The sequence below is a fragment of the Schistocerca nitens genome, chromosome 5 (genome assembly GCF_023898315.1).
Source record: "Schistocerca nitens isolate TAMUIC-IGC-003100 chromosome 5, iqSchNite1.1, whole genome shotgun sequence".
NCBI classification, from domain to species: Eukaryota; Metazoa; Arthropoda; class Insecta; order Orthoptera; family Acrididae; genus Schistocerca; species Schistocerca nitens.
In genome coordinates this window covers 587985041-588057129 of record NC_064618.1, presented here as the reverse complement: position 1 = coordinate 588057129, position 72089 = coordinate 587985041, and positions in this window count along the sequence as shown.

Sequence of the window (72089 nt, the reverse complement as noted above, 5' to 3'; positions counted from 1 at the left end):
CATGGTGCTGTAAACAGAACCTGGATTCATCCGAAAAAATGACGTTTTGCCACTCGTGCACCCTGGGTCGTCGTTGAGTACACCATCGCAGGCGCTCATGTCTGTGATGCAGCGTCAAGGGTAACCGCAGCCATGGTCTCCGAGCTGATAGTCCATGCTGCTGCAAACGTCGTCGAACTGTTCGTGCAGATGGTTGTTGTCTTGCAAACGTCCCTAATTGTTGTCTCAGGGATCTGAGACGTGGCTGTACGATCCGTTACAGCAATGCGGATAAGATGCCTGTCATCTCGACTGCTTGTGATACGAAGCCGTTGGGATCCAGCACGGCGTTCCGTATTACCCTCCTGAACCCACCGATTCCATATTCTGCTAACAGTCATTGGATCTCGACCAACGCGAGCAGCAATGTCGCGATACGATAAACCGCAATCGCGATAGTTTACATTTCAACTTTTATCAAAGTCGGAAACGTGATGGTGCGCATTTTTCCTCCTTACACGAGGCATCACAACTACGTTTCACCAGGCAACGCCGGTCAACTGCTGTTTGTGTATGAGAAATCGGTTGGAAACTTTCCTCATGTCAGCACGTTGTAGGTGTCGCCACCGGCGCCAACCTTGTGTGAATTCTCTGAAAAGCTAATCATTTGCACATCACAGCATCTTCTTCCTGTCGGTTAAATTTCGCGTCTGTAGCACGTCATCTTAGTGGTGTAGCAATATTAATGGCCAGTAGTGTACACTATTTTGTTGCAAATACTGAGTGGTGTGTATGAATAAATGAACTTATTCATGGACTTACTGTAACTACTATGTACAACAGAAACATTCAGATTCAGTACATAGTCTATCACTGACAAATTTTCGTCGTTACTTCGTTCCCCGCATTGAACTCGCAGACAAAAATGTCAGCAGGTAATCCCGTGTCACTGTATTTGTTCAGATTCTCACTGCGCTGTACGTATCTCTGATCGCGTGAATGCGTGGCCTCCACACCTGTCATAACTTTCGCTTTCATTTCCTTCCCCCAGAACCCATTTCCTGGATTTAAGAGGTTCCGTGGTGGGTGGCAAGCAAACTAGCAACTTCCAGTCGCAACAAGCACACGAAGGTACTTTGCATTGCAGTATTTGACAAAACATGTCTGCAGGCACGGACGTGACTGCGGCTGCAAGAGCCTCGTTAGCTTATACTTGAGATCTAAACGGCAGACACTCCACGGACGCCAACAAATCCTGGAAAACTGTTCATTACAGTTGACAAACAGTGCTTCAGTCAGAATTGTCGTAAAAGTGTTTGTGGAGGCAAACTCTGCCACTCGAAGGCCGTGCCCCTACCTCTTTCTCTTCTCGGCGTTGTCAGCTTCTGTTTAAATGATGTCGCTGTCTGCAAGCCTTAATTACAAAATGAAGTTAGAAATTTGCATAACTTTTTTTAATTGTTTACGGACAGATCTACTCACGGAACTACTTTGATATTCTTAACCATTGCACTGTAAATTTCGTTTGAATTCAACAACTGTTTTTCCTGAAGATCCATTGTTCCATGGTCTTTTATTAACGCATTAGTCTTTCGTCTGTTTTGAGTATAATATGTACTGAAAAACGATTACATCTGTAAAAGTTCAAAAGAAATCAAATCACTAAAGCCACTGAAGTGTATTTTTTTAAGGAAATATACGGTATGGATATTCACTGCATACAAATAGCAGTGCAGTTTCGTTACCCTGTTACTATATTAACTCCCTGTCGGCGAGGAGGTAATCAGAGAAGGGGAGCAAGCTGGGAGTGAAGAAGAATGGAGAAATAAGTCAGACATCTCCTTTTGCCTGAAGTCGTTTAGTGATGCCATGGAAAACTTAAATCGTGAAGGCTGCACGGGGATTTGAACCACCGTTCTCTGAAACGCGAATCTGGGGTGTTAAACACTCGATCTCGGTAGATAAATCATCCCCAACAATACTATCACATGTGCTCATTTCATGAATCATTGTGGACTGCTGTAAAATTTACCTCAGCACTTTCGCAAATAGTCAAATGTACCGGAGGTGTGTGCAGCCATCCCCCCCTTGTCCTTCAGTTTCTGATGACTGCTGTGTACCAAGCAGCTGTGGCGAAGAGATTAGCTTGTTAGCAACAGTAACGTTGCAGCTGAAGTCTTGATTTAACACTAACAAAAAATATACTGTACATACGTCAAGGCCACAACTGAAACGTTATTAACTCGTTGACTATGGTTTGTGTGATATTCTCGTACAACTTCATCACCAAGTTCGCAGATGTACGGAAAAAGGATAGAAACGATAATAATGGCTTTCTTATCGTATATAAACGATTATTTAAGAGACAATTTGAGCAGCCCACTTAGATCGTTTGCAGATCATATCGTTTACGGTCTGAAAATGCCATCAGAAGATCAAAACGAACTACAAAGTTCTTTAGGAAAGTTATCTGCGAGGCGCAAAAATGGCATTGACACTGAACAAAAAAAAATGATAGCCTCCATATGAGTACAAAAAAACTGGTTAAATTTTTACCCGATTTTTACACAATAAGTTGCAAAAATTTTAAAGCTGATGATTCAACCCGGTCCCTAAGGTTTACGAGTACTAATAATTTAATTTGAAACGATCACACAGAAAATGTTGTGGAGAAGGCGAAGCAAAGACTGAGTTTTATTGGCGAAAAGGAAGATAAAAGAAGACTGCCTACATTACTCTTGTCCGGCCACTTTTGGAGTATTGCTACGTGGTATAGAATCTTTGACAGGTAGGATTGACGGAGGACGTCGAAAATATTGAAAGAAGGGTAGCTCGTTTTGTATTACCGTGTAATACGGGACAGCGTGTCACGGATATGATACTCGAATATCAGTAGCAATCATCAAAACAAAGGCCTTTGTATTTGCGACGAGATCGTTTCACGAAATTTCTGTCACAACTCTCGTCTACGAATGCAAAAATATTTGTTTACTTCTACCTGCATAGGGAGAAATGACTAAGAGAAATCAAAGTTCGCAAGGAAACATTTAGATGTTTAGTTTTCCCACGGGTTTTTCGTGAGCGGAACGGTAGTCAAATAGTCTGATAGTGGTTCCACGAACGCTCTGCCAAACACGTAAGTGTTTATCCGCAAAGTAGTGATGTAGATGTAGAACCAGGATGTATTGCCACACACATGATGTTCGAAATCCAAAAGTAAAACAGGATTCAAATGCTACTTGTTGTTCGGAGCCGCTTGAGATGTACAGATGATAATAACCTACTGTTGTTGTTTTGAAAATCTTGTCTACTACAGTGAATTTAGTATGATGGTTTAAAAACCGTACTTCCTAATAAAGCATTCACGAATTACTGTTAACAGAGTGTTTGTTTTTCTGCTTGCTGTGTTCATCGTAAAAGTGCATCCACAGCTACATAGACACCAACATTCTTATCTTTACATCACTCACACTCTGCTCACAAAATTAAAGAGAAAATATAGTTTTTTTTCTTTTAAAATATTAATACTTTTATTGGTATTTCGTATCCTTTGTGAGTAAAAAATTATTAAACGATTTCTCGTCTTTCTATTTTTCTACTGTGGTAGACTATAGTGGCACATCAAATTTGAAAATATTATGTATCCGTTCGTTAACTTTGCGAAAACATTAGAATGATTACTTATTGCTTTCTCAAACAGTTGGAGCGAAAAAAGAATAATAAATGCATAACTACAGTGTAGACTGAATTTAATGCAATTCGAAACGAAAAATTAAGCCTGTTTGTCTCTGCAGGGTGCAATTACGTAAATCAACGGTAAAATTACATCCTGCAAAAACGAACCCAAAAATATTTTAGTATTACTATCAAATACTCACTATCGTTTTCTTCACGAAAATGGTGTTGCTGACATCCACTAAGGTCTAAGTAATTCTTGCTGCTGTGCCTCTCTCAAGCCTCCCAACCAACTACGACTTTACTACAAGATGTAAAACACTGTTTATTACAAATATTCCATTACATCATCTCTTGCCAGTCTCCGAACCATAAGTGAAGCGATATTATATTTACAATTTTTTTTTTGCATGTTAAACAATAGTCTAAGATGCACTTTACCTTACAGCTATAGTTATGGCCTTCATACCATTTGACAAAAGCAGGATTTCCGTAACATGTTGTCCTGCATATGACTCTGTACCTAACGGAAGCGGGAAGAGGAGTAAAATATTCTTAATAAGCGTATTAGCACCGTTAATGTTTAAATTGTGCTTCATCTGTCCGTAATACTTCCTCTTTTTTAACTCTTTGTCAAACAGTGTCTAGGATCGACAAATTTGTAACCGTCATGTAAGGTTATGATACTGTTGTGTTTTAGCGAAATAGCCTGTGGAAATGAATATTCATTCTATACTTCCTACATGTTTCTCAGAGTGTATTTATGTAATAGACAAGAGTTGTACCACATAAAGTTGCGACCACGAGCCTATCCCACACCTGCTATGTAACTATTGACTTGAGTAATTTCCGAAAAAAAGTTATCTTAGACAGTGTGAACTGCACGAATCAAAAAATGAACACAATCGTCGAATATAAAACCGTAAGCCTGAAAAGATAATTCTTTTATTTACCTTTTCAGGCTTCCAGTTCTATATTCGACTGTTGTGCTTATATTCAGTTCACGCCGTCTAAAAAGCGTTCCCTTTATCAGTCGCCGCGCGGGATTAGCCGAGCGGTCTCGGACGCTGCAGTCATGGGCTGTGCGGCTGGTCTCGGCGGAGGTTCGAGTCCTCCCTCGGGCATGGGTGTGTGTGTTTGTCCTTAGGATAATTTAGGTTAAATAGTGTGTAAGCTTAGGGACTGATGACCTTAGCAGTTAAATCCCAGGCCGGCCGCGGTGGTCTCGCGGTTCTAGGCGCGCAGTCCGGAACCGTGCGACTGCTACGGTCGCAGGTTCGAATCCTGCCTCGGGCATGGCTGTGTGTGATGTCCTTAGGTTAGTTAGGTTTAAGTAGTTCTAAGTTCTAGGGGACTGATGACCACAGCAGTTGAGTCCCATAGTGCTCAGAGCCATTTGAACCATTTGAAGTTAAATCCCATAAGATTTCATAAACATTTGAACATTTTTTTATCAGTCACTTAAATCAACAGCTACCTAGCAGGGCTTCAACAGGCTCGTGGTTACAACTTCGTATAATACACACGTTACTGTTAATTCACAGAAATTCTGGAGATGCGGCACTAGAGCGAAATGGGCCAATTTTAAAATACGTACAAGCAACAGACGACCTTTATTTTTGAAAACTGGATTACTGTTGCTGAACCAGGTCGGAAATGGAGTGGAGAAACATATTCAGCGTATCTTTTATATCGGCTTCGTCGCTACAATTACATAGAAATACGCCAAAGTACATGCAATCGCCAAACCAGATTTTACTACAAACGCTACGCATGATAGATCCTTACAGTCCTACAGTCTACATGGTCGTTCGTCAAGAGGAATAAAACGCGTGGTTCTTCAGATCAATATATCTTTCGCAAAATGTCAATTATTTAGTTGATACGTTCATTGTAAGAAAAGGACTTTTTCAGTGACCCTTCACTTGAGATTTAATTTACATGCAAACTGTAGTTTGAGGTCTTGACATATCTTTTTTCCATATTTCCAGGTACGGATTGTTGGAAAATTAGAGCACTAGAGTAAGAGCTTGTCAATAAGTGAATAAGCAGTTGTAGCGGGCAGTCGTACTCAGCTGTTCTTTTGTTGTACACATTTTAGTGCTTATTAACGACAGATTTCTCACTACACAATGCATCATTGATTAAACTGAATACAACGCTATTTAGTCTCCTCCAGAGTCTAGTAAATCAGTAAATTTAATACTGTGGAATAAACAACTGATACAATAGGAAGTACACTCTGCCATGGACTTCAAAGATATTTGCAGAACATGGATGTACTCATGGACGGCGAATTGAAATAAATGTGTACAGGACGGTGCCATGAACTTGGTATAGTAACTTTCCAGAATATTTCTGTTACTGATGTTTCATAGATTATCGATTTATATATAATGTGTACACTAGGATCTAGCGTGAAAATTGGTTCACGAAGCTGCAATAAAGAATCCAAAAGATCCACCAAAAATTACCGCTGTGTTATGAAGTGAAATCTTTAAACAGAACTTTCGCGAGAATAGACTACTAAGTTGTCACGCTGTAACGTGTGCGACGCTTTGGCTACAGGTAGGAGAGTAGTCTGTAATGGTGGTGTAATATTCTCAACTTGACGCTTGCTGCTGTTGTTTTTTGCAACTGTCGACTCCAAGACTTTTCGTTCATGCGACGTATTTTATGTAAGAGGTGAACCTTTGCTGTTTAAATACTGCGATGCACCCGGGGCCTATACACACCCACGAGAGCATTTTTTTCTCTCCGCAAAACTCTTCCCTCGCGCACTCCCCTGGGTGTGCCTCGGGCTCGTGTACCGTGCGTAGGTCATGTTTCACTGTCCCAGCCAGCCGTCTCGCGTTTAAAACCTATTGCACGAAAAGAACTGTCTCTTATTTTTCACTTCCCCTACAAGCAGTGGCCAACGTCACGTTACTTCGCAAAATTTCTACAGCTACAGCTCCGTTAATCAAACTGTGGGTGTTTTCTAAGATGGAAAAAAACCTTCCACCTACCCGATGTATTAAGGTATTACTCCAGAGAGGGGAGATTATCAGCCGCATTAACTACAGAAAGTAGCTTTCACCACTGCAGATCAGAAGATGAAAATGTTAGTATTGTATTACTTAATAGCAGGAGTGTCAAAATTAGTCTCGCTTATGAACGACAAAAAATGCCCACGTAGTACTAGAAATGGAAAATTGTCTAAAACTATGAATGAATGGCGACGAATTTTTAAATTCTGAATGGAATAGGTGTCACAACTATACGCTGGACGTCAGCAGGTGAGACGTGTTTATAGCCTAAATAATAAAACATCTAGTAAATTGTACGTTACACCTCAAACAGGCACGTGTCGAGAAAAGATGTGAAGCATGGGAAAGCAAAACGCAGAAGAGTCACACCGTTTCTTTCACTAACGTCGTCAGTCTTCTGACTAGTTGATGATGCCGGCGATGACCTCCTTTCCTGTGCCAACGTCTTCTTCTCGGGTAGCTCTTGCACCCTACGTCTTCATTTGTCTCTTGGATCTATTTCAATCTCTGCCTTCCCCATTAGTTCATCCCGTCAATAGCTCCCTCAAACACAATGGAAGTTTTTCCTTGATATCTTAACACATGTCCTGTCATCCTCTCCCTGCTTCTTGTCAGAGATTTTATTTTCATCTCCCTGCCGATTGCACAGAGTATCTCTGCATTTCTTATCTTCTCAGTCGACTCAGTTTTCGACATCCTTCTATATCACCACATTTCGAAGGCTTGGATCCTCTTCTTTTCCAGTTTTTTTTTTTCACAGTCCAAGTCTCGTTTCCATAAAACGTCGTGCTCCAAACGCACATTCTCAGAAATTTCTTCCGCAAATTAAGGCCGACTTCTTTCGGTCAGGAATTCCCTCTTCGATTGCGTTAGTCTGCATTTTATGTCATTGCTTCGTCCCTCACTTGTTACGTTGTGTGCAGGCTAAAATAATTCGTTAACACTCGTTCAGTTCGCGGTCCGCAATGTTGGTGTTAAATCTATTGCTACTCTCACTTCTGATACTCCTCATTACTTTCGTCTTTCTTCTGTTTACTCGCAGTCCGTAGTATGTGCTTAGTTGACTGTTCATTCAGGTTAACAGGCCGTGTAATTCTTCTTCACTTATACTGATGATAATGTCATCAGCAAAACCTATTATTAGTATCCTTTCACCTTGAATGTTGATCCCGCATGTGAACCTTGCTTTTATTTCCATCGTTGCTACCTTGACGTATGAACAGTAAGAACGGAGGGCTGATTCCACAATATTATCTCTTTTCTAAAAGAAACACTTGATTCTTCGTTTTTCATTATCATTTTTCCCTCTTGTTCCATGTACAAATTGTGTATAACCCGTTTTTTTCCTACAGCTTACACCTTTTTCCTGATAATTTCACATGTGACACCACTTTACATTATCGGATATTTTCATCAGTCTCGACTTCATTAGGAAGCGCAACGTAAGAACCACCCCTCTGGTACCTTTCACCTTTCCAAAATCCACACTGATCATCATCTACCATATTATCAATTTTTATCAATCTTCTGCTTATCATTCTTGCAGCAAACTGGATGCAAGAGCTGTTACGCTCATTGTGCGACAGGCCACGCATTTATTTGTTCTTGCTATCTTCGGGACTAGTGGAAGAGATATTTTTCCAAAGTCTGACAATAGGTCTTCTTACTTACAGATTCTAGAACCGCTTCCCACAATGATTCTAGAACCCCAATGGAATGTTATCTGCTTCTTCTCCTTTATTCGATTGCAAGTCTTCCAAAGTTCTATTAATTCTGACTTTACTACTGGATTTCCTATGTCCTCTGTATCGACTTCCGTTTCTTTTTCAGGAGGCCTTCGATACTTTTACCACGCGTCAAGTTTCTCCTCTTCGATTAACAGTGCTATTACTACTAATCTCTAAATGTTGATACCTACGCTTTTTAATTTCAACGAATGTTGATCTGACGTTTCTGTATGCTAAATCAGTCTTTCCCACAACCATTTTCTTCGAGAGTTCTCGGCATTTTTCCTGCAGCCATTTCGTCTTGTCTAATTTGATCGATGAGTTGAAATATTTCTTCAGTTACCTAAGGTTTCTTCGCAGTTATCTTCCATGCACCTACACACATCAAAAAAAAGTTTTGCATCACCTCGGTTCCGAGAGTTCCGGAACCCGTACAGATAATTGGAATAGAGACTAACATAAACATCATTTCCGCCCTTTTAATTGGTCATGAAAAGCACGCACTGCACGTTGTAACACCATACAGCGAGTCCTTCAGAGGTGGTGGTCCAGATTGCTGTACACACCGGTACCCTTAATACCCAGTAGCACGTCGTCTTGCATTGATGCATGCCTATATTCGTCGTGGCATACTATCCACAAGCTCATCAAGGCACTGTAGGTCCAGATTGTCCCACTCCTCAACGTCGATTCGGCATAAATCCCTCAGAGTGGTTGTAGGGTCACGTCGTCCACAAACAGCCCTTTTCAATCTACCCCAGACATGTTCGATAGGGTGCATGTCAGGAGAACATGCTGGCCACTCTAGTCGACCGATGTCGTTATCCTGGAGGAAGTCATTCACAAGATGTGCACGATGGGGGCGCGAATTGTCGTCCGTGAAGACGAATGCCTCGCCAATATGCTGCCGATATGGTTGCACTATCGGTCAGAGGATGGCATTCACGTATCCTACAGTCGTTACGGCGCCTTCCATGACCACCAGCGTCGTACGTCGGCTCCACATAGTGCCAACCCAAAACAGCGGAGAACCTCCACCTTGCTGCACTTGCTAGACAGTGTGTCTTGGGCGTTCAGCCTGACCGGGTTGCCTACAAACAAATCTCCGACAATTGTCTGGTTGAAGGCATATGCTACACTCATCGGTGAAGAGAACGTGATGCTAATCCTGAGCGGACGCTCCGGCATGTTGTTGGGCCCATCTGTACCGCGCTGCATGGTGTCGTCGTTGCAAAGATGGACCACGCCTGAAAAAGCAACTCGGAAAAGCGCTACACTGTCGGCGTACATAACCGTGTGTAAATAACACTTTACACACGTCACATTAAGATAAAACATTACGGCACAGTTTGAGTTGTAACACGACGTCCTGTGCCTGCACGAAAAACATTATTCAACTTGGTGGCGTTGCTGTTAGGGTTCCTCCAAGCCATAATCTGTAGGTAGCAGTCATCCACAGCAGTAGTAGCCCTTGGGCGGCCTGAGCGAGGCATGTCATCGACAGTTCCTGGGCGGCTTGAGCGAGGCATGTCATCGACAGTTCCTGTCTCTCTGTATCACCTCCATGTCCGAACAACATCGCTTTGGTTCACTCCGAGACGCCTGGACACTTCCCTTGTTGAGAGCCCTTCCTGGCACAGAGTAACAATGCGGACGCGATCGAACCGCGTATTCACCGTCTAGGCATAGTTGAACTACAGACGAGACGGTGGAATGACTGGAACTGATCGGCTGTCGGACCCCTCCATCTAATAGGCACCGCTCAGTGCATGGTTGTTTACATCTTTGGGTGCGTTTAGTAACATCTCTGAACAGTCAAAGGGACTGTGTCTGTGCTACAATATCTACAGTCAACGTCTGTCTTCAGGAGTTCTGGAACCGGGGTGATGAAAAACTTTTTTTGATGTATTATTTTGTCCAACTTTCTCAGTACTATAAATGACTTCTTTCAACGTTAATTTTTCCCGGTGATTCTCTTAAATTTCATCGCTACTGAATTGTGATCTGTCCTTGCTTTTGGGTATGCGTTACAACGCAGTTTCTGGTTTCGGAATATCTGTGCGATCATAATGTATTCCAGCTGGAATATTCCCGCGTCGCCAGGATATTGTAATTTTTGAGCAATGTACCCACTGTTATTCCTAATATTCAATGGAGAACTAAATTAGTAGTTATCTCTCTCATTCCTACTACGGAACCCATATTCTCTAGCAAATCTGCCTCCTATTCATTTCCTGTACTAAACGTTCCATTCACCCATGATTATCAGATTTGCATCTGCCTTTACACACTGAACTACACGCTCAGTATCCTCATTTAACGTATTCCTCTCTCTCTTTACCACACGTATAGTCAAAGCGTTGTAGGTAAACAAAAACAGAATGAAGCCTCAATATGCGTAATTCTAAAGTGAAGTTCAATCACCAAATCAAAAAGTAAATTTTGAAATATTTTGGTCTTAGCTGAAGTCTGTAAGTGGATCAAAGTCATCTGTCTAAGAACTCAGTGACGATAATTTCAATAAAACAGAAGATGAGAGAAGGCCGAAATACTAATTTTCCGTTTCCCAGAAATGCTTCACTGAGGAAGTCACTGTACGAAATCCAAAATATGAAATGACGTAATAAATTACCGTGGTGTGGAAAATCAATATAAATCTATCAGCAAGGGAAAGCTGACTGAACCTGATGTGGCACCTATATGATTAAAATTTTGTATTTATGGGGATCCATAGCCTCCAATGCTTAATAAACGTAAATATGGTCCATAGTAGGCTGTGCGATTAGCTAATTTCGACTACTTGTCATTATCAAGCACTTGAAAAAGCAACTCGGAAAAGCGCTACATTGTCGGCGTACATAGCCGTGTATAAATAACACTTTACACACGAACATTAAGATAAAACATTACTGCACAAATTTCTTATAACCAATTTCTGCAGTAATATTTTATCTTAATGTGAGGTGTGTTAAGTTTTATTTATATACAGCGATGCAGACAATGTAGTGCTTTTCCTTATTGATTTTACAAGTGCTTGACAATGACAAGTTGTAGAAATTAGCAAATTGCACGATTAAATAAAAATCACATCACAGCCTACTACGGACCACGTCTACGTTTATTAACCTCTATGATTCTCCGTACAGTAAGTAAAAGAACTTGCCTCTCTTCTAATATAATCTAGCATAGGTCTCTGGAGAAACGTAGTGTTTCAAGTGCTTGGAAGAACGTGCAGCTCACACCAATTTTCAGAAAGGTCTTCAAGCAGATGCTACAACTACAACTCTACATCGCAGGCGGCGACCTCTTCTTTAATTTTGGAACGCATTTTACGGCCACTCACTATGAATTTTCTAGAGACCGGAAAATCTCCTCCTTAGGAATCAATATGCATTCCTTTAAAAACGAACTCGCGCAACCTAACTCACTCTGCTCGTTTACGTGGGCCAGAAGGCAGTCAATGGTGACTCCCAGGTTGATTCTGTGTACCTTGACATCGGAATGACATTCGGTACAGTTTGCGCTGTCACCTAACGGACAAAATACGACCATACGTAATATAACAACAGCTTTGTGATGCAAGTGAAGAGTTTCTAGCAAACATACATAGCACTGAAAATTGCCTGTAGTATTTGTAAATTTACATTTTCTCGTATTTTCGCATCTGTTAACATGCTAGCAATTTTACTATGAAAATCTGTGCCCACTATCGATATTTGTGGAGTAGTCAGTTCTCCGTCAGCCGTGACGGGTGGTCTTTATGACGATCTATAGTGAACAGTATGGCTTGACCAAAAGGAAATCAACGCAACCAGTGCAGAGCAGCATAGTCGGCGTCTGGAAGAGGAACAAAGGCTCTTTTCTTTTCAGAGGAGTGGTAGGTGTAATGTGGAGAGTGGGACCGGCCTCGTGTGTATATATACGTACAGGGAGACAGACAGTCTGGTGGTTGTAGCTAGGGTTTGTATGTGAAAACTTACAATGAGGATTGGATCCTGCTGTTCCTGGTCACGAGCAGCGAGTAACAACGTAAAATATTAGAACGTGCAGCTCCACACACCATATTGATACAAGTTTTCACATCTGTATTGAGCCATTATGAATTATACTTTTCTACATGACTTGTACAAAAGGGCAGTCAGTGTCTATTAATTTAGATCCGGACTCGTTCTCTCTGTTTATGTATTTAAATTTTCGGCGAGATATAAGTCCGTTCTTCATTCATCTAACGATTCCTAGTATTTTTATCTGTTTCGTATTTTCTGAGCAAAGTCTTTGTTATGCAGTGGTACAGGTCTTACGAGGTTCATGTAACTTTAACTCGGTCCTTCCATGTAATCTGAGCATTGTTTTTGGATTGAGATAATCAATAATTGATACAAAATATTTCTGCATTTATTCATGGGCCTTACCATTCTCAAATGAGAGTATTTGTATAAGGTTATTTTCAACAAGCCATTTGGTCATGAACTTAGTAGTAATACTGCCATGATCAATTTCCTTCAGCAAGAGAATCTATTCAGTGAGAAGTTTTTTGCACATGCGGCATTGTTTCATTCCGTACAAGAGTTATTAATGGCATCTTTCTTAGGCTTACTTCAGGGCCCAGAAGGTAAGCCTATGTAGATATCCTTGTAGCAGCGAACGATACACCACATAACGCTGTCTTCCTCTCGTTATGCCGTATTTTCAGTCTCTTTGTAGAAAAATGTTTAAATTTACAATGGTGAGTCAAGTATGCTCAGTGCACATATTTTTTTTTATAATATGCATCATTTTAAACGTTTCGTAAGTCAGGCGATGGTCTGACTAATAGGAAGCTGGATCGTTCTTTCAAGCCCATAGTTTATTGTTGTGGAAAGTAAGTGGTTCCTGTGTCAGTTTATTCTTGAAGTTAGATCGCATCATAACAATAATTTCATGGGTCAATATACATAGATATAAAAGGGCAATTTAGTTAGAGCAAGCTTGTGTAGTTATTCCCACATGACACACAGACCTGGACCGGAGCAAAAAAAGAGAGACTTGATAGTTTGGCACACACCTCAGGTGGCTTTCGAAATACAGACGCAGAGGTACTATACCGTCCATTCTCTTTAAAGTGATCATCTGTCACAATCCTGATAACCATCTTTTGCAGCGTGAACCTTTGTGAGAAGTGCAGGAAGAGAGCCAATGAGTTTCTAGAAGGTGCTAACAGGGATGTGAAGTCACGCCGACGTCAGTGGCGTTTCTGGTTGAGGATTCATTGCGTGGACACTCCGATCGAGGTGGTCCCCCATATTCTTAATTGGGTTTAAATTCAGGGAGTCTGGTAACCAGGAGAGTACGGTAAACTCGTCCTGGTGCTCTTCGAACCGCACACGTACACTACGAGCTGTGCGACACGTTGCATTGTCCCGCTGGTAGATAACATCGTGCCGAGGAAAACCAAACTGCCCGCCGAGGTGGACATGTTAACCAAGATCATTACGTCTTCAAGAGAGATGAATGACCTCCACCCTGAACCCTTCCGACGATTGTTGCAGGGTGTTTGCTTTCGTTTCACGTCATCCCTGCAAACGGCCATCTGCTGATGGAGCATAAAATATGATTTATTTGAAAAGGCCGCCTGTCGCCAGTCAGTCGACGTCTAGTTGCGATACTGATGAGCAGATTCCAGCCCTCGTCGCTGATGAACAGCGATCATCGTCAATGCACGAACCAGGTGCCTACTGCAGAGGCTCATACTCTGAACGCTCGTTGAATAGTCGATCAGGAGACACTATTCGTAGCTCCTTGGTTCCTCTGGGCGGTCAGTCACTCAACGGTTTTACTATTCGACCGTGCCCATCTCCCTAGCCGTCGTTCACTCCCACTGTCTACAGCCCATAATGAACCACATCTGCCTCGGTACCGGTTATGGATAGCTCCATTGGCGATCCACGGCATACTTTAACCGCAGGTGCACTTTAACCACAGATGAACGCAGTTTTCCAACTTAGCCGTTTCGGATATGCTTTTACTCTTGGGCCGAAAGCCAATGATCAAGTCCTTCTGAAAGTCAGATAAAACACTCCGTTTGCGCATTACGGCAACAATTGCACCTTTTGCCGCGTTCCCCCAAAGCGTTTTATATACCCTCCACCTGTGGTGCTGCCATTTGCCGCCTATGAGTGGTTCCTGTACGTCAAACATAAGCGGTGGTCACGTTAATGTGTCTGGACCGTGTACATTACCAGTTTTCTGTCCTATACCGCGCATTTATCGAGACAGGAAAAAATGTCTGTCCATATGTTTCTGCAGGCAGAAAATGAGAAGACGTAAGAGTGGGCCTTAATAGCTCAAACACGTCACAGAAGATCCTTAAGGACAGGACGCCATTCCGCCCTATCGTATCCACCATTTTTTCCAACATACAAGTTGTCGAATTACTTGGCTCCACTTGTGGCACATTTCAAACATAATATTAAAAAGTCAGCAGATTTTTGTCAGTTTTGATGTGTTAGTGCTGTTTAGGAATGTGTGGACCTGTATCACGGCACGCTATTTAGGCACCCTCTTACGTCTCCTTATTTTCTGTAGAACGGTCAGTGTTACCATCAGACGGACGGCGTTGCAGTCTCTAGCCCGTTAGCTCCATCTGCTGCAAACCTCTTCATGGAGAATTTTGAGGACATTGCCTCACACAATGCGCAAAAAAAAATGGTTCAAATGGCTCTGAGCACTATGGGACTCAACTGCTGAGGTTATTAGTCCCCTAGAACTTATAACTAGTTAAACCTAACTAACCTAAGGACATCACAAACATCCATGCCCGAGGCAGGATTGGAACCTGCGACCGTAGCGGTCTTGCGGTTCCAGACTGCAGCGCCTTTAACCGCACGGCCACTATTCTAATCTTTTCTTTAGATATGTTCACGACACGTTCTTCATTTGACACCATGAACGCGAGAATTTTGACGAGTTCCTAGACACCTTAACATTATTAACAACAACATCCAGTTCACCGTGGAGGTAAGAAAAGACAATGGGTTGATCTTCCTTGACGTCCTCGTCCACCGCAAAGGAAATTGGTGCCTTGGTCACAGCTTCTAAAAAAAGAAAAACAACCCACACCGATCTCTACTTGCACGCCACCAGAGATCATCGCCAGGCACATAAGCGCACTGTGTTACAAACATTGCTGCATCGTGCAAGTATGATATCAGACACTGATAACCGGTCCCGTGAATTGAGCCATCTACGCAAGGTCTCCAGTAACAACGGCTATAACGTTCGTCAAATAAATGGAGTGATTTCAAGCAAGAATCGCAGTAAGACCACCGATGGGGAGCAGGGAAAGAAACCAGCTTTTTGGGGGTTCTATGGCTTCGTGTCGGGCAAGATAAGTCGCCTCCGAAACGACGCAATATCAAGTAGACCTTCAGGCATCTGACAACAATCCGTCAATTACTGAGACCAGTTAAAGACGCAACAAGTGTCAGAGGACCCTGGTCACTCAGAAAGGAGCATAAGAGATTTTATCGCCTATGCTAGCCCGAGAAATCTGTTTCACCCGAGCATGCTTTAAAAAAAGGTCACCGAATACAGTTTGGCGAAGCCTCCGTCGTGGCTCGCTCTAACAGCTTCTGGGACTATGTAGCTGAAGAAGCCATTGAAATAAAAATCACCGGTCTCACCCAAAATAGAGGCGATCGCCTCCAGCTGAGCAAGGCGTGGAACCCAGCGATGGCGCAGTAGAATCGGGTACATCGAACGCCGAGTCAACGAATGCCCATATATGTCGATGCCGCGAGCACCAGTGACGCCACAGCCGGCAGCTAGTGTACATAAGGACGTACCAGCAGCTCGCTGGCAGTCATATCACTTGACATTGGCAAGAAGTGCTCGGCCGAAAGGTCGTTTAGTTTTAATCACTTGACACGGATAAAAACCCGAGTACATTGTATGCAATGTTACCGCTGCGCGACTCGGCACTCTTACGTTACATCCATGTTAAAGCTTCTTGTTGGTTACACAGACTTGTGCCCGTCATCGTAGCACAGTGGTCGGCTGTTCTTGTTTGTTACGCGGAGGAGCTAGTTTCGATTCCTAATACTGCCAGTGATTATCCCTCCGTGCGAGGACTGGAAAAGGGGTACACTCAGTTTCGTGATACCAACTCACGAGCTGTGAAGTAGTAGCAGGTCGAGAAAGCCGAGAGAAAGGGGTGGCGGTCGCTCGGTTGGTCCCGATCATGTTGTTGTCATTAGGACTATGGTTACGAAAGTTAAAAATTCTGTCAAGAAGGCTAGGAGAGTATTCTTACTAGAAAGAGCAGATAAGCAGTTGTTACCATCCCACTTAGTAAATGAATCGACTTCATTTACTTCCGGTACGATGGACGTGGAAGAATTATGGGCAAATTTTAAACACATTGGAGAAGTATGTGACGAAAAAGTGGGTAACGGACGAAAAAGACCCACCGTGGTTTAACAGCGCAATTCGGAGAATGCTCAGGATGCAAAGACAGTTGCACTCGAGGTACAAGAAAGATCGGAAGAATGAGGACAGACAAAAGTTAGTAGAGATTCGTGCTGCTGTAAAAAGAGCGATGAGCGAAGCATACAACCACTACCACCGTCATACCTTAGCAAAAGATCTTCCTGAAAACGCCAGGAAATTCTGGTCTTACTTAAAATCGGTAAGCGGGTCGAAGGCTTCCAGCCAGTCACTCACTGATCAGTCTGGCCTGGCAACGGAAGACAGCAAAACGAAAGCTCAAATTTTAAATTTAGAATTTGAGAAATCTTTCACGCAGGAGGATCGTACAAACATACCGCCGTTTCAGTCTCGTACAGATTCCCGTATGGAGGACATAGTTATAGACATTCCTGGGGTTGTGAAGCAGCTGAATGGGTTGAAAATAAATAAATCGCCAGGTTCTGATGGGATTCCAATTCGGTTTTACAGAGAGTACTGCATTGGCTCCTTACTTAGCTTGCATTTATCGCGAATCTCTTGCCCAACGCAAAGTCCCGAGCGACTGGAAAAAAGCGCTGGTGACGCCTGTATATAAGAAGGGTAGAAGGACGGATCCCCAAAATTACAGACCAATATCCTTAACATCGGTTTGTTGCAGGATTCTCGAACATATTCTCAGTTCGAATATAATGAATTTCCTTGAGACAGAGAAGTTGCTGTCCATGCATCAGCACGGCTTTAGAAATCATCGCTCCTGCGAAACGCAACTCGCCCTTTTTTCACACGACATCTTGCGAATCATGGATGAAGGGTATCAGACGGATGCCATATTCCTTGACTTCCGGAAAGTGTTTAACTCGGTGCCCCACTGCAGACTCCTAACTAATGTACGAGCATATGGGATTGGTTCCCAAATATGTGAGTGGCTCGAAGACTTCTTAAGTAATAGAATCCACTACGTTGTCCTCGATGGTGAGTGTTCATCGGAGGTGAGGATATCACCTGGAGTGCCCCAGGGAAGTGTGGTAGGTCCGCTAATGTTTTCCATCTACATAAACGATCTTTTGGATAGGGTGGATAGCAATGTGCGGCTGTTTGCTGATGATGCTTTGGTGTACGGGAAGGTGTCGTCGTTGAGTGACTGTAGGAGGATACAAGATGACTTGGACAGGATTTGTGATTGTTGTAAAGAATGGCAGCTAACTCTAAATATACACTCCTGGAAATTGAAATAAGAACACCGTGAATTCATTGTCTCAGGAAGGGGAAACTTTATTGACACATTCCTGGGGTCAGATACATCACATGATCACACTGACAGAACCACAGGCACATAGACACAGGCAACAGAGCATGCACAATGTCGGCACTAGTACAGTGTATATCCACCTTTCGCAGCAATGCAGGCTGCTATTCTCCCATGGAGACGATCGTAGAGATGCTGGATGTAGTCCTGTGGAACGGCTTGCCATGCCATTTCCACCTGGCGCCTCAGTTGGACCAGCGTTCGTGCTGGACGTGCAGACCGCGTGAGACGACGCTTCATCCAGTCCCAAACATGCTCAATGGGGGACAGATCCGGAGATCTTGCTGGCAAGGGTAGTTGACTTACACCTTCTAGAGCACGTTGGGTGGCACGGGATACATGCGGACGTGCATTGTCCTGTTGGAACAGCAAGTTCCCTTGCCGGTCTAGGAATGGTAGAACGATGGGTTCGATGACGGTTTGGATGCACCGTGCACTATTCAGTGTCCCCTCGACGATCACCAGTGGTGTACGGCCAGTGTAGGAGATCGCTCCCCACACCATGATGCCGGGTGTTGGCCCTGTGTGCCTCGGTCGTATGCAGTCCTGATTGTGGCGCTCACCTGCACGGCGCCAAACACGCATACGACCATCATTGGCAGAAGCGACTCTCATCGCTGAAGACGACACGTCTCCATTCGTCCCTCCATTCACGCCTGTCGCGACACCACTGGAGGCGGGCTGCACGATGTTGGGGCGTGAGCGGAAGACGGCCTAACGGTGTGCGGGACCGTAGCCCAGCTTCATGGAGACGGTTGCGAATGGTCCTCGCCGATACCCCAGGAGCAACAGTGTCCCTAATTTGCTGGGAAGTGGCGGTGCGGTCCCCTACGGCACTGCGTAGGATCCTACGGTCTTGGCGTGCATCCGTGCGTCGCTGCGGTCCGGTCCCAAGTCGACGGGCACGTGCACCTTCCGCCGACCACTGGCGACAACATCGATGTACTGTGGAGACCTCACGCCCCACGTGTTGAGCAATTCGGCGGTACGTCCACCCGGCCTCCCGCATGCCCACTATACGCCCTCGCTCAAAGTCCGTCAACTGCACATACGGTTCACGTCCACGCTGTCGCGGCATGCTACCAGTGTTAAAGACTGCGATGGAGCTCCGTATGCCACGGCAAACTGGCTGACACTGACGGCGGCGGTGCACAAATGCTGCGCAGCTAGCGCCATTCGACGGCCAACACCGCGGTTCCTGGTGTGTCCGCTGTGCCGTGCGTGTGATCATTGCTTGTACAGCCCTCTCGCAGTGTCCGGAGCAAGTATGGTGGGTCTGACCAACACCAACTCAAAGGAAGGCCTCGGCGCTTGTTCGTGACGTCACGTCAGCTAGGCACGGCGAACGCCAGGTCTGTTGAGGCATACTCATAATGGTGGTGTCTCCCTCCCTGACACAGGAAAATATGAAACTATTGGCGGTAGTTGACCAACACACATTGTTCTGAGAGATTTCTGCAATCAATTAATTGTGCATTTCATTACACTTCTTAACAAATAGTGTACTCCTGAACTTAATTTCCACCTGCTTTAAGCATTGACACACAAAAACAACTTCATGGTCCAGCAGCAACAGAATTCGTGCTTCTTTACCTTATTTTACAAGAAACTGTGAACATATTGGCGCTCTTCTTTAGGTATCTTGGTTGACTATGGGGTGAGGAGCACTGAATGTTAATGAAATATCTTGCGATTGTACACGTTGGGGGACAGAAGAAGAGGCAAAAAAAGAGATACTTGTTTTATCAAATAACATTTTTTTATCTTATAAAGTTTCTCCTTTCAGTTGCAAGAGGGGAATATTTATCTTTTCTAATGTGCATGTTTAAAGAAGTTTAAGCTCAGCAGTATTTTCGATGTAAGAAGCTATTTTGTTTCCTGTTTAGAATTCCTTTCGTTGAAAACGACTGTAATCTAATGACTGGCAACAGTTGGACATTTACACATGTAAATTAGTTCACGTTTCCAGTGACGATGTCAAACGAAAATAAACAAAAGAAACGAGTTCATTGTAAGGGGGTTGGGGTAAGTTTCGATAGCAAAATTGATCAAGTAAATATAGTTACTTGAATGTAAAATTTCCGAAGCTTGCAATGGGGCAAAGCGTCTTCTCATATTGATCTACGTTTGTTTCGACAGGATTCAGTAATACAGAACTATGATCTTCATTTGTAGCTTTACGATACTAAGAAAATCTTTCATCTAAATAAAACTGCAGAATCCAAAACAATACCAAACATTTTGTCCAAAAATAAGAGATTTATAGTGATAAGCACGCCCAGGCGTTTCTGCCTGCAACAGACCTGGCGTTCGCCGTGCCTAGCTGACGTGACGTCACCAACGAGCGCCGAGGCCTTCCTTTGAGTCGGTGTTGGTCTGACACACCGGTGTCAATGTGTTCTTTTTTCCATTTCCAGGAGTGTAGATAAATGTAACTTTATGTAGATGAATAGGAAAAAGAATCCCGTAATATTTGAATACTCCATTAGTAATATAGCGCTGAACACAGTCACGTTAATTAAATAAACGCTTATAAAACACTAATACGACCTATTCTTGAGTACTTCTCGAGCGTTTGGCATCCCTATCAGGTCGGATTGAGGGAGGACATAGAAGTAATTCAGATGCGGGCTGCTAGATTTGTTACTGGTAGGTTTGATCACCACGAAGTGTTACGGAAATGCTTCAGGAACTCGGGTGGGAGTCTCTGGAGGAAAGGAGGCGTTCTTTTCGTGAATCGCTACTGAGGAAATTTAGAGAACCAGCATTTGAGGCTGACTGCAGTACAGTTTTACTGCTGTCAACTTATATTTTGCGGAAAGACCACAAAGATATGATAAGAGATATTAGGGCTCGTACAGAGGCATATAGGCAGTCATTTATCCCTCGTTCTGTTTGGGAGTGGAACAGGGAGAGAAGATGCTAGTTGTGGTACGAGGTACCCTCCGCTACGCACCGTATGGTGGATTGCGGAGTATGTATGGAGATGTAGATGTAGATTGGTCCACCAGGGGCAAAACGCAGATTTGTACTTTACCTTTGCACTGACTTTTCACAATTCTAACAACGCGTCTTTGAATCCGTTCAGTGTCTACTGTCACGTCTCCTTCAGGACTCCAAACGTTTGAGGAGTGATCTAGAACTGGTCGCAGTATCGTTTTGTATGCGATTTTCCTCCAATAAAGTGCATTAGTAATACCGTGTGTCACCGAAGTAATTTAGAAATGTTGCCCCGGCAGAGTTTAAAATAAAGTTTACTACATCCTCCGTTTTCTGTAGCCGCAAAAGAATTACACTTCTACTCAAGCAAGACTCAAAGCTACTTGTTAAGGTTCCTCTTGCCAACAAAACAGAATTCATTTAGATCGTTCATGTCATCTTACAGGATGGTTCAAACTCTGTTATAAATGCGGCAATTGGTTCAATGTTTGAATCAATAATAAATCCGGAGAAGTCTCGCATATTTGAAATTTAAATAATAATCATATGAATGTGGTCAGGGACGATCAAGGAAGGTAATCAACCCAAGAGGTCGATAAATTAACAGCAGTTACTTATTCTCATTCATAGAGACACAACTTAGAAATATTGATTTTAAAACGTTTAATGAAAAAATTAGGGTACATGTGGACCGCTATTTAAACGAACGAAGTACGATAAAAAAGCCTGAGTTCATACTGTTAAGGCACAGAATAGTAAGGGTTTGAAAATTAGAAAATTTTATTGAAACTCATTCACCTCACTACAAGCAACGTGTGATCACGCCAGAGGGCAGAGACGGAGTCAGGAAATAAGCGGTATACCGCTTCGTCACGTTACAACACCGCACCGAAAGAGAGAACGAGCTCAGCAGAAAATAGTATGGGACAGAAAACCAAAGGAAATGTGGCACGCATATTCGTTAGCTACGAAACGTCGAAACAAACTGTACATATTTCATAAGAACCAGTATCAGACAACCTTTAAAGCAGTTAAGAGCCTGTTAAGCGAATATAGCTTTAAATACTCGAGCTCTCTATCCCTCAAGGAGTTGATCACTGCGATCGTTGGCGTTCACAGTGATAGCACTCGATTCCATTATTACGGTACTGTAGCGATTGTATGTCCTAGATACTCCAGAACAGTCAACAAACCAGTCGAAGATGTACCTGAGATGAACTTAATATTCTTCGCCGCCTACCACTGCTGATGGGGAAGCTGACGTCTTCCGACAACACCACGTCGCGGGGTGCTGACAGCACCGAACTTTAGCACGGAAAACAACAGCAGGACCTCATGGGGTCCATGTTCCTGTTCAACACTGTTGATATAATGTTGAGAGAGTCACTCACCCTACCCCCATCCCTGCTCAACAGCTCCGCCAAAGCGCTGCATACTGCAGAGCTTTTGCTTCAGGATAACGTACCTGGCCGGTAGGATCCATTGACCAGACAACTTCCGGCAACATCAATCACGGATGTTTCACCAAGGGCCAACACAGAAATCGGAGTGGGACGGAGCACACTCTAGCAGCTAGTACGAGACCATTCGTGCTGGACCATGGCAGCCCGCCAGCGAGCCGCAGCAGGAGTTCACTCTTCACCTGGGCCTGCAGACGAGCCGCTGATTCAGCAGCCGTCAGTTGGAACCCACGATGCACCTGAAGGAGGCATTGGCTACAAGGCTGGTGTAGAACAAGACAACTGCGAACAAAGCTGATAAATAATTCAACTTTGATAATGTTTTACGAGCGTCAGAGACGCTTCACAGGTACCGAGCTGCTATCACGAATTCAAGCAGAGCTGCTTCCGCTCGACCCCTCTGTAACATTAACAATTGCTAGCAGATTGCCTGTAAACTATCATTCAGTCGAATGGCGTACAATTCTGAAGTCCCGTGGTGCACCAGCTTCATTAAACTCAATTAGAAAATACACTAATAAACAGTTCAAAATCTCACAGTGTAACCTCTCAGGAGACATTAAGGAATTTAAATCACGCGACTGTCCAACACTGTAAAAGCACAAATATTTTTAAAGTCTGAAAATTTCTCAGTTTCTAGCATTCGTAAGTTGTTAATCAGTTCTGCCGAAAATATTGCAGACATTTCCAAGTGTTGAGATAATGTTTAGAGAGTCACTCGCCCTACCCCCCCACCCCCCCACCCCCCAACCCGCCCAACGACTACGGCAAAGCACTGCATGCTGCAGAGGATAACAGAATCAACTTGCATTCGGCAGAGCTGTAGTTAAAATCCCAGTCCGGACATCCAGATTCGTTTCTCGTAATTCCTCTCAAGCTCTTGAGACGAATGCCGAACTGATTCTAGTCGGTTTCCTTGTGCTATGTCTCTAATGACGTTGTCGTCGACAGGGCACTAAACCATAATATTATTTCCTATTGTTTTCGAGCAACAACTCACTTCTTTTTGCGTACAAATTCATCTGACAAAGCTCCATTGTAACTTATTTTGCATAACTACGTGTAATTATATTCTGCTGTTTTCCCTTCAGTTTTGGCCAGTTTAAATTCCTACTCAATTGCGCTTTCCGTTTTTTCCAATAAACTTTCATTATTCTGAGGAGGCGATGCGTTGTAGGTTATAAAAGTATTGAATATTCATGATTTGGCACAAAATCTGTCTATTAGTTCACTACATTTAAGTTTCGATCAAACGAAATACCATTTCGGAGTGTATCACAGGTTATGCAATTAGTGTCGTTTTTATAGTCCATTATGGTCTGTTGTTTGACAGAAACTAGGTTTTAATAGACATACAGATACTGAGGCAAATGAAAATCCTTTCAGAAATATTCTTTCGTCATAATCGAATTTTAAGGTCTGTTTTATTCTTGAAGAAAACACTAATGAATTAAAGAGGGTTCACCTTCTTCCAAGAGCAAAATTTTTCTCTTGTTTAATACCCAAACATATTTCACAATAGTTGGTTGTTTTTCTTTTATTATTCCTGAAATATATAAAAAATGGCTCTGAGCACTATGGGAATTAACATCTAAGGTCATCAGTCCCCTAGAAATTAGAACTACTTAAACCTAACTAACCTAAGGACATCACACACATCCATGCCCGAGGCAGGATTCGAACCTGCGACCGTAGCGGTCGCGCCGTTCCAGACTGAAGCGCGTAGAACCGCTCGACCACACCGGCCGGCTCCTGAAATATATACATACAGATTTAATGTCAATTAGTCTGTCTGTCTGTCTGTCTGTTCGACTGTTCAAAATGCCTTTTTCTCAGGAATGGATAGACTTATCAAGTTGAAACTTATGTCACATATTAAGGTAAACGGTCCCTTCCTGGTGTATAAAACTGAAACACCTAAATCAATACAGTCTAAAGATACAACAATTTATGTAACATACAGGGTGGTCGGAAATTACCGTTACAAACTTCTAGGACATGTAGAGGGTAGTGAGTACATAACATTTTGAATAGGAAACCATGTCCGGAAAAGTATCGTCCTTCTATGACAGTTTCAATGCAGATGATTATCTCATCCACACCTACGTGAGGAATGTACTTAGGTGTGACCCAGTCCAATTGTTGCAACCCATTTGAAAAGACTAGTGACTCGTTCCGTTATTACTTACGCATTTGAATTACAACTTACACCTTATGGTTTACATTAGTCGACATCAACAAGAATCCAGCATCTAAGGCACCAGCCGTAAGGTACCGATGCACTACATTAGCGGCTCAATGTTGCGACCATCAACGTTGTTACACACATTGCAACTCCGAAGCATGTTCTGGTGGACTCTCTACATCCCACCTGTTGTCTCTTTAATATCTTGTGCAGCTGCCAGAACTCGTGCTAGCAGATCATGTTCTGGTGCACTCTCTACAGCCCACCTGTTGTCCCTTCAATATCTTGTGCAGTTGCCAGAACTTGTGCTAGCAGATCTTCCTCTGTTTCTAAAGGTGTCTCATAAATTGGGCACTTCATACGACCCCACAAGAAGTAGTCCATAGTAGTTAAATCCGGCGATCGTGGGGGCTATGCGGTTCGACCACCACGGCCTATCCATGTTTCACCATACCGTCTGTTGAGATGTCTCCGGACAGCCAGTGAAAAGTGAGGTGGTGCTCCATCATGCTGAAACCACATTTGCTGACGGACATTCAATGACACAGCTTCCAAGAACGGATCCAGCACATGTCTTAGCAAGGCTAAGTATGCGGGACCCATGAGCTTGGATGGAAGGAGGTATGGTACAAACACATGACGGTCCAGAATACCTGCCCACACGTTAATTCCAAACCTGTCTTGAAATCCCTGAAAATGCGTGGCATGAGGGTTTTCGTCCGCCCAGACATGTCTATCTCGAGCATTCAGAACACAATCCCTTGTGAATCTACATTCATCTGTGAAGAGAACTCGACGTGGAAACAGGGGCGCGTCAATGCAACGTTGCAGGGACTATGTGCAGAAGGCGACGCGTTGTGGAAAGTCTGCTGGACCCATAGCGTGTACCCTTTGTAAGTGGTACGGACAAAATTGTTGCTCATGCAGGACGCACAAGACGGTACTGTGACTAACAGCCATGCACGCGCAATTGTTCGCGAACTCATTGACGGGCTGTCTCCAGTGCGACGCAGCACACCTTCTTCAAATTCGGGAGTTCGGCGTCGCCGTGGAGCACCACAGTCCTGCCTCCTCACAGTGAAGGTACCCATTTCTCGTAGACATTGTGTAACTTCAGAAAACAGTTTGTGCGATGGAGTGTGACGGTGTGGACAAAGTTCGTGATACAGGCGACTAGCAGCTCTTCCGTTACCTCCAGCTTCGCCATACACAAGGAGCATACCTGTGTATTCCGCAAACGTGTACTGCACCATGTTTCCTCTTTCGGTAATGGGAATGAGCGTTTGGTGTCATTGTACGGGGCAGATCCGGCCGCCTGGATGCAGGTCTTACTACATTCGACGCCACATTGGGCGACCTGCGTGCCGGATGGGGATGAAATGATGATGAAGGCAAAACAACACACAGTCCCTGAGAGGAGAAAATCTCCGACCCAGCCGGGAATCAAACCCGGGCCCCTTAGGACGGCAGTCCGTCACACTGACCTTTTTTTCATTTTTTTCGTTGTTTATCGTTGTGTTTGGTCGTTGCGGACGTCACATGACATCCGGTCAAGTTCGTTTGTTGACCTCTCTACTCAGTTTTTTTATTATTATTATTACAGAGGCCAATCAGCTCTCTGAACGAACACGCTAAGGTACTGTGCCGGAATGCATTCAGCTATCAGGGTGGACTCCTCCATCGGTGATGCACAGGTATTGACTCGGTCTCACAGCAAAGCGGACAGTAAGTGACAACTGGGGATCGTTTGACGTAGTACGCGTCATCGTGTCTACCCTGTTGCATACCAGGACAGGGAACTCTGAGACGTTTCTCTTGCCCTAAGCAGAAGTTGACGAGGTACACATCTCAATTGAAACTGTCGTAGAACGGAAACGATACGATTCCGGACATGGGTTTCTACTCAAAATGTTCTGTACTCACTACTCTCTACATGTTCTAGAAGCTTGTAACGGGAATTTCCGACCACCCTGTATATTGATATTCGCAGACAAATTCATCAAAACCCACAGGGAACTTCCCTTTGACCTATACTAAAGATATTTGGCAAGAAGTGAAAAATCTGAAAATTGTTAATTTGTAATTATATCACAAGAAAAACTATTTCTTTTGTCGTATGTTATCGACTTTAAACTTGAAATTAAGAGGCTGCAATGTACAGGAATCCGTGGGACGGATTACTTGCCAGTATCAAGGTCGATAAGCAAAACTCATAGAGATCCTCAATCTCTGGAATGGATTAAATGTCTCTGTATATATATTTAAGTTTGCATGGAACACTCAGTGCGTGAGTCCTACTCGCACCTACCAATTTTTTTAAAATTAGATATGTAGTTTACCGTCTTTTACATTGTGTGTGCCCTGTGGCTCCCAATAGAAATCGGCCACAAGTCCAAATTAATACACCTTGTCAACTACAACACCGGGATGTTATGGCAAGGCCTAAATTGAATTTTTACTTTAGAATACAACATTTAAACATTATTTTCCGGTAAAATAATGGCATAAACTCCTTTTTATGAACTTACCATTACTGTATTTGACTGCTCCTGAGCAATGCTTGGTTTTTATTTGCCGCCAAATGTGGTTTCGTTGTTTGTTGCCAAATGTGCTTTTCTTTTTGTTTTCATATTTAAGGTGAACTGTGGACATTGGTGGAAATTGTTCTTGCAAAAAGGGGGACAATCTTATGCGGAAGTAGCATTGTTGTTTCCTCGCCGTCTTCTGGATCGTTCTTTTCTATACTTTGAGAAAAATAGCTGTGCAATCGTACTTTCTTCTCGAGTTACTGTTTTATGGGAGCAGGTAGAGGCTTGCTAAGCGCGACTAGAGACTGCCCTCAGCCACTGCCATCTGCTGATCAGAATGTTAGCAGCAGTAGTCATAAATTTTTAATTCGCCCCTCGAAATAGTTATGTAACTAATGTTTTGTTCGTTTACAAGTACACGTCTGCAGTCCTGGAACACACTGAAATACCCGCGTCACAGTACCGTACAAAGCCCCTAGAACAGCCAGAACAAATTGGCGTAGCCTGTAGATAAAGCGTAGAGTGCAGTAATTCTTTTTCGGCAGTAGCGGAAACGTTGCAGCTGTGTCAGGCCAGTTCAGATGAGCTCTTTGACAGTATTTTGACAGTAGCACCAGAAACAAGTGGACGTACAAACACAGTGACGCAGTGTTTGATTCAGTGGATTCGTATTCGAGAAGATATGATGTGGTAGTGGCATAGTGGTTGCCGGAAATTAAAACTCTCCAACATTTTTCTTTTTGAACTAGTAATCGAACGTAACGTTTGTCCTCTTGGGGGAGAAACGGCACGTAAAGGATTACCCATACTGCGTTTACATGTGACTTTAAAATCTAGCTCTCGTAAACCCAACTGCCAATACCACTTCTGGTTGGTCACTTAAACACTCTAGTTTCGATTTTAGCAAAGCTGTTCAGGCTGCCCGATTTACTAGTACAATGGCTACTCACGTGTGAACGTCAAACGGTTTTCGAAACCTGCTTGATTTGTCCGGTTTTTACTTGCTCATAAAAATATGGCCTAATCTGAAAGAAGAGACTTTTTGTCCAGGTAAGGAAAAAAGACATACTAGGTTGTGCAAGAATTTAGCAACCGCCTAAATTTAATACAAAAGAATTAGACATCGTGCTTACTAAATCGGAAACCGGAACAGGTTTCCAGTGTCCATTCTTGTAAACAACTGACAAGTGGAAACCTATATTACACAGAGCTAACAATATATTATTTCGGTGCGGATGCACACCAAGCACGATCTCTTGCAGAAATCCAAAATGGCTAGTGTGGGGTTCATGGGTAAGTGACGCTACGCTAATAGTGTGAAACACACTGGGAACTTCGGTAGCTTTGGAAGCGTGCTGGGATGGCTGATGCGTTTAAGGAAACTCAGGAGATCGGGGTTCGAGTCCTGGTCAGGCATAAATTTTCCCCTGTTATTATAGATTTACTTTGATGCCCAAGTGCGGCTGATGTCATTAGAAACCTGTCTTCAAAATGTAAACTCGTCAGCAAAAATCAGTTTCTGACAATCTGTGTACCTCTCATGGCTGTTGTGAGTAAACGTAGAATCGGAGAGATACAGAAGTCATGGATCCTGCAGGCAATTTCGAATCATGAGCACCCATATTACAAACAAAACATTTCCCATTATGCTACCGAGCCATTTGAGCACTTTTTCTTTTGCTGGTGATAGTGACAATTGCCATTATGTCAAAATTAATGGCAGGTTACAAAATTAAATGCAAACTGACAAACAAGACGTGCTTGTCAAAATGCCGGATGTACTTGTTCAAGCAGTATAACAAGCTTTTTAAAAATAATAACCAATCTGAACGGAGTGCTTTTTCTGCAGCAAGCAAAAAGAAGGAATTATTTTACTTTCAATTCCAGGCAGGCGGTAACGTGATCTGAGTCATTAGCTTAGACTTGCGCAACAACTTTCGGATGATTAACTTCACTTGAGCTGCAATACGCCGACAAAGGACTTAATATAATATGGAATAGTCTCTAATTCTCAGACAATCCGTGTTTCCATTATACCGATGAGTAGGAACAGGGTGGGCGGCAGTGAAAACAGCTAGCAGCCAAATGCGGAACGCTACACAGATAATTAAATTACATTTCATTACCGTCGGCGCTCCCACACAAAGCATGTGAATTGGTAAATAAAACTGTACGTACCAGAGTGTAGCACTTCAAGCAGTACACAACTGATAAACAGAGCTTCCTAACGTTTTCTACTACATTTCATAAGGGCTTCGATTGATATATTCCCTTACGTCCTAAAGGGGGTAGTCCCATGAAAATGAGACAGATGGAGAAAGTGCAAGTAAACTGTTCATTGTTTCAAAAGCAATCACCATAACTGTTAATATATTTGTCCCCCTGTGAGACAAGATAGCCAGTGTCTCCGTGGAAAGATGTTTGCGATTGCCTACGGAACTATGATTGTACCAAGGCGTATACTTCTCTGTCCGAATCAAATAAACTACTGTCTTTCTTCAGGGCTCCAAAAACACGGAAATCACGTTTTTGAAGACCTAAAGAAAGACATTCATAGTCGCCGATTTGCTTCAGACGAAGAGGTGCACATTTTTATATGAAGTCATTGCCGTCTTGCCTCACAGTGGGGCAAGTGTATTAACAGTTATGGCGTTTACTTTTGAAATAATAGACAGGTAATTATTTTTTGTCTGTGTGTCTCGTTTTCATTTGACTCCCCTTAAGTAAATCTGTTGAGAGGAACCGACGGAACTTGTGAACAAGCATTTACAGAGCTGCAGGTCTTGCGAGTCCCAGCTCCCGAAGAACATCTCCCAATTTCACAGAGAGGCTCAGAGAAATCATCGATGATCGACATGCTTTCTTTGGCACTGAATGCGAGCCTGCGTGACACATCCCGTACAATCTCCGTTGGTCTGTCATGGACAGGGGACATCAGCTGGTTAATTAATTGTCAGTGTCAATGAAAATCTCCAACATCCGTGTAATTTAAGATGCTATGAAATTTGGAGGCTACCAGTTTCAGCAGTTCACTAGGCCATCTTCAGATCCCATATGCTTCCCTCCAAACAACCGAAAATGTCATAAATGCTAAAATGATTCGATGTCGTGAATCGAATCGTTTCACTAGTGCTTCGTTCGAAGACTTGTTAGCAGTTCTGTTGTTGCTAGTATGCCTTCAATTTCTTGTGCCTTTTGGGGTCAGTTGTCTTGATCATCCAGTTGCTCAGGATTCTTCTGCAGTTCATTCTCCCATTGATTCCTTGGTCTTCTAAGTAAACTGTTACGATTAGGTTTCGCCGTAAGCACAGCTTTCGTCAGGCCCTGTCGGGCTTCTTCTGCGTGCTTTCATTTTCTGTACGATGTTCGGTTGTTTTATCAGTTTGTACAGTTCGTTGTTCCAGGTGTTCTCTTCGGCGATTAATCCAAAGATCTTTCATGATTTTACGTTCAAAGATGAGCGAGTTCTCTTTGTCTTGTTCTGTGATGCTGAACGTTTCTGTGCCATATGACCAGACCGGTAGTTTCGCTGCATTAAAAGTTTTAAGTTTGGTCTTAGCTGAAAGATCTGTTGATGACACTGTCTGCTTCAGATTGAAGTGAATTTTAGATCTACTGAGAACACCAAGAATAATTTCTCGTTTAAGATCTACTGAAAACACTATGATTAATTTCTTGTTTTTTGAGTTATGATGCCTACGCAACCAGGTGCCATGGTATTTAAAATTTTCCATTCAGGTTACATTTCATATTCATACCTGTAATGAGACGTTACTAGGGGCTGCTCTAGATACTTTTAACGTTATAGTGCCCTCCATATTAATCCACAGCCCAGCACTACAGGAGGAAATTGAACAAACAATTCAGTATGTGAAGCGAGACGAAAATCTAACAATTGTGGGGGATGGAATGTGATTGTAGGGGAAGGAATATGAGGAAGGGTTACAGGAATGTCTGGAAGGAGCGAGAGAGAAGAGAAACTGAGTTCTGCAGTAAACTTCAGGTGACAGCTGTGGATATTCAAAAATCACAAGAGGATGTCATATATTTAGAAAAGCTCCAAAGACAGGGAAAGATTGCAACTGAACTACAGAGCTTTCTAAATCAGATATTGGATTGTAAGGCATACATATGGACTCAGATCACAATTTAGTAATGATGAAAAAGATTACCAACAACAGTTATCCACTTGATTATTGAGCCGCAGAACTCGAATCGGTAGCAGAACTAAAATATCCTGCTCATGAAAGATAACAATAACAGATAATACTACCTAGATATGTGAAAAAACATGGCAGAACTACAGAATGCTGACCCACGTCAGTACAAGTTTTAAATATTTCCTACATTAAATTCAAAATGTAAGATAAAACAACATTGCAAAACGGTTCTATTTTACCGGCGCGATCCGAGATCTAACATATGGTGCGTTTCTGTACTAATGTCATGCGAGAATGCACTTTTCTGGTATAATCATAACGTGTGGGGTCACTAAGATACGTCCAAATGCTTTAACAAGATCAGCATATACTGCTACTTCCCAAACGTGAGGAGACATATCCAACAGCTCTTGAAAATATGCCTTATATGGTAAAAGGTCAAACTCACAAAAAATTGCTGTCATACAGAATTACACCCCATCATACCAAGAAGACCGTCGCCATTGATATCGCAGGGTACCTTCCGCCAAGTAAGTGTGGAGTCAAATGTGTGGTTGCCCTGTATGATATTTTTCTAAGCGTGTTAGGTTAAATTCTGAACAGTCCACTAAAATAGGATCATCATAAAGAGAATAATAGACAGTTATACTCCAACTGTTGAAAAACCTGCAGCTCTGCAAATTTTACGTGTCACTAATGGAAAACATTCTTACAAGTAAATAACACTAAAGAAATATATCATGCTTCCATGCTCAACTAAATCTGACAGCACATGTTTTTTGAGATCTTGACTGATTCATTTGGTTGTGTGCATACAAAAATCAAGCTAGATGGCTAGAATATTTAGCTCGTTTTGAACATATGTTGAACAGTTTTCCACTATACAATATACGAACTATACCGGCAGAATTCATAGATAACCAGAAGGAGAGCATTGTATGGGTCGATCCTATTTCTTGTATGTGGAGTGACACGAGTTCCTGGCTAGAAAAGGTAAAGAGAGTCTAATTTTCACTTACTGAACAAGCACGTCTAAGGAAAATAGTAATGACAGAAGATCGCGACTAACACAGAAGAACCACGTAGGAGAATATATTTTGCTTAAAACTCACCCAAAATCATCACTTCTTCATAAGAAAAACTGCAAATGCCAGCTGATACAAACGGGTCTCTATCAGGTTATAGGTATTCTGCATAAGTGGAGCTACCTTCTGGGGCAGCCTTGAATCTCTGTGTATCTCGACGATGAGGTGAAGAAATACTTTCACAAGTGAAAAACAGGGTTATCCTCACTGAATTAATGTTTAGTCTTAGTGTAACTATTATTTATGAGTTAAATCTGAGCTAGAATGTGCTGACAGTAAAACCAGAATTGATTATATAAGACCAAGATCTGTCTTGACTAAGGAAAGACCTAAAATTTCATTTTTGAAATGGTTAAGCATACCAGAAAACAGCGTAGTGAAGGATAAACGAGTACTCCTACTACTTACAGATTATATGGGCTGAGTGCACTACTATATTTCTATATTTCTTCCTGTATTAAACTTATCAGCAGATGTGTATAGTTACGTAAATAACAGTTGAAGATGACGTAAACATAAACACTGTGGTGTTCAGTATGTTACTTGATGAGACCAACAGTAAGACCGACATAAGGGATACGAGTATAATGACGATTAGTTAATTCACTGTGTAGATCAAGGAACAATATGAGAAGACCTGTTTGTTTACGGCTGTTAGGTGTAATACTTAAGAAAATTGGAAATTACCTTTTTTTCCTGATGCTGAAGTTTTGACCGACAGATAAGAACCATGGCACAGATCTATTCGTCCAAGCAATTCTTCTGATGTGAACACTTTATTACATGATCTGTTCTATTTTATAGTTAAGCTACATGAACAATCGCTGAAAATGACTTCCCATTACTTCTGGTATCAGTAAATAAGTGTCTTGGCACCAACCTCGTGCATACTCACATATTTGTTACCAAAAGTAGCTGCAAAAACTTATTTGGATATAGTACGCTGCAAAACCTTGTAAACATCAGTCTTACGTAAAGTAAGCAAGTTTTGTATGAGTACCATTTTACTGTTTCTCGTGATTTTGAAAACTGACCAGCTTAGAAACTCTAGTGTTTTCGCGATTAGTTTCCATATATCCAAGGTATTAAGTTAACCTGACACTCTATTTGACGATTAGTCTTGTCACTTTACAAATAGACGAGGTCCTTGGTTCTAATATAAAGTATGGATACATGCTGGTCAGACCTGAATCGTAATCGTCGTCAGAAAATGATTGCTTACTCACCCTATTGCAATGTATGGCAATAATTTTTATGCCATGAGGTGGGCTTACTGTTTTGTAAATGTCAGTTAAGACTGTTACGATAAAGGCACTTGGATTCTGGAAAAAAGTGGTATGGACTATAAAATTTTAAACCATTGGACTGTAATGATGTGAGCTCAATTTATTAGAAATTAGACTCTTAAGATTGTGAATAAATGACATGATATAGTAATGAACACTAGAAGGTCATAGAGGCACTGTCTGAGATTGTACTGTGTTGCGGTACATTGTACACTGCAGAACGAACTAAAAAACTGCCAGTATACGCTTACAACTAATGTAGTACTTACAAGTACTTAATTCAGAAATGGGTCATATGCTGCTGGTGTTATACAAGCTTTGGTTCAAATGGCTCTGAGCACTATGGGACTCAACTGCTGTGGTCATTAGTCCCCTAGAACTTAGAACTACTTAAACCTAACTAACCTAAGGACATCACAAACATCCATGCCCGAGGCAGGATTCGAACCTGCGACCGTAGCAGTCGCACGGTTCCGAACTGCGCGCCTAGAACCGCGAGACCACCGCGGCCGGCTATACAAGCTTTGACGGTGTTGTCGGGTGTGAAGGGCGACGCCTGCTCGCGCGATGTGGAACATACACTGCTAACGACACGAAGCAGTTGGCAACCTGTATCGTACCTAACCGCCGCTGTGTTAAGCTCTCGCTCGGATTGTCACTATGAATACTCAGCAAGCTGGCATTGTTAGATCAGAAAACTCATTTTGAAAACTAAAAGGGCTTGCCGACAGAGAAACTACAGATATGCGTATTATAGGACTAGGTCATCACGAACTTTAGTAATTGAATGATGTGTAAACAAAAGCGACGTTTTAGAAAATGAGAAGTGTAAAAGTCTTCTTCCCGTCAAAGAGAAGAGACCGAATTCATCCCGAATGTGAAGAATTCTTTCTTCTATTGTGTATCACGTAAAGAAAAACCTGTTATTTATAGTCTAACGAAACCTTTCTTGAGTGTAACCTGTGTAAATTTTCCTCAAAGTAGCAGTAATCCAATTGTACAGTTGGTTCATACGATCCGACGATGCAGTGTTGTATGAGACAAACTTGAGAGACAAGAAACTATCACCCATAATGTTCGATGGTGAACTGTCCTGATCAATATTCGATCGTTCACCTGGATCCGATCTCATCTGACAATACCACCTCTACCGAGTCCTTGGCCTGTCGCAATTGATTGTCCTACCGCAACCTTCAACCCACAATCATAGCGCTCCCAACCTGAGCCGTTCCACCTCAGTTTTGTAAATCAAGAACAACATTTGTGGTATGTAGCCTTTGTTGTTACTGATGTGTCATGTACGAGAACTGTTAAAACAAAGTAACTCTACTTAAATCTTGATTTGTTGCAAGATTTAAATTCTCTCACCACTGCTTGTATAACTATCCAAAATATATTGAATTCTACTTGTTAAAGTAAATACTAGACATGTTATGTGTTACTGATGGAAATACTGAACTGTACATATTAATGACTGCCTTGAAAGCAATAGGGTAATTGACTGCTTTCTGGAAATTGACTTAAATGGTTAATAACGTCACTTTATGCTACTAACATGCTTTTTTTCTCTTGAATTTGATTATTCTTTTATAAACACGGAAATTAAATTCAAATAACTTCAAAGTCCACTAATGCGGTACGTTCGAGGCATGTGAGTTCTGTGGCGACACTGACTACGGCACTGCTCCTACCGTCATAATGCCAATTGGCTCTGAGCACTATGGGACTCAACATCTGAGGTCATCAGTCCCCTGGAACTTTGAACTACTTAAACCTAATTAACCTAAGGACATCACACACATCCATGCCCGAGGCAGGATTCGAACCTGCGACCATAGCGGTCGCGCGGTTCCAGACTGAAGTGTCTAGAACCGCTCTGCCACACAGGCCGGCCATAATGCCAATTCACAGTGATGCCTTGTTACGGAATTTACGTTTCGGAAAATGTTACAAATGGTGTGTAGTATCATACTGTACAAACTCATTTATGAAAATTACTGAAAAGTTGTTTTTGAGTGTTCCAGAGAATGAGAAGATACGTTGCACTGTACCGGCAACTTGCTATCACTCCGACGCACAAGTTCAGTAACTTAATTAAAAATGTGTTGCGCTTTGAAGTTAACATTAACTCACCTCCGAAATATGCTCTTCCACTGTTACAACGAAGGACAGCGTCATTCAACGATATTAAACTGCTAGTGAGAATTGTTTTACCTAGCTACACCTGAATTGTTGTGTAGCTCAGCTGTTAGAGCGGTCGAATACCGAATTTTATAGATCACTGGATCGAATCTAACCCGAACTAACATTTTTACTTACTTGTGAAATGTCTCGACAGTCCTCTCATATGAAAACCAAATCACAATTACAAAACTTCACCACACCGATCAAGAACAGAATATTATTGTGTTTTTCTGCTGTTTACATGCGCTGTTCATACAGGTCATGTCTAAAAAGATATTTTCTAGTTAATGTGACCACATGCTTTCTATTCATGAGAAACAATGTTTTATCTTCGTATTATCCAGCTTGGGTCCTACAACTTAATCTTTTGCAGGTTCATCAAGTTACATAAAGATGAAGTAAGTCTGCTTCAGACGTAATATGACTAGCGTTGGAAAAAATATTAGTTAAAAACATGAGCCGGACTCGATCCAGTGATTCGTCGATTACGGGGCTTATATATTTTATTCGGCATTTGGTCTTAGCAAAGTCACATGACACCCTTTGAATATTTCACTCAGTTCTTTTTGTTACAGAGGCCTTGCCAACCCTCTGGCCGAACACGCTGAGCTACAGTGCCGACGAGAGCTTGAATGCTGAGGATCTCAACGCACCTGTACGTCAATGACGCGTAAAATTTCCCTTCCGATTTTCTTTAAATTGTGTTACTATTTGCACATTGTATTGTCTTAACAGAACACTAAAATTGTACAAAGTTTGAAGTAAATACGTGATCCTAATATCTTGGCCACCCCTTTTTCAATGTAAATTGGAGAGGCGTAGTGAAGCGGGTACTGGCGAGGTGCGAAGTCCATCCGCCACCCTCACTCTCCTAAGTGTAAGATGAAAGAGGGCGCTACCATGATTAAGACAACTGACTGCCGTGGCCGGAGCCTTTACCCAGCAACCATTAAAAAAAGAGCTGTTGACTCTCATCACAGACAAGGTTGCAACCTCAAAAGCAGAAGTCTTAAGCAGGGTAAGTGTTTTGTCTGGACTGATATCCGAACCTTTTCTAGTTTGCAGCTAAACGCTTAGAGTTTTTAACTATGCTCGTCGTCGTGTATACCCTCATCTTCGACTATCATCGTTTTAAGACGATTAATAATGCCTTCGGTGCGATGGACACCACCTATAACATGTTGTACAAAAGAAATGTAGTGCCTCATAATGCTGCGTCACAACGCCATTTTACGAACAAGACAACTATATGGCTGATGAAGAATCATCAGCATGATATCAGCTCCACTGACGAGCTGCTGAGACGTGATCTTCAAGCCACTAACTTTATCATAGCCACAAAATCTACGGTACTCTTGAATGATGCAGGGAAAGTACACGGCCTACTCACATGAATGTGACCACCAGGAGCTGCCATTGTTTGTAACATACTGTCTTTTATATATCTGATCACCTAGATGTTCATGACAGTCCGAGGATGGGTTTTACTCGAAATACGTCAAATAAAGTCATTGGTTTATTTGCTGGTGGCTTCATATTTAGCGACGAATACAGCAGTTGTGCAGTACCCTAGTGATTTGCAATATGGTTGCAACTTCCTGTGTGATATTATGTCATAGTTACAAGGTAATGTGACCACACCTAAGTTCGACGTTGACGTCCAATAACACAGACCAACGATGGAAAAACTTTTTTCTTGAAAATACCTTATTCTTATGTTTTTAGGGTGGTAAATCCAAATATGATACTTCATAAACTGTATCACTCACCATTTCTTCACATTTTACTGTTACATTTATTAAATTAAGCGATTTTTAGAGAATTTAACAGCTTTTATATAGTTAAAATAATTTTAAAAGGAGGTGTAATGAATGTAGATGACGTTGGTAGCACTGCTGAAAAACATTTGCTAGCAAAAAGGGTCGATTCTATTTTTGTGCAAACAGATGGTGTTTTGTTTACTGTCAACCTAACCTTACTTTCCCGTTTCCTCTGCATTTGCTCGGTACAATGTCTAATCGTGATTGTAAAAACTCTGCTGACAGTTTTTGTTATATTTGTGGTGAATTTGTGATTAAAAAACACCAAAGAAATATTACAAACTTTCTGAATAACGTTTGTCTATCATACTTTGGATATAAAATTGGTGATCAAGATATATCTTGGGCGCCGCATACGGTATGTAATGTGTGTGTTGAAGATCTGAGAAAATGGTCCAAAAATGAGTAAAAGCCTTTAGATTTCCAGTTCCTATGATGAGGAGGGAGCCAAGAAATCAATCCGATGATTGCTACTTTTGCAGTGTCGATATTACTGTTCATAACTCGGAAAACAAAAAGGTGGTAAGCTACCCTAACCTTCCGTCCGCCATTCGATCAGTAGGGCATGGTGTATATTTGCCGGTTCCTGAACCACGAGATGATTTAAATTGTATTGCAACAGAAGTATTTTCTGATGTACAACCTGATTTAGATTGACCAGATGATGATGTATTTCATTGTAATACAGAAAGTCTAGAGCCCAAATAGTTTACTCAGACGAAGCTTAACGATTTGATTAGGGATCTGAGCTTAACGAAAGAAAAGGCTGAATTTCTTGGCTCTAGATTAAAAGAAAAAAAACTTATTGGCAGTTGGAACCAGCATATACACGTATAGAAAGAGAGAGCAGGAATTTTCCAAGTTTTTTCAACAAGAAGGTGATTTAGTGTACCGTTCAGACATTCCCAGTCTGATGAATGAGTTTGTTATTGAATATAAAAAGGAAGACTGGAGGCTGTTTATTGATTCATCCAAAACTAGTTTAAAGGCTGTTTTATTACACAATGGTAACATGTATGCATCTCTACCTCTTGGACGTTATGTACATATGAAAGAAAGCTATGAAAACCTGCTCATGGTTGGATGATATGTGGCGATCTAAAAGTAACATGCATGCTCCTTGGTCAAAAAGGTGGCTTTACCAAATTTTCTTGTTTCTTGTGTGAATGGGCCAATAGGGCTAGGGATCAGCACTGGTGCAGAAAGAACTGGCCTGTGAGGGAGTCTTTAAAACCTGGTGAGATGAACATTCTACGCAAAAACCTTGTCGATCCAATAAACGTACTCCTACCACGTCTACATATAATGTTAGGCCTAATGACACAGTTTGTAAAGGCGATCCATGTTTTGAGTATCTCTGCCAAACGTTTCCACACCTTTCAGAAGCTAAACTAAAAGGAGTTGTCTATGTCGGACCTCACATTAGAAAATTGATGTTTGATGTTAACTTTGAATCCACAATGACCTTAAATGAAGAAGAAGCGTGGGTATCATTCAAACAAGTAGTGACAATGTTCTTAGGACATGAAAAAGACCCAGAATATGTTTCTATTACAGCTACAATGCTAAAGAAGTTAAAAACTTAAGATGTTTAATGAGCCTGAAAGTTCACTTTTTGAATATTCACCTTGATTACTTCCGGGACAATACGGGAGATGTTAGTGAGGAGCAAGGAGAGCGTTTCCACCAGGACATTAATGGAGAAACGCTACCAAAGCCGCTGGAACACCAGCATGAAAGGGGGGCTACTGTTGATCACTTCACCGAAAAGTTCAGCAAGCGACTCGTCGTAGAAAATGCTACACGAGAAGCTTCAAAGAAAGAAGAGAAAGAAAATACAACCAGTTCCAGCTGACAAGTGAAACATGTATTAAAGCATATCTTTGTTTTAAGTAAATACAAACCTTGCTTATGTTGTAACAAAGCGTTTCATTAATTTCCCCGTTTACTGTATAGCATAGGATTTTTATACTATATAATAAAAAGCATATTGCTCGAAAACTATGGATGATACAAAAAACTTATGCTAGATTTGGATTCAGCTCATAAAAATCTATAAAGATCAGCTATCAAAGTAAAAAAAAAGTTTTTCAAAAAAATTTTTTGTTTGGCCTTTGTAATCAATCACAGACTGCAGATAGCAGTAGCACGATGGCACTGTCCGAAATCGGCGCCTAGGCAACAGTGGTGCACCACAGATCATAGATAACAAGGGCGAACAACGGCTGCAGAGATGTGTAAGTGCGAATACACATGCAACAGTCGACCAACTGACCGCCTAGATCGATCAAGGGGCTACCAACTGCGTCTCCTCAAGGACCGTTCAACGAACGTTGCTGCATGTGGGCCGCTGCAGCATGCACCTGCTTCAAGGACCCACGCTGACTGCTGTTCATGGCAACGAAGTGCCAGTACCGCAGTTGGACGTCCACTGGGTGTCAACAGATGGCTTTTTCAGATGAATCGCTGTTTTTGCTCCATCGGACAGATTACCTTTGGCGTGTAGGGCGTGAAACGGTTGAAATAAAAGGCCCTGTAACAATCGTCAAAAGGTCCAGGTCTCTCATCTCTCTCGTCATTCTGAAAGACGCAGTGGATCAAAACGAGTATGCATCTATCCCTGGGAACCATGCCCAATCCTATATTTAGTTCGTCTTTACTCTACACGATGTGTCTACCAGCAGGACAACGCAAGGTGTCACACAGCTCGCAGTATTTGTGTGCGTGGTTCAAAGAGCACCAGGATGAGTTTACCGTACTCCCCTGGCCACCAAACTTCCCAGATTTAAAGCCAATTGAGACTCTGTCGTACATCTCGATCAGGCTCAGGCTGTTGGGGCCACGAACCTTAACCGGGAAACTGACGCAGCTGGTCACGGCATGGCTCCGAATCCTTTTCAGGACCTTCCAGACCCTCTCTTCCTGCATGTCTCGCAGCGGTCCGCGCTACAAAATGTGGTTATTCAGAGTTTTACAGGTGGTCACGTTACTGTGCCTGGACAGGTTATAATGGATGAAATTTCCCTTGCCAGAGTGTGCAAGAAAAGGGTTACCTGCATCTGCACAGCCTGCGGATGATAATGGACGTAGCGAAATATTAAACAATGACAGAAACAACATCGAACTGTTAAAGAAATGGTGTACTGATAATCATCTAAAAGTTTTCCATGAAATAATAGTATGGGGGTATCACACCACCTCTCCATTGACGTCCGCTGCTGCTCAACGATTTACTTCAGAGATTCTCCACCTCTCCATCGAGCTGCTCTGCTCAACACGTTATTACGTAAACCGGCCATCGGCTTTTACTGTTGAACTCTATGCTTTAAATGGAAAAGCAATGACTGTGTAGATGTTCGCTAAATGGGGTCTAACTAACATATCATGGTGACAAGTCTGCAGGTATGAATTTATAATATTAGTCGGTGCTTATTGACAGTGATTGTTATGTGATGTGAACTTGTTTCATCATGTACTGGCTTTCACTAGAAAAATGTAGTTGTTAGTGATGATGGTGAGATGACCACTTTATTGCTTTCTTAGACTACTGGAGAGCAGTTGTTTATTATACAGGGTGTGACAATATAGTGTTTTTTTATCTTGTCAGAAATGCATTATTTGTCTTCTTCCTCAACATTTTCTGCACAAGATAGGTTTTTTGACAGTTTCCCATAATTTCTGTTCGTAAAACAAGCCAGTAATATTATGCGATTGATTGCCTTGTACAAAATATGTTGCCAGATTTGTTTCTTGGACTTAGTTAAAGCTGACCAGTTTGGAATATACCCCACATCAAATATTGCCTTGTGCTTACTGGTCCTTATAAAATCTCCCACCTTGGTGTCCGCTGTCGCAGCCGATCTGGGCCCTTTTATTGCTCTCCGTATACTTGTGCCATTCTTTGATGAACTTCCAGTCCCCCCATTCCTTACGTTGTCGGAAAACGCTCAAAACCCCTACGCGAGCAGGGCGTAACGTGGGTGTGCATGAATATCTCTATAGCGGCGAGTTTGGAGCCTCAGCACTCTTATACAAGAATTTGAACTTAAATAATGGCAGCTATTTATTCACAACCGATACAATACAGTTACATGTTTGCACCTGTTACTGTCCTTAAATGCGGTCACCAGCGTTGTGTAGAGCTCGTTGCCACCGATGTGTAAGTCGTAGTATACCGTTAGCAGAGCGTGTTCTGTTGATGATGCGAATGGAGCGGTCTACTGCCTGTAGAATCTCTGGAACAGGTCTGAAGCGAATGCCACGAAGTGGTTCCTTCATCTGCAGAATTAAATCAAAGTCACAAGCCCGGGCATTGTCCTGCAAAATGATGGGTGGCTTGCGCAGAAAGTGTCACTGCTTCTTTCTCAAAGCTGGTCGCAGTTGATGCTCCAAAAACGAACAGTAATACTGTGCACTGACGGTCTGCCGTGGAGGAACGTAATGCGTTTGGACAACACCATCACAGTCGTACACGAAAAGCACCATAACTTTAGACCGCTCCATTCGCACTATCAACAGAACAGGCTCTGCTAACGGTATACCACGCCTTCCACATCGCTGGCAACGGGTTCTACGCAACGCTGGTGACTACTTTGAAGGACAGTAATTGGTGCAAACATGTAACACTTTTGTATCGGTTGTGAATAAATAGTTGCCACAACTTAAGTTCCAACCTTGGTAATAGCAGTACGGTCCCTTCAAAGGTTTTCATTCTTCAGCATCCTGCTGATATCTTTTTTAATGAACCTTATACTTAGCAACAATAATAGATACTAGCACTAAACGTTTAGCAATAAACAAAAATTAACGAGGCTTAACGAGTGCTCACCAAGGCACCGGCAGTCATTAAGTTCAGTTCTGTATGTTTAGGATGGTTGTGATGTTATTCCTGATCTAATCTACGGATAGTTTCATTAGAAGTTTTAGTAGAGGAGCACTCACGTTATCTTGCGGAAACATTTACATCAGTAATGCTCTTGACTGCGCAGCACATCTGCACATTTTATATTCAACGATGTTGGTTCTGAGGTTAGTTTAATAGTTTTTCGGGTGAATAAGACGTACGTTTGTGTCTCAAAGTAAGTTAATTTCAACACTTCTGGAATGGCTGTCGGTACGACACACACCAAAGGTGTTCACGCAAATTTTAATTTTTGCAATTCTTCTTCTTCTGAAGTGGTCAATCCAAGGATTGGTTTGCAACAGCTACAATGGCCGCTTGTCTTCATTCTGTGCGTCTTTCAGCTTTTCTCTTCATCTCTTTATAGGTGTTACATCCTACATCTTTCACGATTTGATCCATGTACCTCAGCTGTGGTCTTCCTCTTGGTCTGTTTCCCTCGACGTATCCCTCTATGATTGCGTTCAGGAGTCCTTTATGTCTTAATAGATGACCTGTAAATTGCACTCTTCTTTTAACAATGAAACTCCAGAAGCTTCTCTTCTCACATGTTCTTTCCAGAACCACTTCGTTTGTGACCTTGTCGATACATTTAATTTTGAACATGCGTCTATAGAACCACATTTCAAAAGAATTTAGCTTCTGGTCTTCCTCTGTCCCGAGAGTCCATGTTTCACACCCATAGCATGCCACACTCCCCACATATGGTTTCAAAAATCTTTTCCTGATTTCAAGGCTGATGCTCTTAGATGTTAAGATGTTTTTCTTCTTGTTAAAAGCAGCCTTTGCTTGAGCAATTCTGCTTCTCAATTCTGCCTTGCTACTTCCATCCCTGGTAATATTTATCAACTTGTTCAAGCACTTCATTGCCTACATGAACTTGGACTTCCACTTGATCTTTTTTGCCGCAAGCCATTACTTTTGTTTTTGCTTTATTAATTCTCATATTATATTCTTCTTTTGCAATTACTGAGGATATTTCCAGTCGGCGTCGACCATTAGACCTTGCTAGTCGCAAACTACAATAGCTGCATGTAACAGCAATGTAAATAAGTTCCCAACATGCTAAGACGTGTTCAAAATCAATATGTAGTATCAGCGCCTTGTCAGTCTCATAATGCAACAATTTTACGTTTTACACGAAGCAGATTGGTACTTCGGTTAATCCAGCTTAATTTTCATGTTTTTTTTAATTATTCAATCCTAAATAATACTGAACAACGAATTTAAAGTGAAAATGTGTAAATTGCATGATTTTGACTTAGTTATGTTTATTTCAGTATAAAATTATACAAAATCATCATCTTCATAAATATTTAGCTCTACCTTTTTTAAAAAAAGTAATCTACATTTTTGTATAAATAACTCACTAACTAAACATGCAGTCATGTTCCGAGATACAGTATAACAAATTTTACGTGAATAATTACTTGAATTATGTTATGTGTTATGCATTGATGAATTTCACTGCCATTCTGTAAGTACAAAAGTAAAATATTAAGAAAAAATGAAGATAATATTACGTGAATGCAAATACTTTGTAAATCTACTTTGTACCAGAATTTTGTAAAGCACAAAAGAAAATATATAAATTAACAGTTCATAAATGTATACAAAGCATTACAAATGTTAAATGTCCATATGCAAAGTATATACAATTACATATTTTGTTCAAAGATAAATTCAGAAGATAGCCGTTTTCACTTGGCTTGACGTTTATACACATACTCGAGAACACCCCTTATGACAGTCCAGCAGTAGTCTGCTAAAATAGTAGAGCTCCACTTTCCAGCCTACCTCTTTTCAAATGTGGCAATATCTTGAAATCGCTCCCCATGTTCATCACTTACTGCACCACAAAGTTTGGGGAAGAAGTCAAGATGACTATGTAAGAAATGCAATTTCAATGACATGTTGTAACCAAGTTTTTCATAAGATGACAACATGTTATCTACAATCTCCTTGTAATTTATTGCTCGTTTGTTCCCTAAGAGCTGTAAACAGACTGTCTTAAAACATTTCCATTCATGCTTCTCATCACCACCTATGATTCCATCAAAAGCAAGGTCTCCAAAAAGAACTCGAATCTGTGGGCCTACAAAGATGTTCCCATTTACTTTGGCATGACTTATGTTAGCGAATTTTTTCCTTAAATAATTAAACGCGTCACCATCTTTGTTCATATCCTCGACAAAGTTTTTCATGAGACCCAAATTGATGTGCAAGGGCGGGAACAGAATCTTTTTAGGGTCTACTACAGGTTTTCACTCCTAGTGTTCTTTATACCTGGTTGAAGAGATTTTCTGGTGGGCCATTCATGTTTACTGCAATGGGATGCGCGAGCTCGACTATCCCATTCAAAGGGAAAGCAGCAATATTTAGTATACCCTAACTGCATACTTAATAGCAGTGCAACCACTTTCGAGTCATCACAAATCTGCCATTGAGAGTCATTATACTTGATGGTTTCTAGTAAAATTTTCATGTTTTGGTATGACTCTTTCATATGCACACTATGCCCAACTGCAATAGAAGAAATCTCATTACCAATACGTAAAAACACTGCTGTTAAGCTCAATTCTGACGAATCGATAAAGTCTCCACTCATCAGAGTTTCAATTAATTCTGAGAGCTTTCATTAGACCATTTATGTACACACATGCCGCAACATTATCTTGCATGTTAAAAAAAGGAATGAATTGCTGTCCGCTTCTGTGGTAGAATAAAACATTTACTTTGCTTTCAAGAAAATTGCGCTGCTGCAATCTTGACGCTAAAATCTCAGCCGTAGCTTTAGAGAGCTCCAAATGTCTAATGAGATCACTTAACTCATTTTGAGACAATTTTTTTCGCTCATCAGTTGATGATATATTTGGAAGAAACTCTGGATCTTGTGATGTATATTGTTCAGGACATTCAGAATTCCCATCAGAAGTAGTCTTGTACTCTGTCGGTGGTTCAGGTATTGGCAATCCTTCCCCATGTAGTACTGGACGTATGGTAGATGGAATGTTAGGATAGATCACTGTTCGCTTCTTCTTCTTGGATATTTCCTTCTTGATAGAAGGAACAACACAAAAGTATCAGTCACTGACATGGTTAGTTGGCCAGACCATGGGCACTGCAAAGGGCATTGGACGTCCTTTTCCATGCATCCAGTTCCTGAGGTTGCTGACACAAGTATTGCATCTCACATGTGGAGCTCAGGGTTTATCCTTATCAACTATTTCGCACCCAAATTAACAACTGCAAGCTTTTTTAATCAATGGAGTTATTTGCTGTTTTTGTGAAGCAAATGTCACTTCTCCACACACACAGAGCAAAATGTGTCAGCACTGTTAACACAAACTTGTGGAATTTTTGTTCACTTCAATAGCAGTTCACTTGAACAACTGGTAGTTAATCTGGAAACAAAGGTACAAAAATTATTACATGCATTAATAAAGTCACTGAAGTTGAAGAGGACGGAGACAAAAAAGATCACTGAAATTGGTATCAAAATGTTTCTATCCGAAATACTGCACACACGTAAGACCAGGGACAATAATATAATCCATTCTTACTAGTTATTATGACTCTGACAAACCATTACAATATTTGATTTTAAACTTAACATAAAAATCTGTATATAATTATCTCACCGTAATAAAACAGTGTTAAATGAAAACTAGAGCTAATTTTGAATTGTCTTTGTGACATTCGCGATCAGCACATTAGAATTGATAGGAATTGGTTATTTTCATTCGATTTAGATTTTGATTGTTGCACAGTGTAATTTATTCATATTATATAATTTTATATATAATTTTTGTACAGATGTGCACCAGAAAACACAGCTAAATATGTTTCAAAACTGGTAATGCGAATCTGCATGGATTTCAATAAATACATCTATAGTGGACAAACGAGTTTTCATTCAGATATATGCTAATCAGTTTCATTTATTTTATCATTTGTATTTAACTGCTTGAATGTTCCATAAACTGTATATAAATATTTTTGTGTGGTTTCCCTTGATTTAAAATTATCTGCAATGATCTAATGAGGGTACCAAGGAGATAGGAAATGCATAGTGGTATTAGTTCGTCTCTGCTTATTCACTCTTTAGTTCAACGCATTTTTCCCAAAGATGACTTGAGGAACAAGTCGGCGTTTCTGCTGTTCAGGATATGTCCAGGCTTGAAAATCACCTCCTCACCATTTTGAAAATTCCTGCTGTGCTTTGGTTTCCCCATCTGACGAAAGAAGGAGTCATTCAGTGCCGTATCAGGAGAATACATGGGAGATGAGGTAACGTTTTATAGCCCCAAGAACCAGCATGTATGCCTGTGTCCTATAAATAACATGAGGTAGGGCACTGTGGTTGAAAAAAAATCACACTCTCGGCCAGTTTCGCGTAACCTGGTCAGTTTCCCTTAACCTCGCTAGGAAATTTCGACAGTATGCTGCTGTGCCAGTATGCTCTTTACAAGCATAGTCCCAGAAAACATTTGGCATAACCCAACCAGATGACACTTGGGTCCTCATCTTGTATTTCGGTGATGGTGAACCCACATGTTTTCGCCGCTTGCTTTGCTCATCCGTCTCGGTATCATATTGCTCATCCGTCTCTGGATAATATTAATACAGCCAGCATTCCTCCACTGCCATTAGGATTTGCCTGACACAGATGTAACATGACTGCTGCTGACTCCATTTGGCGGGCTGCTCACTCCTTTCAGTGGGCTTTTAGAATGTCGTCAGAGGTCACCGAACATTGCTGACGGCGATATTTGCCATGTTAAAAATATAACCTGCAATATGTTGCAAACTAATGCACAGTTGATAGTTCACTGTATCCCCCACCTCCTGGATTGTGATACGCCTGTCTTCGTGTGCAGTGCCTCCACTTCTCTTGCGATTCTTCACAAAGTGATGTCCACCACTTGGTTCTTTACCATTCACACTCGTCTGACCATAATGGGAGCATCTGCGCCACCTAACTATACCCTAGGATGCATGGTGCCGAAAACACACATGAATGCATATGCAGGGCTTCCAAGGCCCTGCCCTAATTTAAAATTTTCCTCTTTTCATATAATCATTCTTTGGAGTTAAACTTATTTCTGTCAAATTTATTGTCATATTGAAATATTCCTAAGATACAGCAACAGGATCTGGTAGGCCTGATTAACATATTATTAATTTTTTTAAAAAAACTCTAAGAGTGAATTTTTGTTAGTTACATCCATTTACATACAAAATATGCAAATAATTTTATTAATTCACTTATAAGTTGCAGTTTACATTTTATAGCATTTATTACAACCAATTTCTTCAATTAAAACATACTCATTATTCAAAATATTATGTATATAGGCAATATTTTCACAAAAAGTTATTATTCATTGTTCACATAAAATTGCATTTTTCTTAGTTTTCAACATGTGACAAACAAGAAGTATAAAGAACGCCACTGTGTTCCTTAAAAATGTTGGTTTTACACTTAATGCATGTCATAGCACTTTTCCTGGTTTTTTATTATATGGACAATAATTGCATCTTCTTTTTCCTGAAACAGGTAGTTGATTCGGCAATGAGACATCTTTTTGAACACCACATCTTTTCATGGCATCGACGATTTTCTTTGGAAGATTAGGGATTTGAATACGAAGTTCCATTAGTGGTCTTAGCATTTCCTCTGCTAGATCTCTTAGGAACAAACGCCTTTTATCACTTCTTCCACTATGGTATGTCAGATGTTGGGCGGAAAATAAAATTTCACTGTTCATTGCTGCGACGTCCATCATATTCATCCATAATGCAAATGGCCATCTTCTTGTTTGTCTTGCAAGTGTAATAACGTATTTTCTGGTCCATTTGATCTACTCCACCCTTCGTAGGGTTATAGAACTTTATATCTGGTTTCTGTTTTGCATGAGTTTCATTAATGTTTCTGTCGTGATGCATTGTGCTAACGAGAACTACAGACTTTCTCTTTTTGGGAACATAACTCACCATTGTAATGTCACCTCTAAATGCAAACAAAGAGGAATGAATCGCTCTTGAGGTAGATGATTTCATCCAATTAGGAATTTCTGGTTTATTTTGTTTGATTGTTCCCACGTCTGTAATTTGCTTCTGAAGCATCTCTTCTGCCAGCTGCACACTAGTAAAGAAGTTTTCGACAGTAATATTTTTTTATGATCCTTCAATGCTTTTAGCAAGATCTTTCACCACATTCAATCCAAGATTTTTCTGAATAGGTTCATGGGGTTTCCTTCCCGTGTAAACAACTCCGTCTAAAGCATAATAACCAAAATATTTTTATGCCATACTTGGCTGGTTTAGAGGGCATATACTGGGTGAAGCTGCATCTTCCAGGAATGGGACTAGCCGTTCGTCAACTGTGTTCGGGAGGACGACGGTTCAATCCCGTCTCCGGCCATCCTGATTTAGGTTTTCCGTGATTTCCCTAAATCCTTTCAGGCAAATGCCGGGATGGTTCCTTTGAAAGGGCACGGCCGATTTCCTTCCCGTCCCTCCCTAGCCCGAGCTTGCGCTCCGTCTCTAATGACCTCGTTGTCGACGGGACGTTAAACACTAATCTCCTCCTCCTCCTCAACTGTGAGCGAATCATTAGGAATCATTCTATTTCTACACTTGTCAAGAAATAGTTCCCATACATAGCGAACAGCTGCAAGTTTATCATCTGCAGATCGAGCTTCACAGGTACGCCTGTCATCAAATCTAATCATTCTCCTTATATCCTCGAATCTACCAGGTGATCAAAAAGTCAGTATAAATTTGAAAACTTAATAAACTACGGAATAATGTAGATAGAGAGGTAAAAATTGACACCTATGCTTGGAATGACATGGGGTTTTATTAGAACCAAAAAAAAAAGTTCACAAAATGTCCGACAGATGGCGCTGGACAGCAAAACTGCTATCGTGACGAGTGAGAGGTACGCCGATAGGTTACAGAATCGCATCATCCCCAGCCTGGCTGATAAACACCTGCTGGAACATACGATGTTTATGCATGATGGCGCTCCACCCCATATTTCTAGATGCGTGAAAGATCTCTTACGGGCCTCGTTTGGTAATGATCGTGTGCTCAGCCGCTACTTTCGTCATGCTTCGCCTCCCAGGTGCCCAGACCTCAGTCCGTGCGATTATTGTCTTTGGGGTTACCTGAAGTCGCAAGTGTATCGTGATCGACCGACATCTCTAGGGATTCTGAAAGACAACATCAGACGCCAATACCTCACCATAACTCCGGACATGCTTTACAGTGCTGTTCACAACATCATTCCTCCACCACAGCTATTGTTGAGGAATGGTGGTGGACATATTCAGCATTTCCTGTAAAGAACATCGTCTTTGCTTTGTCTTACTTTGTTATGCTAATTATTGCTATTATGATCAGATGAAGCGCCATCTGTCGGACATTTTTTGAACTTTTGCATTTTTTTGTTCTAATAAAACCCCTTGTCATTCGAAGCATGTGTGTCAATTTCTACCTCTCTATATACATTATTCCGTGATTTATTCTGTTTTCAAATTTATACTGACTTTTTGATCACCCGTTATTTACTGACATGGTGGCCTTATATGTAGGATTTGCCTTTTCATCCAAGAATAATCCTCTAATAGGGACATCCTAACTCTTCTCAACACCAGAAAGCAGTAAAAGACCAAGAAAACCCCCCATTTCAGCAAGTGAAACGTTTTTCCACGTTTTACTACGTAAAGCAGCCACTCTTCTGCCTTCAACATTTGTGCAGTTGATGATTTCCTCTAGTATTTCCTTGCAGATGAAGTAGTTCCAGGCATCCTTAGGTTTACAGGTTTTCAAACCACGGGCTGGACCAGGTGCCTTCTTTACGATATTATGGAGAGGCGTACGAAAAGTTGCAGGAGGACCTAATTTCCAAATCGTTCCATGTGTAGTCTTCTATACCCTTTTGTGGTGGTTCTTCATTTTCAGACTCTGATGAAGTAATATTATCGGAAGGACTGTCATCTGCCTCAATATTCACATCTGCAGGTTCATTGGCTGATTCTTCACTACTTGCAACTTCAAAAATATTTCCTTCCTCGCAAGAATCATCTTCTTCAAACCACAGAGCCACAACGCTTTCAAAATTAGCTGCATTTTCACGTACTGACTCTCTTGCTTTGCGTGTTGAAGCCATAGCAAATGGCGTGTCTCTCGAACAGCAGCTTGTGCAGCACTAAACGAGTCATACTCGTAACAATATGGGCCTTGCAGCAAAAAACAAGCTACACTAACAATGAGGCTGACAAGAGCAGCACAGGATAGCAATACTATGCAATAATAAAACATTTGTTAGCAAAAAGATCAATAATACACCGACATCGCCAATATTTGAAAGTAGCGTGTATTATTTTTTAGTTATACTATTAATACTACAGCTACTGCTGGTGTTGGCACTCCTGTTGCTGGAAATACCACTACAGTTATTGTTGAATTAATAACTGCTCCCAAACAAATGTTGAAGACAATATAGGCCACAGAACATTTATAAAAGGGTAAGGGCTTCTGAAGTCCTGCTTATGCATTCACAGTGTATGGGTAAACGTATTGAATTATACAAAAAACTTAAAAAGGTATCTAGTTCAGACTTGATAGGAGGAATGTCACAGTGTTAGTGAAAGAGTACTGGAAAGCAGTTTGAAATCAAACAAAAAATTACAGATTTTTTTTTTTTAAATGAAGGCATACAATGGCCTCGAAGGCCCTGTATATGCATCCTAAGGCTATGTATCATATGATGGTTATTCCTTTCCACCAACTCAACATGGATTTTAACAGCGTTTTTTCCTTTCAAATTCAGAAAATTAATTTTATTTTATCCATATTTTGCAGCTGTAAACGAGACTGAATTCAATAGAAAGAAAGTTTGAATAAAAACGCCTTCAGTCACAATTTTTTCTTGTGTTTTATTACATTACACGATGCATTTCGGACCTTGAAGATCCATATTGAGGTCCAAATCGTCTAATGTTGTTGTTGTGGTCTTCAGTCCAAACATTGGTTTGATACACCTCCCATTCTACCCTATCCTGTGCAAGTTTCTTCACATCTGAATAACTACTGCACTCTGCAGTCTTCTAAATCTCCTTATTGTATTCATGTATTTGTCTCCCTCTTCACTTTGTTCCTCCCATACTTCCCTTCAGTACTAAATTGGCGATCTCTTGATGTCACGGAATGTGTCCTACTAACTCATCCCCTCTTCTAGCCAGGTTGTGCCACAAATTTCTTTTCTCCCCAATTCGGTTCCATATCTCGTCATTAGTTACGTGAAGTACCCTTCTAATCTTCAGCATTCTTCTGCAGCACCACATTTCAAAAGCTTCTACTCTTCTTGTCTAAACTGTTTGTCGTCCATGTTTGCAACCATGATTTATTAAAGTGATAGTTCCATAATATTCACACTTGCCAGAACGTCTAGTACGTAATTTAAATTTACTCTTGAGTGACATGAAATGCATTCTCATGTTGTGAGAAAGTTAGATGTTACGTTTGGTATTTCGTGAGTCTAGTGCGAAACATGTGAGAAATAATGGAGAAAACATGAAAAACTTACAGTATACACAAGAAAGGATTTATTAACCTTTTGAGTTCAGCATAGTTGGCTTAATCGTACTGTGGTCACACGTCACGTCTCTCAAGGCGCGTGTTTATTTACAACTGTTCAAAACCATTTCACAGATGTAGTTTAAACTGATGTGATCAAAGACGAAGTTTATCACATAGTATCAGAGATCTGAGTTTTATGAAGGTGAAATACGCAAGGAGTAAGTTTAAAATAAGTCTTTAAAATTACTAAAATACCTATGGCTAGCGAAATCTGTTTGTTCATCTAACAAAAATTATTGTTGCTAGCGGAATTTCTTTTTTCATATACACTCATGCTCATAAATTAAGGATAATGCTGATACATGGTGAAACAGCGCTCTGGTGGGCGGTTTGTGGGTTTAAATCACCTTGGGGTATGACCATGGGCTGCATTTGACCTGCAGTAATAGCACGGTAGCGCTGGCAGCAGTCCACATGCGCAGAGGTGTGTTACTGCATGTCACAGTACGGTGCAACGAGTAGGTGTGCAGACGTTTTCAGACGTGTTAATGGTGACTGAGTGTGGAAAATGGATCAAAGAATACATATTGATGACGTTATGAGGTGTAGAATACTAGGGCGACTGGAGGCTGGTCAAACACAGCAGGTCTAGCACGGGCCCTCCGTGTGCCACAAAGTGTGATCTCAAGATTATGCCAACGAATCCAGCAGACAGGAAACGTGTCCAGGCGCTGCAGTACTGGGGGTCCACAGTGTACGACACCAAAAGAAGACCGATATCTCACCATCAGTGCCCGCAGACGGCCACGGAGTACTGCAGATAGCCTTGCTCGGGACCTTACCGCAGCCACTGTAACAGTTGTCTCCAGACTCACAGTCTACAGACGACTGAACAGACATGGTTTATTCGCCCGGAGACCTGCAAGCTGCATTCCACTGACGCCTGATCACATAGAGCCCATGAAGCCTGGTGTCAAGAACACAGTACATGGTCATTGAAACAGTGGCCCCAGGTTATGTTCACGGACGAGTCCAGATATAGCCTGAACAGTGATTCTCGCCGGGTTTTCATCTGGCGTGAACCAGGAACCAGATAAAAACCCCTTAATGTCCTTGAAAGGGACCTGTATGGAGGTCTTGATTTGATGGTGTGGGGTGGGATTATGATTGATGCACGTACACCCCTGCATGCCTTTGACAGAGTAACTGTAATAGGTCCGGTGTATCGGGACGTCATTTTGCACCAGTATGTCCGCTTTTCAGGGGTGAAGTTGGTACCACCTTCCTCGTGATGGATGACAACGCACGGCCCCACCGAGCTGCCATCGTGGAGGAGAACCTTGAAACAAATGATACAGGGGAATGAAGTGGCCTGCCTGTTCTCCAGATCTAAACCCCATCGAGCACGTCTGGGATGCTCTCGGTCGACGTATCGCTGCACGTCTTCAAACTCCTACGACACTTCAGGAGCTCCGACTGGCACTGGTGCAAGAATGGGAGGCTATACACCAGCAGCTGCTCGACCACCTGATCCAGAGTATGCCAACCCATTGTGCGGCCTGTGTACGTGTGCATGGTTATCATATCCCATATTTATGTCGGGGTACATGCGCAAGAAACAGTGGCGTTTTGTAGCACATGTGTTTCGGGACGGTTTTCTCAACTTATCACCAATACCGTGGACTTACAGATCTGTGTTGTGTGTGTTCGCTATGTGCCTATGCTATTAGCGCCAGTTTTGTGTAGTGCCACGTTGTGTGGCACCACATTCTGCAATTATCCTTAATTTATGAGCATGAGTGTATTTATGTTAGATGAACATATGAACAAGCAGATTTCGCTAGCCAATATTTATTTTAGTAATTTTAAAGACTGATTTTAAATTTATTCCTTATATACATCAACTTCTTAGAAATCAGATCCCTAGCTTGATGTGATATACTTCATCTTCGATTACATCTGTTTAAACTACATCTGTGAAGCGTTTTTAAACAATTGTAAACAAATGTGAGCCTTGAGTGACGTGATGTGCAACGACAATACGAATAAAGCAACGTATGATGAACTCAAAAGGTTACAAATATCCTTCCAAGTTTATTCCGTTAATTTTTCACTGTTTTTCCTACTGTTTCTCACATATTTCTGCACTCACTTCACGAAATACGAGAACTAATACCTAACTTCCAAAATGAGATTTTCACTCTGCAGCGGAGTGTGCACTGATATGAAACTTCCTGGCAGATTAAAACTATGTGCCCGACCGAGACTCGAACTGGGGACCTTTGCCTTTCGCGGGCAAGTGCTCTACCATCTTTTTTTTTTTTTTTTTTTTTTTTTTACCATCTGAGCTACCCAAGCACGACTCATGCCCGGTACTCACAGCTTTACTTCTGCCAGTATCTCGTCCCCTACCTTCCAAACTTTACAGAAGCTCTCCTGCGAACCTTGCAGAACTAGCGCTCCTGAAAGAAAGGATACTGCGGAGACATGGCTTAGCCACAGCCTGGGGGAGGTTTCCAGAATGAGATTTTCACTCTGCAGCGGAGTGTGCGCTGATATGAAACTTCCTGGCAGATTAAAACTGTGTGCCCGACCGAGACTCGAACTCGGGACCTTTGTCTTTCGCGGGCAAGGTCCCGAGTTCGAGTCTCGGTCGGGCACACAGTTTTAATCTGCCAGGAAGTTTCAAGCTTAATATCTAACTTCTTCATAACAGAAGAATGCATTTCACCTCACTCAAGAGCGAGGGTAAATTATGTGATAGACGATTTCACCTGAAGATGGACCTGCAGGGTCCGAAATGTATCTTGTAATTTAATACAACACTAGACAAATTGTGACTTAAGACGTTTTTATTCTAACTTTCTGTGTAGAAAATTAATTATTGCACGTTATTTCACTTTACAGTAAGCTACGCCGTTTTGTTTTGTCCCCACTAGTGGCGTGTTACGCTACTGTAGCGCGGGGATTTCATGTGTACCATGAATGGAGACATGTACCTGGAAGGAAATAAAATAATTACGTAATATTTTTCGAGGTGATAATTAAAATTTTATAACTAAACCTTGTAAAACTTAATCGTTTCATATAGTACGACAACATCAGTTAACGCGGCAGGAAGTGAAAAAAGGATTGCTATTTGTCTATAAAGGAGTGCTATTTCTCCACGTTGCAAAGTTGGTATCCTCCCCTCACAACTTGCGCCTGTGGTTTGAAAGACATCGCAGAAGTAAGGAATGAATTACTTTAAAATGAAAGATAAAAATGTAATCGGAAATGAACGAAGTTTACTACAAGAGATAGAACTTGTAAACATATTGTCAGACAAGCGTCGTTACTCTACTAAACTATACGGTACTACATTTAGGTAGCTAACGCTCCGTTATTTGCCGGCTGAAAAATATTAGAAGTCTGATAGACCATCGATTGCTAGTATATTTGACTAACTGTAAACAGTGCCCATCAAAACAGGGGCCCAAGCGGTCTAAGGCGCTGCAGTCATGGGTTGTGCGGCTGGTCCCGGCGGAGGCTCGAGTCCTCCCTCGGGCATGGGTGTGTGTGTTTGTCATTAGGATAATTTAGGTTAAGTAGTGTGTAAGCTTAGGGACTGATGACCTTCGCAATTAAGTCCCATAAGATTTCACACACATTTTAACATTTGAACAAAACAGGGGCTACAGTTTTCGAACTTCCGTAGGCGGCAATGTTTTCATTGGTCAGATATTTTGAAATATAGTAAACCAACATTACCAGTATACCTTGAATACTTCCTGTCAATCTTGGCCGTGCCATTCACTGCTGTGCCATTCGTATTCACTTCAGTCTGTTACGTGTTCAGGGCTCTAATATTTTCTAGTAAACACAGTTCTTAGAGGGGTTACGATCCACTTGTCTAGTGTTATCAGGGGTAAAGGTGAAGATAGATAACATGTTTGCTGTAACTTATGTGGTTATGTGTACTAAACATGTAATATTCATTCTTTAAGAGTCGTCGTCTATAAGATCTTCAATTGTGCAATCTGAATTTTATTTCATCTCTGGAAAAAATAAATTCCAAAGATGAAAATAATATCCTTTTAGTCTAGATATTTTGTATAAATCACTTAACACAAAACGTAGTTCAATTGTCTCAAAAAAATGAAAAAATACCAAAAAGACATTGTCTTAATCTTTCGTGGTCCATACCGTGAGAATATCCCACTGAAAAAAATTGTAATGTATCTTACAAATTGAGCAGAATATCATTCGTTACGAGCTCGTGTACAAAAGTTCTATAACAGATATAAGTAGCACTTCTGCTTCTCTCATAACAAAAAAACAGTCCCCTCATATCTTACAAAAAGTTGTCTGCAACCTCAGATATCAAATTCGCATTTGTGAGAAACGTAGTCGCGTTTTGCGTGAAGCGGTTAGCCAACGACAGAAAATCAACCTTCAGCTCATATACAGCCTTTCGATTCGTTCAGAGCAGAAACACCACTGGGTGGAGTAGTACAGCTTTTCTAACTCTGTGTGTGGCGATGTGAGAGGAATACATCTCGAAGGGATCGGTATAGCACCTGTTAGTTTCACGAGGATCATTTGTCTCTGGTGATAAGAATATTCTGCGAGAGATTACTGACCAAACGATCACATCGCGTGTGCAGCTCGTTTTATTCGATATGCATCTGTTCCCATTAAAACAGAGAACGTTACGCTGCGAATGTCTCTAATGTGCATTGAGATATATCAGCACGATCTCACCTTTGCGATTAGGAGTGATACCAGTGAAAGAACACGCCATTCTTTCGAGGGACTCGAAATAAAAGCTTGAGTGCTCGCTTCAGAGGTCTTTAGTGCATGTACCAAAATACTACAAACTAGTTGAAATTGTTAAGACAAACGTTTCTTTAGAATGCGTATAGTAAGTAAGAAAAAGATGACGATCTTGAGCAAGTAGGCATTTAATTTTCAGAATAAAAGAGGACAGGTACGCGAAAATATTAGCACATAGTAACAAATATATGCGACAAAATGAAAGACTGCCTACAGTAAAAATAACTTCAACCCTAAACGCCTACGATCTATACCAACCAACAAAAAGTACCCTAACACTGGTCTCCAAAGCGGAACGGACCACGAGATGTCACGAAAGAGGGGCCCGTCGAAGCAGTAACAAGAGACTGGGTCCGTCAGGAGAGTCTGACTTCTAGCGTCGACTAGTATTGGATCTTTTGGTCCATTCTGTCTCCTTAAAAACTGGTCAAGCCATGTTCGAAGAGATTTCAGGATTGCAGCCGGTCGTCGTAAACTTCACGGTATTTGAGCTGGATACCTGCCAGTCATATTCATGTACGCCGTCGAAGACTGACTGAGACATTCCCCACTATGTCTTATACAGGGCGAGTCACTAACTATTGCCACCAAGAATTACTCCGAAAGCATGATAGGAGCTGAAAATTTTGTGTGACAAAAGTTGCTTGGGACAACGGGGGCCGTAATATGACGTTGGTTTTTTGTTGCTAGGTGGGGGCACGTCAGAGATATGAAGATCAACTTTGTTTTTTTTTAATGGTATGCTATAGTTTGGTATTTATTTTCTCATTGAGGCTATCGAGACGAATCCAGTGATGAGTAACAGTAAGGTCTTTCAAGGTCAACGGAGATCACAAAGGTGGCATGAATGTCCATCTACAGAAGGTTTCGGAGTGATGACCATTGGTATATATGCAGTGCTGCAATCTTGTTATCATGAATTGAGCGGTATTCCTTATCAGATCGGCACTTATCGACGCACATGCTCTGACAATTCTCTCTCGCATATCTTCAGGTGTATTTGGAACGTCTTTATAAACAATGTTTTTTACGAATCCCCACAACAAAAAATCCAGAGGCGTAAAGTCTGGCGAACGAGCTGGCCACGACACATCTTCTCCGCGTCGAATCCGACGATTTGGGAATTGTCTCTGCAACTTATTTCTGGTCATCAGCGAAAAATGTGCCGGACACCCATCGTCTTTCCAGAATGAGATTTTCGCTCTGCAGCAGAGTGAAAGCTGATATGAAATTTTCCTGGCAGATTAAAACTGTGTGCCGGACCGAGACTCACTACATTCTCTTCTTTGTTCCTAAAGATACGTCTTCCAATAACAGACCTAGTGTTTCTTGCAGGAATGTGGCGTACTTCCCACCATTGAGATTTCCTTCGATGAAACAGGGGCATATAATACGGTCCTTCAGAATCTCACACCATACATTCACCGACCACGGCTTTTGGTGAGCAACTAGCCGCAGCCAACATTGGTTTTCAGTAGCCCAATAATACATGTTTTGCAAATTAACGTTTCCATGGTTCGTGCATGTATCTTCGTCGGTAGTAAAATCAAATTAATAAATGTGTCATCCCTCTGGATTTGAAGTTGAGCCCATCGGCAGAATTCAATGCGGCGCATACAATCCTTACCAGTTAATTCTTGCTCGAGACTGACATGGTAAGGATGATATTTATGGCGATCCAGAACACGAACAACACTACTCTGGCTCATGCCAAATTCCCCTGCGATTTGACGCGAAATAACGCAAGGGTCTCGAACCACAGTGGCAAGAGTACCAATTTCCGTTTCCTCGTTACTAACTTTCCCTTGCCGGAAATGTTTCCGATGCGTTAAAGATCCAGTTGTTCTCAATTTTTCATACACATATTTAAATGTACGACGTGTAGGGTGAGTACGTTGAAGATATCTTTCAGCGTATAAGTCTCTAGCTCTCACTGAATTTCGTTGACATTCTCATTAAATGATAAGCATAACGACATGTTCTTCGAAGGAATACATCATTCACATTCCCTTGATTCGACGATATTAGCGAAAACCGGAATGGTGTTTACATGTCAATGGCACGTTAGATGGATACGCCGTATTCGGCAAGTATTTACTATTTGCACGATATACAAGAGAGAATTGTCAGAGCATGTGCTTCGATAAGGGCCAAAGTGATAACGAATACCGCTCAATCCATGATAAGATGATTGCAGGACTGCATTGATACCAATGGTCATCACTTCGAACACCTTCTGTAAATAGACGTACATGCCACCTTGTTGACCTTCGTTGACGTTCAAAGACATCATTGTTACACATCACTGGATTCGTATCGATAGCCGCTATCAGAAAATAAAATAACTATAGCATCCCATTTAAAAAAATAAAGTTGACCTTCATATCTCTGACACGACCCCACCTAGCAATAAAAACCAACGTTATATTATGGCCCCCGTTGTCCCATGCAACATTTGTCCCGCAAACGTTTCAGCTACTATCGTACTTTCGGAGTTATTCTAGGTGGCAATAGTTAGTGACTCACCCTGTATAGCACCCTTATAGTATTGCCTCGGAGCCTCAGAGTCACCGTGACAGCTGAACCACTCCGTCTGGTAGCAGCGCCCTCGCTGGTGGAACTGAAAGGACCAGCTATCTTCGGAGTATTCTGGCGTATTCGTCTGGAGCAAATCTCGGAGATGATGGGATACCACGCATTATCCAGCTGGTAACTGGATACACAATGCGTATTTCAACAGATTCTTTTATAATGGAATCCCACAAAAATATCGCTGTGGCAAAAGTTTATATTATGTTATACTCTATTGAATGTCAGTTGGAGATACAATGTTCCGCAATACCAGACGTGCTGGGTTGCAGAAGACGTATGCAATGTTTATGTTCTGTGCAACGTCCTTCACCGTGCACGTTGTTTGTCCTATTTAGGCCATAATACACTGGCAAGGTATTTTGTAAATTCCCGCCTTCCGCTATAGCAGTTTATCCTTCACTGATCCCAGCAGATCCGAAATCTTAGATGGTGAGTAGAAAATCACTTTCGCAGGAAAACTACTAAGGATTCTTGCTATTTTTAAGCAAATATTTCCAACGAAGGAAAGAAAAGCCAGGGACTTCGCTGGCGCGTTCTTCTCTTTATTCACTTCTCGGTTCTTGGTTTTTAGCTGAGAATTCCCTCTTAGTATCTAGCATCTAGCATACGCGCTATATGTTCTTTCCATCTTAAATGACATTGTTTCATTATGTCAATTATGTTTTTAACATTCAGTTCACCTCAGATGTCACCATTTCTCTTTTTATTTATCAAAGTATATGCAGCCACGTATCTAAGGAAATTCATTTCATCTTCTTCTGTTCCCTTTTCATCTCTCTTCTGAAGAGTCCAATTTTCACAACCACAGAGCAGTGCTGGTATAACCATAATCTTAAATAACTTTAGTATAGTGTCTCTGTGACCATTCTTTCCAAATGTTCTTCTTAAAGTTCCACAGAAATACTTAAATAGGTCTAACACATTTTGTATTTCATTGTTTCCTCTCTATGTAATACTGCACCCTAAGCATCTGTATGCATTAACTTTCTCCATGGTCTGTTTGTCAATCTCAATCTTAGCTCATATGGGCTGGTGTCCTGAAACTGCCATTGATGTTGTCTTTGCGATGAAGACGTTCAGATTGTATTCTATGACTATTTTAATTAAATTAAAGACAGCTAATTGTAACTCATTTTTATTATGACTAATAATTACTTGGTTATGAGCAAAAAGTAATGTATCATCAGCCATTTCGATAATTTTAAAATGTTTTATTGTCTGTAACCAAGTTCCGGTTACATCATCGATATACATGTTGAGAGGAGAGGATGAAAGGGGACACTCCTGTCTAACTCCTTTATTTATTTTACCAAATTGCGTCTGTGTCTGCTATTTTTATTTGTATTTAGTTATCCATGTATAAGTCATGTACAGCTCTGATAAGAAGAGATGGAATCTCTCTGTTTCTCAGTAATTCCCACAGTTTGTTGCGATATGCTTTATCAAACGCCTTTTCGTAGTCAAATTTTTGAGATAATTCTAAAGCAGGTGTCCAGTCAGGCGTCATATGCAGAAAAATATGAAAAAATTTTCAACGTAAAGCCAATTTGTAAGTGCCTGTCTCCTCTCATAGCTACCTCGAACTTAGAGTCTCGTGTATTCAGTTTGCAGTTTTTACTCCTATATAACAGTCTTATTCATATTTGCCCATAGAACATCGGTGAGCACGCTACATTTGTCTAAAGAGGCAATCAGTCAACTCTCACTGACTCTTTATTGGCTAAACCGGTTTCGATACTTACGTCGTTCTCAACAGCGTTCCAGCCGATTCCTGCCTCAGTATGTAGTAGATGCATCTCATGAAGTCTCCTATTAGAGGGTTCTAGTAGAGGATTTGTGGAGATGCATGCTCTTACTACATACTGACGCAGACACAGGCTAATAAGGTTGCTGGGGACGACGTGGACATCGAAACCAGTTTTTTTTTTTTTTTTTCTAGCGCCCAAGATGCATCCAATAATGTACGGTTGTGTTTGTGGTTTATGCATGTTCAACGGCGATATTATCAGCTTTCTTGCGAAAATTAGGAGAAACGAATGTGGTGACTTAAACCAACAGATCTTGTAACATTAGGCAGCGTCCATTTTCAGTTTCCTAGTTCTTTATAAAACGTTATCCTCCTCATGCAACCTTAATTAAAATCCATTTCACCGACATCTTATCCCAAGTTTGCAGCATAATTTAGTTTTTATAAAATGAAAAGATGAATGGTATTGTTTGCGCTCACACGGAGGCGATAGATGTTAGGTCGTAGTTATTTCTGCAAAATGTAAAGTGTGTATCATTAATTTGTGAGACTGTAAGATTATCAAGAGTTGAAGTGATGCTGATCGTTAACAATATTGACCACTTCCATGGCATTTACAGAAGAGTAATGAATTTCTATTGTAACTCAAAGTAAAGCAACTGGAACTAATTTGTAAGGTAATGAAATCTTGTTTATTTAGTTTTAAGTATGCAGCAACGCAATGTGGCTTTTCGCTAATTTTTACAGTGCTGACCCTTGAAAGTAGGAACTAAGTATTTTTCATTAGATTTAATGTACAGCTGATTAGATATACCCGATTTGTAATATTTTGTGTGCGTTGCAATCCAGATACAGAGGAGTTAAATTCTGGAATATATTTTCTCAAACGATGTCAGACTTTTTGTCATGTAACAATCCAAGTGTTTTTAACTACGACAGTAAGTGAGAATTTTAGAACAGTTGAGAAATTCACTGATTTTGAAATTAATGTAAAATGTTTCCTATCAGATTTTGTAAAGGAGAAACTTTATTCTGAATACAGTTTTCAAACTGAAGCATTTTGTCTTAGGATATCCCCTTATCAGTGCCTCATCCTCTTCCATGTCGTGTTTGTTTAAATCCAAAGAATATTTATTTAAAAGAAATGTTTTTTCAGTCAGAATCAGAAAAATATTAATGTGCGAGAATCACAAAAGTGTTAATGCTTGTAACAGTTTCAATGCGGGCAGCATTGCACAGCGCTGAGCCAATATCCAGTATTTTCACTGGACATTTGCAAGGTTATTCATTTATCAGCCAATCTACTGATATTATTTGTATGAAGCTATTTTACGGCCGGCATTGCACTTCGCTGTGCCAAGAATGAATATTTTATATGCCTACTGTGGAGAGAACAGAATAACAAGATTACATCCGTTGCGACTCTAGAGCTAAGGAAAATATGATTGTTTATTTGCACTGTGAATTTTGTCAGTTTACTGCACAGGGCCGTAGAGCTCGGTGCTCACGAGACTGGGTAAATTTCAGAGGGATTGATTTCGTTTTGAAAATTGTGTGTATTGGTTTTGCGGATTAAGTCATTTGCTCAACAACACATAACACAGTAAATTTGCATGACACTAATATTACGCATTTCATATTCATTGTCAAACAAAAACACAAAACTTTTATAAAGAACGTTACAACTGTAGCTCGTGGCGACGTCTGAAGGACGGGCTCTAGCGTTATCATGAAAATATGCTGGGTATTTCTGAGAGTGGAGACGAACAGTTCGATATAGGACACTTGCGGTCTAACAAGTCGCGAATCTACCTAAAATTGGCCTATAAAAACACCTAAGCTTTATTGCATGAGCGCAGTGCGATATTTTCAATATTCTCTCGCTCTCTTGGCGCAAATCTTTAGTCCTACAGAAAAATCAATACCACCTTTTAGTCTGTAATTCAACGTAGTTCAAGTTTGTACTGTGATATGTTTTCGCTAGATGCCGCTGTTTTAAAGTTATTTAAAAAAACGCACGAAAGTGACCTTCAAAAGCAACCTCACAGCCACAGTCAACCACACCGAATTTTACAAAAATTTGCGTCTATACGAACTGTTTGGTATAGGACACTTGTGGTCTATCAAGCCGGAAAACTACTGAAACTGGACTATAAAAACCACCTAATCCTCAGTGCATGCGGGTCGTGCGATATTTCCAATATTCTCTCACTCTCTTGTCGCAAACCTTTAGCCCTAGAGAAAAAATTAATACGACCTTTTAGTAGGTACTTTGTACTGTGATACGTTTTGGCTAGACATCGGTGTTTTCGAGATATTAAAGAAAAATATACAAAAGTGATCAAAAGCAACCTCACCCCCATACTCATTCCCCACCGATCAGTATGTTTTTCATAGCACTCCCTCCTACCATTGTACCAACATTTGTGGCTACGCGATTTATTTTCCAGATTCGACCGTTTATCATTATTTGTTGACTGGGCTGATATAATGCCACCAGTTTAGCCGCGCCCTTACCAACTGTAAAATGGAACCTTTTGTAAATTTTATCTCAAAATGTTGTAAATTTTGAAAAAGCGTAAGACTAACAAGCAAATCGTTTTATTTGTCTGGCCTTCTTAGGGCGAAGTCACTGTTTCTAAGGGTCAGTTATACACCGAATTACAAACGTAGTTAGTTTTTGCATAACTTTTACAAAAGTCTTTTTTTTTCATCATTACTCTGAAGGTAAAGCTTAATTTAATACTGTTAACGAAATAGCCAACTAAACCAGTGGCGTAATAGTCCAGTCAATGAAGATTTTAAAAAAGGCCGAATATGAGAAGTAATTCGTGTAGTCGCAAATTTTTGTACAACGGTAGCCGCACGGGGTAGTTGGTTGTTGTGCGGGGTAGCCGATCGGTCTAGAGCACCTTGTCACGGTTCTCGCGGCTCTCCCCCCCCCCCCCCTTGTTGGAGGCACGAGTCCTCCCTCGGGCATGTGTGTGTGTGTGTGTGTGTGTGTGTGTGTGTGTGTGTGTGTGTGTGTGTGTGTTGTCCTTAGCGTAAGTTAGATTAAGTAGTGTGTAAGCTTAGGGACGGATGACGTCAGCAGTTTGGTCCCATAGGATCTTACCACAAATTTACAAATTAGTACAATGATATAAGCGTGCCTTGTACAACATAACACCCTGACAGGTGGGGGTGATTGGTGGGGGATCGTTTGGAAGTCACTTTTCTATGTTTTTCTTAAAAAAATCGGAAAACCACGACCTCTAGCGAAAAATACTATCGATAAAATATAGCAATGCATTAAATTTGCTACAAAAAAGTCCTATTCAGTTTTTCTCTAAGACTAACAGTTTCCGCGAAGAGGGCAAGACAATATTGCAAATCTCGCACGACTAACATATGCTATACGTTAGGTAGTTTTTGTAGGCCAATATGAGGAAGTTTCCCGCCTTGATAAACACAATTCTTGTGTATCAAACTGTTCGTTCGCGACTTCCTCCATGCCACTGTGACACGTTTTAAACTGTTCTCGTTTACGCGCTCTATAGACAGTTGGTCCAAATTTTAACTTCTGTGGAGAAAACTAAAAGTCTGTGATCATCGGGCTTGGGTCCGCATCTGTGAAATCTTTTTGAACGATTTCATACTGTCTGGAGTTATCATTTTTTCTTTATTTTTGCACTTATGCACAATTTCGGTCTTGGACCATTTTCAAGTCTCTACAGAAAAACTCAGCAATAGCGCATTATGCCATAGCAGTCTCTACATAGCATGCGCAAAGACTGGTGTCTCCCATTGTGCCATCGCTTAATTTTTGTACATGTATTTGGCAATGGCCTAAGACGGAAATTGTACATCAGAACACAAATAAACAACAAAATGTCAGTTGTAGTAAAACATTAAAACCAAAATTTCCTTTTTTGCCGTTTGTAACTTCCCGGTCCATGTAATAGCCGGTTGGAGTATCCCTGGTGCAGCTACGGGGGTAGACAAAAAAATGGAAACGCAGCGAGATGTGCGTGCTTAAACATAAATGCAGTCTGCTGGCTGTGCTCTTGTATGTTTTTTAGATGCTTCTTGCTTCACACTGTTTCCAGCTTGTTGCCCAGTTTATGTCCCAAGAGTGAAACATGGCAGGAAATCGGTGAAATTTGGGCAGCCATAATGCTGTATTCCATGCACTCCATGGTTACACTGCAAGGACGCGTTGCTGTCAAGGTGGTGATAAGTCATGGAACAGCGATATGCACATATATAGAAGGCAATAGTATCGCGTTCACATGGTATAAAAGGACAGGGGACATAACGTAGAGGTCGGTTTGTGTACAAAATCTTGCAACGGCAACAGTTACGCAATTACGGACGGCTCAATATTTCTGCAGGAGACTTCTAACGACTTGTTGAGTTCATGCCACGTCGAGTTACCGCACTACGCCGGGCAGAGGTTCGAAACGTTATTAGGAGGTCCGTTGACTTTTGTTTACTAGTTGTACAGTACTGACCGTTTTCACAATTGCAACAACATTCCGAAAATTTAATGTTTCAGCAGGATCGACTATTATCGCACTGACGTCTGCGTACAAGAGCATTAACAATTTTCTTCATGGGTGTTTTGACAGGTTTTATGCAGCCTGCCGCGAAGTCGTCTCCCGTGCCAACCTCTCGATCTCGGAGTAGAACTTTCAACCTATGTTTTCAATTAATTGTTGGATGTATTTCAAACTCTGTCTTCCTCCACAGTTTTTACCCTCTACAGCTCCCTAGAGTACCATGGAAGTTATTCCCTGATGTCTTAACAGATGTCCTATCATCCTATCCCTTCTTCCTGTGTTTTCCAAACATTCCTTTCCTCACAGATACTCTGGAGAACCTCCTCATTCCTTACCTCAGCAGTCCACCGAATTTTCAACAATCTTCCGTAAAACCACAACTCAAATGCTTGAATTCTCTGTTGTTCCGGTTTTCACAGAGTCCACGTTTCACTACCATACAATGCTGTGCTCCAAACGTACATTCTCAGAAATCTCTTCCTCATATTAAGGCCAGGAATGCCCTTTTTTCCAGTCTGCTATTGATGTCTCCTTGCTCTGTCCATCATGGACTACTTTGCTGCCTAGGTAGCAGAATTCTTTAACTCCATCCGCTTCGTGATCACCAATTCTGATGCTAATTTCTCCTTGTTCTCATTTCAGCTACTTCTCATTACTTTCGTCTTTCTTCTATTTACTCTCAATCCATATTCCGTACTCATTAGATTGTTCATTCCATTCAGAAAATCATGTAATTCATCTCCACTTTCACTGGGTATAGCAATGTCATCAGCGAATCTTAAAATTGATATCTTTTCACTTTGAATTTTAATTCCAGTCCTGAACCTTCCTTTTATTTCCGTCATTCCCTCTTCGATGTATAGATTAAACAATAGGGGCGAAAGACTTCATTCCCTAATCCGTGCACATCGTTCTTGGTCTCACACAGTCACTGTTCCCACTTGGTTCCTGTACATAATGTATATTACCCGTCTTTCCCTATAGCTTACGCCTGTTTCTCTTAGAATTCCGAACATCTTCCACAATTTTACATTGCCGAACGCTTTTTCCTGGCCAACAAATCTTATGAACGCACCTAAATTTTTCTTTGCTCTTGCTTGCGTTACCAACAGAAACGTCAGAACTGCCTCTCTGGTGTGTTTACCTTTCCTAAAGCAAAACTGATCGTCACTTAACACATCCTCAATTTTCTTTTCCATTTTGCTGAATATTATTCTTGTCAACAACTTGGCTGCACGAGCTGTTAAAATGATTGTGCATTAATTCTCGCATTTGTCAGCACTTGCAGTCTAGGGAATTGTGTGGACAATGTTTTTCCGAAAGTCAATTGATATATCGTCGGACTCAAACGTCCTGCACACCAAGTGAAAAGTCGTTTTTTTTTCTCTTCCCTCAATTATTTTAGAAATTCTGAAGCAATGTTATGTGTCCCTTCTGCCTTATTTGATTTTAAGCCTTGCAAAGCTCTTTAAATTCTGATTCTACGAGGGTTGGAACTTAAATAGGGGCAACTATTTATTCACAACCGATACAAAAGAGTGACATGTTTGCATCTGTTACTGTCCTTCAGAGTAGTCACCAGCTTTGTGTAGACCCGTTGCCAGCGATGTGGAAGGCGTAGAATACCGTTACCAGATCCTGTTCTGTTGATGGTGCGAATGGAGTGGTCTACTGCCTGTCGAATCTCTGGAACAGTTCATCTACGGAATCAATCAGCATGGGGGTACCTTTATGGGAGCAAGGCAAAGGGTTTTATAAGCTTGTGCGTCATCCAACGTGCTGCAAGGGAGATGAGCACTGCTAGGGGCAAAAACAAGAAAGAAAGTAGTTATTACTCGTTACTGATAAACTTAAAACTTCTTTAACCGATTTGCATGGGACAAGAGCAGGACAAGAGAAAAAATGGACGCAAATTACAATCATTGAAACTTCAGCCTAAAACAGGTTGGTGTAAAAAATTTATCTTACAACACATGTGTCAAAGACATCAGTACTTCGGAAAGAGTTTGGTGCAAAGAATTGGGTGCACTAATCAGCTCTGATCACTAACCAACTAACGGTATGACAGAAACCAGCTGCATAATGTCTCACCGTCATTTCCTCGTGGTACAGGTGTACAACATTTCCCCATCGGCCAAGAGTATCTCCAAAGCGCACAGCCTGTAGCTATACCATTTTCAACTGCACCGTCCACTCCTTTACCTCCGCGAGAGGACGCACCTTTTAGTGCACCTTATGGCCAATCATAGCTCTAGCTTCGCGGTGCAACATGACGGCCCAGTCGGTTCGTGTCGAAAGTGCCCTGTGGATTCCTTATTCACTCGTTTGAACAGACACTCTCATAAAAGATCTCGATACTTCTGCCGCGAACTTCCAGCAACCGGCACCACACATCCACGAGTTCAGCGGAAATGATCACGCCTCCTACGAGCTCCAAGTACGTACGCCAAGAGAGAAAGGGCTGCTGTCTTCTGCTACCATCTCTCTCCTTGTTCTTCGATTCTCTCTCCCCACCCCTGCTATTATCCTGAACATTACAACCGCTCAGGCCTCCGTTTCTAAGCTTGGAGGGAGCAAAAAATTCGTCTTAGTCTGCAGCCAGACTAACAGAACGGATTTTATGCAAGTCAGTCCGCCTGCTTAGCTGAGTGCTTTGGGGATTTTCTCCGCTCGTCGATTGGGTGTTGTGTTGTCCTCATCATCACCGACGCGCAAGTCGCCCAATGTGGGGTAACCTGCAATAAGACTTGCAACCCGGAGGCCGAACTTCCCCGGATGGAGCCTCCTGGCCAACAATGCCACACGATGTACGGAAACCAGACGCCAGTTCTAAGAGTCGAGGGGCATGAAAGGTAAGCAGTGGTTGGGAAGAGAGTAAGACAGAGTTGTAGTCTATCCCCGGTGTTATTCAGTCTGCAAGCAATAAAGGAAACCAAAGAAAGATTTGGAGAAGGAATTAAAGTCCAAGGAGAAGGAATAAAAACTTTGAGGTTTGCCAATAACACTGTAATTGTTAGCGACATCTAAAGGCTTGGAAGAGCGTTTGAACAGAATGGACAGTGTCTTGAAAGGACTATATAAGACGAAGATCAACAATAGCAAAACAATAATAATGGAATGTAGTCGAATTAAATCAGATGACGGTGAGAAAATTAGATTAGGAAACGAGACACAAAGTAGTAGACGAGTTTTGTCATTTAGGTAGCAAAATAACTGATGACAGCGGATATAAAAAGCAGACTGGCATTGGCACAAAAGCATTGTAAGAGGTCCGAGCAGATGTAATTTCGATGTATTGCTCATGCGCTGCTTGCGATATGCAAGGTCTCTGACCAGAGAGCACTGTTGACTGCAGTAGGAACTGTGTAGCTGTAGCAGTAAGTTGTTGCTAGTCTGGAGTCTGCTCTGGTCTGGTCTGGTGTATCGTGTTGGCTGGCCCGGTCGCGGTGCAGCGATGCCGGAGCCTGAGTATTCTTGTATAAGGTAAAAAGCAGCCTCGCGCGTATGTAGTAATGTTATCTCAAGTCGCATGTAAATGTTTTAAAACTCTCGTAATAATAATCTTCCACATAAAAAGTAACTTTTAACAACCATTCATTTCAATTTAAAGAATTTACTAATTTCTCCCATCCATGATCATCCCGATTATTGCAATAAAAAAATCAGCTGCTTCTTTTCATAAATGACAGATAGGTCGGCCAGCATTGCACAGAGCTGTGCCGGAAAAATTTATTGTAAGAGCAGATATATCCGGCGACTTCATTGAGGTAAGAATTTTTCCTTTTTTCATTCAGAATGATCTTTCAGGGCCACGACGCAGCACTGCTGTCGTCCAAAATTTACCAGGTTAAATTCGCAGTGAATTATTGAAAAATCAAAAGTGAGCGACAATTTAATTGAGAGGTTAGTTACATTGTTTTATTACCAGGTTACTGAATTAATTTTTTTATTGGGACGTTATACTGAATGTGAACGACATAATTATAATTTTTACTGTTGAGAGGTTTAAGAATTTTGTTTTGAGGTTACACTAAAATCAGAATCATTATCCATAATATTTATTTTAATTTTGTGGGGAGGCTACACTTGGCGACAACCGGCCAGGATCGTATTTCCTTGTGAATCTCTGAGAAGTAGTCATATGTCTGCTCTTATTTACTTAAATGTAGTTTGCATCTGGCGCAACGCATTTACTAATTTGTCACTCTTTCTTTCGCAGATCATCGGCAATTTATTGCTCTTCGTTGTAATTGTATTTGTTCCATTTTTGCTTTGACTTTGTTTCATTTTGTGCTTAATTTTGATTTGTGAAAAATGCCGCGAAAAACTGTTAACAGTACATCGCGATGTGCAATGAGTGAAATAGCCGACTCGAATAATTTGACCGATAATACTTGCGACACTCAGTGTAATAGTGATAGTCGTCTAATTACAGATAATCAGTGCCTACCGATCACTAGTAATGATTTTGATCCTAATGGTGACAAACAAATTCAATTATGTCCACAGTAAATGTAACAATTGATGACGCGGCACGTTCCGATACAACGAACGCTGCGCAGTTTGACACACCCGGTTTGCAAAATTTGAATAGTGAACAGATAAATTTTTCTCACGAAGATGAACAATGTAGTCAGAATACGACAGATTTATTTGATTCCAGTGTAGTGACCAACAGTGCATATCCAATTGGCGAACCTTCTCAAGAATCAGAGAATGACCAAATGGTTACACAAAAGGTGACAAATGCAGATACACCAACACACAGCATAGAAAATAGAGCCACTACTTTTAGCATGGATCAAGTTATGGCAGTATTGCTACAACTTAATGAAAAAATAGACAACAATTCCAAACAGTCGAATGAAAAACAAGACAACAATTTCAAACAGCTTAGTGAACAGATTACAGCCGTTGCCGTGCAATTTCATGATACTAAAGAACAATTACGTGAGTAAATTAAGGCTTGTGCTAGAAATTAGATCTGTGGCACAAGAATTAAGTAATACACATGCAGCCACAACTAAATTACTTAGAGATGAAATTAGTGCAGTCGCTAAACAATGTTCTGAAAACGCAACACAGTTACGCGACGAGTTTAAATTAATGTCAGCAGAACTTTCACGCACACTGGATGCGAAAGTAGACACGAAATTTGACCAACAGAACAGCCAAATTGACGAACGTTTTAATCACCACCTACAAAACAGTGAAACGCGTTACCGTAAATTTATACAGGAACAGAATAAAGTAAAGCAACAAGTCATGGAAACAATTACTGCACAGAGACAGGAAGATAAGCGTAAATTGTTTACGAAAGCAAAAACATACGCAGACAACAATATTGCTACAGTATCAGACGAAATTAATACTATCAAACAGTTGAACACCGAACTGCATGATGAAATCTCCGATCTTAAAACAAAAACAGACACACACACATTAGACTTTCAGACAATGACCAACAGACTTGAAAGTTGGAACTAATACAGGACCCCGATGCCATCAAAGCAGACGTTAAGAAATTGAACAAAACTAGACGTAAAATACAAAAACAAATTAATGCTTGTGACACTAAAAACGACGATCACGTAAAAGTACTGACTGAAAAATTTGATGAATTGGCCAGTCGTATTGACGTTATCGAAAGTAATAATGACACCAAATCAGACGATACTTCACCAGTTTCGTTTAATCAAACTCCCGAATTCCAAAATTTACAGCAGACGATCAGTGAGATAGGTTCGTCTAATAATACATTACGTAGAAAATTGTCATCTTTACAGCAAGAAGTGACGGAGATGAAAAATGTTTCAGCCTTTAACACATCACAGCATACGCCACTTTCCGAACATTTGTCAGACTCACACAGCCAGTATAATTTAGGTAATTTACAAAGAGTACGAGAGTTAGATTCCGAACAGTCACAGACAAACAGATTAGCATACAATCCTGAACTAGTTCAGACATTCAGAGACGATAATTGTGATTATAAGCATTTTCTATCAGTGAGAAAATTTAAGGCATTTAAGAATGACAGAACACAAATACACCCTTTGGACTGGATACGACAATTTGCTTTTGTATTTTCACC